Raw genomic sequence first — 72,089 nt, forward strand, 5'->3', positions numbered from 1 at the left:
GTATTGTTTTTGAAATGATGACAACTTTTCTAAAGAATGTTTTACGAACAACATCATCATCATCATCAGTTATGTCGGTATTCAAACCTGAGGGAATTGTGTCGTTAGCCACTTAACAATTATTAAATAGCATCTAAATGAATTGTCAAAGGCAGAAAAGAATGGATCTTCTCCGGTTTTCATTTTCAATATTTGCTTGTATTTTTAGTTTTTGTTGTAAAATTTATTTATGAGCCATAGCCGACGAAGCCAAACAATTCACAACAAAAAATCTTCATGGGGCATAGAGCAAATCATCGATTTAAACCTGGAGGTTGTAAGGCACAGTGTTTTGGGATTTGATCAAAAATGTGAAGGTGATATAGAAGAGGTATTTTTTGAATTATCCTATATTTTGTACGGGCCACTTCTGAAGCCTTTACTCTTCAATATTTGACAAATTGAAACAACGACATTGCTATTCACAATCTGTGGGTGTTTGGTACATTATTTAGATGAAAAGGTCAAAATAAATCGGTTATAGGGGCAATATCTAAATGATTCCCGCAAAAATTCACTCACCCATTCTAGTCTCAATATTAGATAAACAAATTGATAATTGTTTCCTTTTTATGCCCTTCACCACACTGTGCTACAGGGTATTATGTCTTTGTGCATATGTTTGTAACAGGCAAAAGGAAACGAGATAGACCCATGGTTCCTTCTGAGAATATGCATGCAATCACTTTGTAAGTTGATTTATGCATGTCCGTCCGTCTGTCGTCTGTCTGTCCATGTTAAATTGTAAACAAAGTACAGGTCGCATTTATGATCCGAATTGGATTAAATTTGGCACAACTAGTCTATTTGGCCCAAGGACGAACCCTATTGTAATTGGAAGAAATCGGTTCAGATCTAGATATAGCTCCCATATATATGTTCGACCGATTTAATGTAAATGGTGTACTAAAGTCTCTAAATATCTTTCGATCTGCACGAAATTCGGCATAGCGTACTGAATTGAGTCTAGAATGATGTGTGTAAAATTTCTTGAAAATCGGTTCCGATATAGCACCCATATATATGTTCATCCGATTTCATGTAAATGGTGTACCAAAGACCCTATATATCTTCCGATTTGCACGAAATTCGGCATAGCGTACTGACTTGAGTCTAGAATGATGTGTGTAAATTTTCTTGAATATCGGTTCAGATTTATTTTCGACCGATTTAATGCAAATGGTTCACCAAAATCCCTGTATATCATTAAATTTCCACGAAATTTGGCATAGCGTACTGACTTGAGTCTTGAATGATGTGTGTTAAGTTCCGTGAAAATCGATTCAGATTTAGCTCTCATATATATTTTCCCCCGATTGTTGCACCAAAGTCCCTATATATCTTTCGGTTTGGAAATCGAAACGAAATTTGACATAGCGTACAGAACTAAGTCTGAATTAAGTAAGTTTCATGAAAATTGGTGCAGATTTAGATATAGCTCCCATATATTTTCGCCTGATTTATTCAACGGGTGCGCAATTAATTTTTGCTTTAAATCGGTTTACAGAATTTGGTCCCATTGTAACAAACGAATGACATGTTTATGGATTGATCTAAGTCTGTTCATATTTAAGGGAACCACCCTCCCCCCTTTCACGATTTTAATTTTTCAAAATTTTGATACCAATGCTTGTCAGGGTTTGTTACTTTGCACATATATAATTGAAGATTTAAAAGAGAAGAAAAATAATTTACAAAAAATATTTGTTGTTTTTTGTAATTAAAGAGAATCTTATTTTTGATGGCGGGCATGATAATTTTTGAAAATCCGAAAACAAAAACTGGCTCTCGTATGAAAGATTAAAAAATTAACAAAATGGCGGGAAAAAATATTTTTGGAAAATCGTCAATTTTTCAAAAACCGTTTGGCTTTATCCTAGTTCATACGATAACGTGTAAACGTGCAAAAATTTGGAATCGATTGGGTTATTAGTTTTTGAGTTATCGTGCCCGCCATTCGCAAAAGAGAAAAACGCGTTTAAAGTTTGAGAAGCCCTTTAGCCGTCACTTTATGCTGACACAATAAATCGGATATATCTTCAAGAGTTCTTGAGATTTTCACTTGAAATTTTGTAGGGACATTTTTGAATTAGTGTACATTCAAATTAAATCAAAAATTTTTTCATAATTTTCTTTAATTTTTAACCCAACTCGGAACACTGTAACCTCGCCAAGTCATCGCCCGATTGACGAAGGAAACGCTGTTTGGATACGGTGCTGGTACTATGGTATGTTCATTTGTACGTTCATTTGTTGGCTACCACAAATGTGGGTCAGTGCGATGAAGTGCAGATTTTTTGGCTTGTCTTTTTTCTTTCGATTCGTTTTTGTTGTTTTTGTTTATTTTTTGCTTCGTTTGTGTGCATTTTTTTCTTAGCTTTTGTTAGCTTTTGTATTCCACAGCGACCACAAGACAACAACAGCAGCAACAACAATAAAACAAATAGACAAAGTGTAGTTAAAACTAAACAAAACAAAGCAAAAATCCAACAACAACAAAAACAATCAAACAAGTGTGATACGAAAATGTGCATATATGCACAACAATAACAGCAACAACAACAATAGCAAAGGCAGTGGTAAATACTCAAAACAAAAGACTTAGACAACAAACTTTTTTTCAAATGTTTACCTCTAATGATGGCTGTGTAGTCTACGACGTCAAAGTATAAAACAATAACAACAACAACAAAAATTATACAGAAGCTGAAGAACCAAAAAAAAGGTTGAATGACCCCTCAACAATGGTTGATATCATTGATATCGGAAGGACAGTTCTATTGATAGATGATATATGGCGTGTGGCGATAACTTTCGTTACTTTTTCAAATGAGATATCCATAAAGTATTATTAAGAAGTAATAATGTACCAGCTGTCTCTACCGACGGATATATACCATGAAATTATCGTTCTGATTGTCATATCTGAATCATATAAATTTCGGGGTAATCATAGAATGACTTTCTGAGTCGATTTATGAGCATCCGTCCATCTGAAATTGGTGATTTCGATACAAAATGGTACAACAAACACCAGATTGAAATTTCTTAACCAATTCAGATGTGTTGCTGAAATTCTATGGATACCTATGAGAGTGGACCGAATATTCACTAGATATACGGGGTTTTAAATGGAACAAAGTCTTCCTGCAAAAAATGATCAATATTGGTCAAATAATGCCGTTTGTATACCCTACACAAATATGTTGTCAGTTTTGTGCAGCCCCAAAAATTTGTAACGCCGCGAAATAGTGGTCCTAGACCCACCTTCAAGTATAAGTAAGTCATATCTCGACTAGCTGAGTCAATCTAGACATGTGTGTCCGTCCGTCCGTCTGTCCAATATTATTTTAAACACGATACAGGCCACAGTTATGAACCAATCTTCACGAAATTTTGCATGTAGGATGGGTTCTGGCCAATGAACCCCTATTGTTTTTGGGAAAGATTGGTTAATATTTAGGGGATGAAATGGACCAAATACTAAATGTGTGTCGGTTTTTCTGGTCGCTCCAGAGGCCGCAATAATGGCCCGAACATAGTGAAATTTTCCATGGAGAAGGGGAGGAGAAGAATAAGCATGCCTGTTTTGAAAAAGATCGGTTAATATTTAGCGGGTCAAATGGACCCTGACTTTTGTGTAAAAAATGACAAAATTTGTATTATATGGCGTATATATTTACTCCTGAAGGACCTTTAAATTAATACCAATTATATTGTTGTATGTACTCGGATGTGGGAGTTGCACCTAAATATTTACAGGTATATCTGTATTCGTATATTATTTAGTAACCCATTATCACTCTAGAGAGCGGAACTATACCGCCGATCAATTTGAAATGTTCCATGAGGTTCCAGTTATGGTCAACGACAACGCCTATAATTTTCGGTGATGATCAGATAATAATTTTGGGATGAATTGGACCGAAAACTTAATTTTTTGTGTTATTTTCGAGTCGATCTATAGACCACAAATGAAAGCCGAACATCACAACACAACCCACGGTGAAGGGAATCTGGACAATAGCTGTACTGAATACTCGTCATATTCGGAAAATATGTCAGTGTGAGGTTGCTGTTTACCTCTAATCGGGCAAGAGGGTGCAAATATCACGAAATATTGCCCAGGCTCGGGCATCCACAGAAAATTTGAGTTCCGTGGTTGTTGTGTAGGGTATCGTATGGTCAGCCCCGTCCGACTATACTGCTCCGCTCACTGGTTTTTTATTTAACATTGAAGTGCTCCTATGTTTCACTCTCTGCGTTTGACTTTCCAATGATAAAAAAGGTCAGTACACTGTAAACAAGTAAAAATCTGAACGTTTGGCCTGGCCGACCTTTTTATACCCTGAACCATGTGGTGCAAATTAAAATGTTCTTAAAAAATTGCAATAGCTGTACTGAATAATCGTTATATTCGGAAAATATGTCAGTGTGAGGAAGAGGTGCTGTTTACCTCTAATCGGGCTAGAGGGTGCAAATATCACGAAATATTGCCCAGGCTCGGGCATCCACAGAAATTTTGAGTTCCGTGGTAGTTGTGTAGGGTATCGTATGGTCGGCCCCGTCCAACTATACTGCTCCGCTCACTGGTTTTTTATTTAACATTGAAGTGCTCCTATGTTTCACTGTCTGCGTTTGACTTTCCAATGATAAAAAAGGTCAGTACACTGTAAGCAAGTAAAAAATCTGAACGTTCGGCCTGGCCGACCTTTTTATACCCTGAACCATGTGATGCAAATTAAAATGTTCTTAAAAAATTGCATTGTGAGCAAGTAGGTTGTTTATTTGGGAAAATTAAAAACCAAATTAGGGGGCCAAAATTAGACACTTTCTGCAAGAAGATTTCTATTCACCGAGAATCCGGAATGCGAAATTATAGCCACTTTAGAGTACCGAAAATGGGTGGCGTTCCACTTTATATGGACCTACATCGAAAATTTTCGCCAAAAATACTTTTTAATTTACCGTCACATCAGTGGGAAAGAGGTTTTAAGGCCATAAAAGTACGCAAATTGTACTGAACCTTTATATGGGGAATATTTTCCAAACATAGACCTATGTAGAAAGTTGTCGGCATAAATATGTTCTACCCTACAAGTATCCATTGAGGTACCGATTAAATATTTGAAACGTGCCCAAAAGCTTCAAACTATCAAATAATTGATGTATCATTATATGGGGCTACCACAAAAAGGACCGATACACACTGAAACAAGGGGTAGTAGTAATGTATGTGCAAAAATTCAATGATCTGTTTTAAATATTGCAAGTTGTCTTGCATAGAATTTTATTCTTATTAAAAACAAAAGGGTCTCAGGTGAATATTACAAGGTGTTGCAAACAAATTTAATATACCTTGTGATGGAGGGCCTAATGGATAGTTAACTATAAACAAATTTACTTCTATAATTTTTTAGCACATTCGACACATTTTCGATGTTTTTTTCATGATTTTTATACCCTTCACCACACTGTGGTACAGGGTGTTATGTCTTTGTACATATGCTTGTAACAGGCAAAAGGAAACGAGATAGTTCCGAGATGGTTCTTTTTGAGAATATGCATAGAATCAGTTCCGATTTATGCATGTCCATCCGTCTGTCTGTCCGAATTGGATGAAATTTGGCATAGCTCATCTACTTGGCACAAATTGGGAAAAATCGGTTCAGATTTTGATATAGACCCCATCAAAATCGTGAAAATCTGTTTAGATTTAAATATAGCTCCCATATATATTTTCGTCCGATTTAATGTAAATGACCCAATATCGCGGTCAAAATTTTTGTTGATATAATTCGAACCTACACTGATTGAGGAATGTCCGTACAAAATTTCAAGTGAAAATCTCAAGAACTCTGGAACATATATACGATTTATTGTGTCAGCATCAAGTGACGGCTGAAGGGCTTCTCAAACTTTAAACGCGTTTTTCTCTAAAAATTTTTTTGCAAATGGCGGGCACGATATCTCAAAAACTAATAATCCAATCGGTTCCAAATTTTTCAACTTTTCTCTGGGAGTGTATAGCTCTCGTATGAACAATCGGTGAAGATCTTCCTTAACTTGGTTTTTGGTAAAAAATCGGCGATTTTCCAAAAATATTTTTTCAAAGGTCCACCATTTTGTTAGTTTAGAGCGAAGTCAATAATCCTAGTTCATACGAGAACCAGACATGTACTCTTTCTAACACCGTTGGAATTTTCGGATTCCGATGTTCCAGTGAGGAGTTATTATGCCCGCCATCAAAAAAAGGACTTTTCTTTAATTATAAAAAAACAACAACAAAACAATAACAACAATTTTTTGTAAATTATTTTTCTTCTCTGTTAAATCTTCAATTATATATGTGCAAAGTTACAAACCTCAAAAAGCATTGGTATTGATTTACCAGCCCATTGAAAATCTTGAAAAAATAAAATCGAGAATGGGGGGAGTTCCCTTAAATGGCCCAATATATTTTTCGATTTGTACGAAATGAAATGATATATCTCCCATATATATTTTCGTTCGAATTAATGTAAATGCTGCACCAAATTCCCTATATTTCTTTCGATTTGCGCGAAATTTCGTAGATTAAATAAATCTACTTATTTAGCTTTAAAAATCTTTTAACAGTAAAAATTTTACGGTGTGCAAAGTATATTTTGTATTTATTATTGGGGAAAGTATGACATTGTCCACCAAAGGGTAAGACAGGGAAGACTATAGTGTCGGATCAGCCATTGACCCTCATCAGTTCCCTTAATTTTTCGTTCGGAATATTCTCCCCTGAAGATATTTATAGTTTCTTTGAAAAAAAAAACAAATGGCATCCTAAATAACCAGCTAATAGGGGTTAACCCGTCATGTACAATTCCCTTTGCTGCCTAAAAGTATGCAGCATTTTTTTTATTTAGTCATTTAACTTAACGAAAGGTTGATACATCCACGACACAAACCTACACATACAATACATTATGCTCACCAGATGTCTCTAATTGATGTTATTTATTTTTAATTTTAGTTCTTCATGTATTTCGCTCTACATTAGGGACATCTAGTAATTATAATAACTAACATATACATTCTGATTGTGACATACAGATGTCACTAATTAATAAAACAAATCAACTTGTGTAGTACGAGTAAACATGTAGTACGAATTCGAGTTTTTATGTTTAGATATGTCCATGGCCATTAACTTTAAACAACTTCTACTGACACCTTTTCAAACTTGTAAAACTTTGAATTTTATGAAATCAGGCAAAACTGTCTACGAAAAATTACAGTTTATGTAATTCTTATATCTTAACCCATTTCGGAATTTTTTAAGATAACAAACAAAATGTATTTCAGACGATTTTCCCATTTTACGTTTTCTCAGAAAATAATGGTAAAATTTTCAAAAAGTTAAATTTACACTTATGGTACGTCATACTTGTGGAAGCAATTCGAGTTTTTATACCCTTCACCACTCTGTGGTACAGGTTATTATGTCTTTGTGCATATGTTTGTAACAGGCAAAAGGAAACGAGCAGTTCGTCCTCGGACGGCTCACAAGAAAGACGTGACCTAAAAAAGTTTAAATGAGTATTATACGCCCACGGGCTTAAAAATAGATTTTTACAAAATGGCGGTTGTTAAGCGTTCGCTTAACTAACACGTGTGTTTTTAAATACGGATAACCTATAAAGTCCGAATCGTTCAATAGAATCCAAACAGCTGCGCATGTAATTTTTAGTTTTCGTAAATTTAGTAACAAAAGAAGATGCTTCCCGCAACTATGTGACTCCTTCACAGTAGAACAGTTCACTGATACACAAGGCTTAGAAAGTCTGAACATTGTGGTCAAATTCTTAAAGAAGATCGAAGTCAACCTGTAAAACACAAACCACCATCTATGGATAAAGTCAAATTTGTAGCTTAAGCTACACATGGAGACATGGCTCTGAACATTCTAACACCAAATAGGACGTGAGCCAAGGAGGAGAGGAGTTAATTGGAAAAAAAGGAAACGAGATAGACCCATGGTTCCTTTTAAGAATGTGCATAGAATCACTTTTTGAGTCGATTTATGCATGTCTGTCGGTCCGTCCGTCATTTTGCACAGGGAATTATATTAGTTATAGCTCCTATATATAGTTCCATCCGATTTTATATAAATGCTACACCAAACTCCCAAGGTTTATCCGATTGAGACGAAATTTCGTACATCGAATGCAATTGGATGCAGTTTGATGTCTGTGAAGTTTTGTTGAAATCGGTTTAGATTTAGATATAGCTCCCATATATAGCTTCGCCCGATTGTAGGTAAATGGTGCACCAAACTTACAATATTTTTCCGATTGAAACAAAATTATATTATTTAGCAATTTTTACCACTGAACACATTTGGTCTGTTCACGTACCGCAAGAACCTATTAGATTTTACCAAGGTGTATTTAATAAGGTGTAAGTGACAATCATATGGCTTCAAACTTTTTTCTTTATTGTTTGTAAAGGAAATTGTCAAAAACATTTTCAACAACATTTCGATTTCAAAAATGGTCTTTAAATTTAGGTTTTTCAATAATAAAAATTCAAGAAAACTACATTCATAGAGGCGGACGGGAAAGAAAACCTAATCTTAAATCAAGTATAAAAACGTTCACCGATTTATAAACATATTTTATGTTATGTGTGGAAATCTGTCCGATTATATTAGTCTATATTGGAATCGGTCCCTGGTGCTTGTCACAATCCTCGGCGGGGGTTAAATATGGAAAGATTTTATACGGTCAACACAATTTCCATGATTTAGTCTTTGGCCGGGGATTTATGTCCCTTCAACTTTCTTTAAGAAGGCAAGATTTGAAGCCACTCCATAGAAAAAATAGATTTTAATTCACAATATAACAACATCACAAGGAGCCATGGGCTGCATGTAGGAAACTTAAAATTAATCGCGACTAGGTCGTAAACTTTATTTTTCACTGACCTAAAACCGCCAATAACCTAAGAATACACAAATTCATTAATTATTCCACAAAATATTATCCTTGGCAAAAATAAATTAATAATTGTTTTTGTTAATTTTTGTCAAAAACTTATTGTCAGCGTGACAATTTAATTTCTATAACAACAATGTTGTTTTTGTAAAATATTTGTTGTTGTATCTGATGCATACACCTTATTAAATACACCTTGGATTTTACTATTTTCTTCGATAACATAAAGGAAAATTCGTTATCGTAGTAAAAAGTAGTACATTCTTGCAGTACGGGAACAGACCAATTATATGCGTACATTTTGAAGGAAGACATTTCCATTTAAGGAAACCACGATTTTAATTTTTCAAGATTATCAATGGGCTGGTAAATCAATACCAATGCTTATTAAGGTTTGTAACTTTGCACATATATAATTGAAGATTTAACAGAGAAGAAAAATAATTTACAACAAATTTTTGTTATAGTTTTGTTGTTGCTTTTTATAATTAAAGAAAAGTCCTTATTTTTGATGGCGGGCATAATAACTCCTCACTGGAACATCGGAATCCGAAAATTCCAACGGTGTTAGAAAGAGTACATGTCTGGCTCTCGTATGAACTAGGATTGTTGACTTCGCTCTAAAATTAACAAAATGGCGGGCCTTTGAAAAAATATTTTTGGAAAATAGCCGATTTTTGACCAAAAACCAAGTTAAAAAATAAGGAAGATCTTCACCGATTGGCTTTATCCTAGTTATCACAGAGAAACGTGTAAAAATTTGGAATCGATTAGGTCATTAGTTTTTTAGTTGTCGTGCTCGCCATTCGCAGAAGAGAAAAACGCCTTTAGCCGTCACTTGATGCTGACACAATAAATCGGCTATATCTTCGAGAGTTCTTGAGATTTTCACTTGAAATTTTTTAGGGACATTCTTGAGTTAGGTTATATTCGACTTAAATCAAAAAAAATTGACCCCGAGAATGGGGGGTCCCCTTAAATTTTAAAAGCTGAATACTGTCGAAGACAAATTTATGGAAAAAATTAATACATATGACTGCATGAGAAAGAATTCAAGTCTCCCCTATTGACATGGAATTTTTCGTAGATTTCAGAATGCTGTGTGTGTGGGCTTTTTGATAGGTTCAAATATCTATGAAAATCACACATTTAATTTCGCCCGATTCCATTTCAAAGGTCCTCTAAAGATGTTATGTCTGTTCTATCTACAGGATATTGTATATATCAGCATCTCTTTTATGTACCCAAAGTGGTGTGTCATATAGTCGGTCCCGTCCTACTATATGATATGACTTTTGGAAATAAGTCTTCATTATACCCTTCACCACACTGTGGTACAGGGTATTATGTCTTTGTGCATATGCTTGTAACAGGCAAAAGGAATCGAGATAGACCCATGGTTCCTTTTGAGAATAGACTTTCTAAGTCGATTTACGCATGTCCGTCTCTCCGTCCGTCCGTCCGTCCGTCTGTCCATGTTAAATTGTAAACAAACTACAGGCCGCATTTATTATTCGAATTGGATGAAATTTGGCACAGCTCATTCATTTGGCCCATGGACAACCCTTTTGAAATTGGGAAAAATCGGTTCAGATTTAGATATAGCTCCCATATATACTTTCGTCCGATTTAATGTAAATGGTGCACCAAAGTCCCTAAGTAGCTTTCGATTTGGACGAAATTTGGCATAGAGTACTGAATTTAGTCCACACTAATGTGTGCCATGTATCGTGAAAATCGGTCCAGATTTATATATAGCTCCCATATAAAGTTTCGTCCGATTTCATGTAAATGGTGCACCAAAGTCCCTATATATCTTTCTATTTGCACGTAATTTGCATAACGTACAGAATTGAGCGTATAGTGATGTCTGCCAAGTTTCGAGAAAATCGGTCCAGATGTAGATATAGCTCCCATATATAGTTTCGTCCGATTTCATGTAAATAGTGCACTAAAGTCCCTATATACCCTTCGATTTGAAAGAAATTTGGCTTAGCGTACTGAATTTAGTCCAGACTGATGTGTGCCAAGTTTCGTGAAAATCGGTTGAGATTTATATATAGCTCCGTTATATTATAGATTGATTTTAAGTAATTGACGCACCAAGGATCCAATATATGGCTGATTACCTAACCTGTGACAAGTTCGTTGAAATCGGTTCCTATTACGATATAACTTCCATATATATTTTCGCTCGATTTTAAGTAAATTAAACATCAGGCTCCTCATGTTAGTCAGATTGACATCAAATTTTGCACAACGTACAAAATTGAGCATAGAATTACTTAGTTGCGTATTCTAGAAGTACAGACCTATTGAAGACCTATTGATATTTGATTGAAATCGATTTACATACTTTTGTCCCATTGTAACAATCGAATGACATGTTTATGTATAGATCTAAGTCGATTCACATTTAGATAAATATCACATATTTTATTTCATCCAATTTCATTTTAATAGTCCTGTTTAATATACCCATAGTGGTGAAGGGTATCATATAGTCGGCCCCGCATGACTTTACTACTTTCCTTACTGTTTTTTTTTTAATTCAGTTTTTATTTATTTTTTTACAAAAAAAATTAAGGGCAGATGATTTAAGACAGAATTTTTTAGTAGTTGAAAGTTTAGATTTAATACTATACCGATTTTTTTTTTAAATTTATCTTTTTTCATATATGAATATAATCAATTAAAACATTAACAATTATTTTTTGTAATAAAAACAAAAAGTTGAAAATCAAGCGTTGACATTTTTCATGAACAGATATTGATATTGGGCGATATATACTTATTCCCAACAATTTCAACAGAATTTGTTTTTGACCCAAATAAAGAGCCATATTTAGCGCTTATATCATAAACCGCTTGATCATTGCATGTAAACCGGTTCTACCGACCAGTTCGTCTATAAAGACTCCTTTCAGCTCGCCTATAAAGACTCCCTTTCAACTATATGTCTTTATTGAGCCTTCACCTCATCTAAAAGGGTCGGCTATAAAGACTCCCTTTAGTTCATCTATACAGACTCACTTCGGTTCGTCCATGAAGTTTCCACATTTGTTTCCTTCTAAAAAATCTAAAAAATAAAACACTTTTGTTTATTAATTTTTAACAAAATTTTTATTTTGACTCAAATTAGGAAATTATTATTTTAAAAAATATATTATTACATGATTTGCTTAAGTATAAAAAAGAAATAAAGAATTTCCAGATTTTTTTAAATAATTTTGTGTCCACGATGCAAAATTAGAAACAAATTACTTTTATTTATTTATAATGAAAGAAGAAATGCATTACAAAAGTTATGACAATAAAATAAATGTTTAATATTAATAAAAAATGTGTGTTGACAATTATTATTTAAAAATAAAATTAAATATGTTGTATTAATGAAGTGAAGTGATACTCTTTTTTTTTAAACAAAAACATTGCAATCTTTGGATAAAAGCTGGTTTTGTGTAATTATATTGCCACATTTTGGATTTGAAAAAAAAAATTAAACGAAGAAGAAGTAGTAGTAGAAAAAACTTAACACAAAATTGGAAAAAAGTTACAGAAGTGGGCAACTCTGGTTAAAGAACGACAAATGATGCTTGATGATGATAATGATGAAGTTAATGATAATGATGACATTGAAAAAAATATGATGACGATGATGATTGTGTGAAAAAATTATACAAAATTTTTTAATATAATGAAGAATACAAAACATAGGTCAAAAGGTCAGTCTTAGTTAATAGTGTTGGATATTATGATTTGTTTTTACTCTAAAGGACAATTTTGAGTTTTTTTGCCTATAATACTTAACAATTTTGTTTGTAAAGAAGAAAAAGAAGATGAACAATAGAAAAACAGCGATTTTTTTAGAAAACATTAAGACACAGAGACAGAAAAATAGAACGACAGATAGTCTTAAATAGGCAGAGAAATGCTTCAGAGGTGCTTACAATATAATCATAATTGTATGTCGTCTTTGCCAATGGGGGGTATACTACTATAATTTAAATGATTCGTTTTATGATTAACATTTTCTTTTTTATTAAAAAATCTAAAAAAATATATATTAGATGAGAATACTTATAGTTAAAGAAGAGAATTGTTTTTTGTTTGTTTAATTATTACTTAAATGTGAGTAAGGACTTCTGAAAAGGCTTCAGTAGTCTTAAATGATATCAATGGAACATTTCCGTTTCTTGTTTTTGTTATTTCATCTTCTTTCTTTTCTTTTCTTGTTTTTTTTTTTCTTATCGAATTAGTACAGCTAAGATTTTGGGGGGAGTGGGAGAGCTATGTGCGTTTTTTGTGTGGTGACACGAGTTAAGAGAAAGTAATTTCCTTTAATATCCTTAAAGTAGACAGTATTCGATTTAGGCTTAAAGAAAACACCTTAAAGTATGCAACAGGGATCGTATCTCCTGGGCCAAATCTGCTGCATTCTCCGCAACAATTTGTTGCCTCTCCCTCTCAACACGTAGCGCCAAAAAAGCACGCTCCTCATCATTCCTCTGACTTGTTGATTAAATACAATCTCCCTCAACTTCTTCGGCTTGCACTTCGGGATCGAATTCATCATCGGCCGTGGCTTCCTGATACTGTTGATATTCAGAGACCAAATCGTTCATGTTACTCTCGGCCTCGGTGAATTCCATTTCATCCATACCCTCACCGGTGTACCAATGCAAGAAAGCTTTGCGTCTGAACATAGCCGAAAATTGTTCGGAAATACGCTTGAAGAGATCCTGAATGGCGGTGGTGTTGCCAATGAACGTCGATGACATTTTCAAACCCTTGGGTGGGATATCGCATACGGCAGTCTTTACATTGTTGGGGATCCACTCGACGAAGTATGAACTGTTCTTATTCTGCACCGCCAACATTTGTTCGTCGACCTCCTTCATGGACATACGGCCACGGAATACAGCGGCCACAGTTAGATAACGGCCATGGCGTGGATCGCAGGCGGCCATCATGTTCTTGGCATCGAACATTTGTTGTGTCAATTCGGGTACCGACAAGGTACGATAATTTTCCGAACCACGTGAGGTGAGTGGGGCAAAGCCAGGCATAAAGAAGTGCAAACGTGGGAAGGGAACCATGTTAACGGCCAATTTACGTAAATCGGCATTCAATTGGCCGGGGAAACGCAGACAGGTGGTAACACCCGACATGGTCAGGGAGACCAAATGATTCAAATCACCATAGCTGGGATTTGAAACCTTCAGGGTGCGGAAGCAGATGTCGTACAAGGCCTCGTTGTCAATGCAATAGGTTTCATCTGTGTTCTCCACCAGTTGATGGATGGACAAGGTGGCATTGTAGGGTTCCACCACAGTGTCGGATACCTTGGGTGAAGGCACCACCGAGTAGGTGTTCATGATACGATCGGGATATTCCTCACGGATTTTCGAAATCAGCAAGGTACCCATACCGGAACCGGTACCACCACCCAAAGAATGGGTCAATTGGAAGCCCTAGGAAAAATAAACAATATATCAAAAAATGGACTGAAGAGTATTATTCGATTTCGACTTACCTGCAAACAATCGCAGTTTTCACATTCCTTGCGCACTACATCCAAAACATTATCCACCAATTCAGCACCTTCGGTGTAATGACCCTTGGCCCAATTATTACCAGCACCCGATTGTCCAAAGACAAAATTATCGGGACGGAACAATTGACCATAGGGACCGGAGCGTACAGCCTCCATAGTGCCGGGTTCCAAATCCAAGAGAATTGCACGCGGTACATATTTACCGCCCGAAGACCTTGATGCTGCTGAAATGGAAGCAAAAATTGAAAAGGATCAGTTTGAAGACATAGGGTTGGGAGAGGGTACTAAGCAAGCGGTACTACGATGGTTAGAGTTGGGGTATTACAGAAGGTTCTACTTAAAGATGCAATAAGAGGTTCTAGGGTAAACATGCAGTAATTAAAGAAAATTACGAAAATCCATTTTTATCCGGGCTTCGCAGTGCAGTTTTTATTCCCTCCAAACCACACGCAATTAATTGTCATAATTTATTGCATCTGTTTCTTTTTCTCCTCCATACAATATTTCATATTCAAATCCATTTTGGTTGTTTGTGGGAGCCACTTAATTTCCTATGGCATTTCCTCCTCTCCCCCATTCAATTTTATTTTCACCCGAAATTCATTTTAATTTATTTTCATTGCTTTTCCAAATAAGGCGCTTGTTTTTAAACAATTTGGGGCCAGAATTTGATTGCAGCCCAGCAGAAGTTCGTGACAATAAAGTATAGCTTCTTCCAGTGCTTCGCAATTTTGGGTGTATTTCTTTTTTCGGCTATTGACTTCAATTTCTTTGTCGTTTAACTAAAATTTTCAAGAACTCCCCGCACCACACCGCCTGTCATATCAATTTCAATAAATCATAGCACTGCTTGCCATCACATTGGCCAATGGTCATCAACACCAGCACTTGTAAAGTTGCTACTTCTCCATTAAAAATGCTTGGCACGTGCAAGCGCATGCGCACACAATGAAGCTTCAGTCCCTGCCGTCCATGGCTTGATGCGCGCTCGTATACATACACACAGACACCAAAATAGGGAAGGAAGTCAGTCAGGTAGTCTTCAGCAAAAAGAACAACTCATATGATACCAAATAACCATAGAAGGATTGCAACACAATGGTCCCACCATACGCACAGCTTTAGGAGGGGGGCAACTTGCGTTCGGGAGAGAGTGAATTTTGAATTTTTGTGACGTACTTTTAAAAATGCGGTCAACAATGCAATTGTTTCTATGTGCGCTTATGGTATTGCGTTTTTCCATATTACCATTTCCAAATGGGGAGTTATTTTTATTATGACTTAATATTGCTGGCTGCAGAGGCATTAACATGTGATTCCACCTGTTATTGGAAAAATAAACGCGCCCAGTTTTCTACAGAATATTGTCGTATGATTATCGTATGATAGCCATTATTCGAAAGATATGAGGGTGGTGAAAGTATTGACTTTTCAATAATGTGGGAATCAAAATCTGCCAAGAAAGTGAATCAAATGAGTAACCATTACGCTACAGGACATATTTTAATACATATTTTTTAATACTGAATTCTCTCAATATTTAATACTGAATTCTCTCATATGTCTGAAACATTGTTTTTTCTCAACTGATAACTAAAGTAAATATATCCTGTAACGCAATGGATAACATATCATTAATATCTGCTTCTCTTAATATGTCCCGAAGCACAAAGCATCCCCTTTCTTATGAGTGATATATTATGGTATTACCTTAACAGCTTCAGATAACTGAATTAATCATTTTTTAAATATGTCCTGTATCGCAATGGATAACACATCTTCCTTTTATTGGTTCTATAAAGACACTGATCATTTTTGTGTCTGCTTCTCTCAACATGTCCTAAAGTGCATGAGATAACTCTTCTTTATTGCTGATATATGATTGTTTTTTCTTAACAGATTCTGATAACTATATTAAGAATTTTTTATATATGTCCTGTAAAGCAATGGATAACACATCACAATTTCTTTGTTTCAGTGAATACGCTGATCTTTTTCATTTCCACGAGTCCTATGAAGTATTCTGGGAATGGAACTAGATTCAGCTCTTTGGTCCATCTGCTTCATTTTACGATCATTATTTCCATTACTTCACATAATTCCTTTGTAACTTGTTCATTCTCGTTCAATTTTCAGCCATATGCTCTGGAATATTCACTATTTTTCTTGACCTTGCCATACTTCCCTTTCTCAGTTGCCAGACATTTGAACAACATTGCCTTTGTTGGTAAAAACGTAAATATGTTTGCATTTTTCTTGATCGCCACGACGAAAGAAATTAAATCCAAGCATGTTTGCTACTTTTCTAATAGGCGTGTTAACCATACAGAAAAAATACTACAACAACAATAAAAATAAATATAAAACAAGCAAACAAATTGCAACTAAATATGATTCATAGCTAAATGAAATAGCAAAACGAAAGCGTGCGAGAATGTCGATTGATGGATCGATGGACGGTTGATGAACGTTGGTTGGGTGTAGAAATGGAGTTATCATGGATTTCTGAAAAGTAAGGGGTTGCAGTTTTGTTGTCCAGTATTGTAATCTCTTCTTCTGCATGTTTTCTGCATTACGTTCAGCCCACTAATCATCATGTGGTAGCGGTGTACAGCATAAATGATATTAGTTTTTGTATTTTTTAAATAAATCAACATTGTATCTCTAAAAAGCAAATCTAAATTGGCATGCAATAAACTACAAGTTATAGAAAGGATTTTTTAGATTGGTTAGACTATTTAAAAAGAAAACATAAGCCAACGAGTCATTTCGGGTCTTGTGTATCATACCTGATGCTTCGTTGTAATAAACGCTAATGCGTTCCAATTGCAAATCGCTATCACCCTTGTAGATACCATTCTGGTCAATGCCATGCTCCTCGGAAATGACTTCCCAAAACTGAAAAAAAAACAATTAAGAAAAGAAATTATTATTAGTTTATTATGGTATGGGAAATAATTGAAATGTTTGTTCAATATGATTTGATTGTTTATTTAATGGGAATATTTTATGTTATGTTTGGTATCATAGCTGGTATTTGCGGTTTGTATATTTTATGTTTGAACATAGTATGTAAACATTTATGAGATTGAAAACATATTGTAGATGCCATGTTGAAAGGCTGCACTTGAATGTTTGATGGTAGTTTGAAAAGTCTAAAAACGAAATTTTCAGTCGATAGAAATTTGAAAAAATAAAAATTTAAGAGAAATTAAAAATCAATATTTGAATAATCAGCATTTAAAAATATAAAGAATTTCTCCCAGCATAGAACATACAAATTTATAAAATTTTAAATTAAAATGTTTTATTCATTGCGCTACAGGACATATTATAAAAACAAAATACTGATGCTAAAAATGTTGTCCAGTATTGCGTAAAATAGAAAATGGGTTCGTCCTATCTATTGCTTCCTGATACGGTTTGACATGTGCTAACTTATTTCGCGAAGGATGATATGGATCCCCATAAATTTCGTATTTCTGTATCAGATTTAGCCATAAAATCAAATTTTCTGTGGATGCAGACCATTTCCTTCTCATTTAACAAACGGGGAATGGAATGTCTCGGATGTACGAATCACGGGGCTTGTGATCAGCTGAATGTCCATACTGAATTATCTATACTCTGCAACCCCAACCTTGGCTGGAATGTCTTGAGGATAAATAATTGTGAAAAGAAGAAGGTTTGACACCAGGCTAGTTTTAAAAATATTCGAAATAAACTTTTATTCCCCCTCACTTTGAATGTTTATTTATTTGTTCTGCCATTTAACTTCAACACCCATTTTAACACTCCCTATATCGAAACATTTGTGATACTCATCGATAATGTCATCAGTCAATAAATATTTCAAAATTATAGTAGTTGTTGCTGTTAATACAAAAATGAAATTTGATGAAAATGTTTGGATTACAGGCCCGGGCAGTAGACAGACAAAAGAGCGAACAGTACTTCCATTATTTCGTTTCAAATGTTTTGACTTTTTATGGAGGGTGGTGATGGTGGTTTGTTTCTATTGTATCTACTGATCATTCTTGGAGTGCTCACTAGATATTTGTTTGCTGCTGCTGTTGGACTTTGTGTAATGACTCTTTTTGTGGTCGATGATTGCATTTTTACAATAAATTCATTAACAATATAATGTTAGTTGTTGTTGCATGGTGCATCACAATGGCGGCTATGGTGCTGACTGGCTGGCTGCCTACCAGCCTGCCAGTGTTATATTCCACAATCTGTGAAGTGGCACATGTAACATCACAACAAAACAACATTCCTTAACGCATTTCTGAATGTTACTGCCTACCAGTCGCGGCACAATGCCTCCTGCCCGTCTCTACCAACAACGACAACACCTCTTCCATCGACCCTTGTAAATTCATTCATTTCAACTAGAGTGCCAGTCAACTACTGACTGACTGTCTGATAGAAAAAAGACCAACAACTGTTTTTAGCGTCATCTTCAATGAAGCGCAACCAAATAAACCTTTCAATTTGCTGCTACTACATTTTTTGTTGTTGTTGCAGTTTTTGTTATTTATTCATGGATTTGTATGGATCCGAATACAAAAAAAGAATAGTATGGATTTGTTGATGCTAACCATTCTTGGTTTCCCACTTTTTTGTCCCATCCAGATAAAACCAATAATGATGATGATCACCATAAGGCTACTTCACAGCCATGGGGTTATGCCATGGACTGGGTCGCTACTCCACAAACATTCATCAATTCTGCTAATGCTTCTGGCAGCCATAACATCAAGAGGATTAAATGTTTACTGCTCTTGCGCTTGATGACCATGACGACGGCGATGCAGATGATGATCATTATCGCTGTAAAGAGTAGTTGCCTGTGAATGCTGGCTGACCTGCAATTACTTTGCGTGAAAAGTCTCAATTCGTTATTCTATTGTTTTTGTATCTTTGCCTTTTCCAGATGCATTTCTAATTTGAAAGGAATTTTTACAAATTACAATGGACCTATTATTCTCGCTTTGGTAAGTTTTCTTTGACATGCTGTTTTTTGGTTTCCTTCATCTTCTTCTCCTCAAATAAGGAAATAATTTTAATGATCAAGGTTAAGAGCTATGGTTAGCCAGCCAGTCAGCCATGTAATTAACCTCAATTGTGTGAAAATAATTTCACAGTGAATAAAATCAAATTATAACCATTTCTCATGGAATTTTCTTGTCCAAAGGAGATGGTTTTACAAGAAAATTGTTGTAAAGGAAATTCCTAAAGATTAGATATTTATTAGGAACTTCAAAATATTCGATTTGGCTCAAGTTTCCCACGAAGCTTCAAGAAGCATTTTTGGTATTGTTAAGCTAATTACAACAAATATTCCTATATTAGAAATTTCTTACAAAAATATTGATTTTTATAAAAATTACCTATAGACACAGAGGCGTTCAGATATGATTACATAATTATTATTATTTTTTTTTTAATTCTAAACAAAGCAATGATAAAGAAGATTAAATTTTTTTATTGTTCATTTATTTTTTTTTTCAATTCTATCAACCAATTCCGGTATAATTTCAATTGGCATGTCCAGCCACTCACACATAGTTTCGATGGAACAGATTGGCACAATATTATCCACCTTCCCAAGATTTACCATAAATTCTGGCCAATTCATCACTTGAAAATTTTGCTGACTCCGCCACATTTTTGTACTATTTTTGCACTATGCTTCGGATCGCCATTTCAATGAAAGTTCATATGGAAATAAAAGATTTTCTTGAAAGCTCCTATAGAATCTTTCGACTTCATTGAAATTTCCTATATGTATAAATAATCTACTTTATTGAAATTTTCTGACCATAGCGGTCAGTTTCAACGAAATTATCAATCTCATACAAATTTTATACGTAAAGACGTTATTTCAATGAAATTTCCTAAAAAAATAATGATATTTCTTATAAAAATAAAAAAAAATCAATAAAATTTCCTATTAAAAAATTTCAACATCAATGACAATATTCAATTTAAATTTCTCCATATTCATTCTCAATTTCACTAAAATTTCCTGTAGAACTATTCAATTGCAATCTAACCCCATTACTGAGCCACATTCATTACACGAGAATTTGTTTTTTTTCAAGTTTTGGAATTTCAAATACTCAATTGCTATTGAATGTTTTCATGTTTTCTAATTTTGGGTGAAAAATTTACAATGTTTGGTTGTCGATTTGTTGCAGTTTGTTTTTTTTTTTAATTTTTGTTTTTGGACGTAAATCACCCATAGCTAGATGGATGGTCGACAAGATGTTTGTTCGCTGTCAAATCGAACAAGAAACGCAACAGCCAACATCTGAGTGGAATGATCACTTCAAACAACAATTTTACCTTTTTTGGTCAAAGCAATAAACACTCGAATACGCACTCGCACAGCTGGAACATACTTATGGGTGAATTTTGTTGCTGTTGTTTTTGTCATCCACTTTTTAGGGGAAGGGGTTTAGCATTTTTTGCTAGAAAAAATGCTAAATAAAAATCATGCATCACCGGGAGGCGCATTAAATTTTATTGACCGCATCCGAGTGAAACAATTAAAACAACAATGTGGCACTAAATTTTTGCAGTTGCACTTTCGATTAATTTTTTTTGTTATTGTTTTTGATGGAAATGGATGTGTGGAGTACAGTGAAAACTCTGCATGGTATATACAAATCTTTATTTTCATTTGGATACAAAGGATCTTTTGGGCCATTTATGTGTAAGTGAAAACCAAATTTGGAAAAGCCTCATATAATTTGGTTTCTACGACCTTGTGAAATTTCTTTCATATTGAAGATGTTCCACTGTATTCAATAGTTATTGTTATAATATTTAGAATAATTTTATATGCAAATTATTAACAAAATAAACAAATAGCTTGAAAAAATTTCGCTAGCAGAATTTTAATTGTTTGTTGATATTTATAAATAAGTGAAATTTAAATTATGAATTTGTGACACAAAAAAGTGAGATGTATGCAATTCTCGCACAACATATGCAAAGTTTCACAAAACATATTCAAATTAACTGCAACTCGACCAGTTCAAATCTAATAATATACTAAGTTTTTGTCATGTATAAGTGATGAGGATGTGCGAGGAAACTTCGCCATTTGTGAAAAATTGATTAAAATTTAATATTTTAAAAAGACATTCATCGAAGTTGACTATTTCTTTTGAAAACTTCTATAGAAAATGCCAATGATGTTAATACTTGAACCTGGCTTTTTTGATGGTGAATTTCATTGAAATTAAATACATCTATAGAAAATAACATTGAAATTTAGAAATAGGAAACTTCATTGAAATTGACATTTTCTATAGGAAATATAATTAAAATTTACTTTTTCTATAGTAAATTTAATGTCAGATTTACTTCTTCTGTAGGTTCTGTATTTTCACGAAACAAATTACATGAAATTATTTATTCTTAATTCCATTTCTCCACATAAGATTTTCTTAATTACTGTTTTATAGCTAAAATGTTTGAAATTGGCCTCTTATATAAGAAATTGTTTGTAATTTTTTATTTATATATACACATTTTTTTTTTTTTTTAATTGAATTTCAGTAGGAATTTTAAACGCCAAAATTTTAAATTTCCTCATAAAATTCGCCAAACCCTCATAAACTAAAAAAATATATATATATATATAAATATATTTTGTAGGGCAATGAATAACACATCTTTAATTTTCATCTATAAACCTTTTTGTATCTTATAAAAAATTGTCCTGTAGCTCGTCTTGGAGTTATAATCAGTTTCTGTATAACTAATAAACATACCTTTTTGTCGACGAAATTTTAATACATCATAAATTCACATTTCCTCTCTATAACTATTAAACTGTACTGTAACACATCTATGAGTTTTAATAGTAGAAATTTGTATAAATCAATGTTTTCTTCAATTCTTATAAAATATGTCCTGTAGCCCTTTGAGTATTAATACAAATGCTTTCCTACATGGTGTAGTTTGTTACTTTTAAAGGAGGTACAAGTAATCAGAGCCATTAGCCAATTACCAGAAATTGAATATCGAGCGCTTCATTTATTACACATTCCTTTTTTCTGCACTTCTTGTTTTGGTGTAATTTGTAAGATTTTCATTTTTCCACTTCCAATTTGTTAATGGATTTCATCAATAATAAACATTTCTCGTTTACAGAAAATGTAGAAATTTTTTACTTACTGCGGTTTACCTTCTTTTAATTTATGCAACATATAAAAACCATGAATGTTTTTGAAACTTACCTAGAAAGAAAAGAAACAAATAAATGTTGTTAATAAAATGAGCTATAAATATTATATAATAATTGGTAATTAATTTCAAATGACTAAATATATTTTATTCCACTGAAGCGAAATTACTCATTTCTATATCTTGGATTTTTTGCCTAGCCATATTTTCAAGATGACTCATGTTAAAGTTATTTTTGAGTACTCCCAGGAACAGAGCAGAGTTCCTCTATTCCACAAAGAATGACTAGAACAACAAACAACTAGCACCACAACCCAGCCGGGCTAAATTTAGTCATCTTTTTCAGTTTTGTCCTCATGAGTTGGAATATCTTGGCAGCTATGCATGAGTTAAATTTAATATTTCCCCCTTTTTGTTGCTGTTGTTGTTACAGCAAGTTATTTATATAAACGACGTGAAAACAAAAATACGGCGAGAAGAACAACAAATCCCAGAGACCAGATATGGTAACCCCCATACATAGTGTGTCACAATATTATGATCCCCAGGAGCGCATTCATCCATAAATGCAATACAGCGCAGCGCATTGTATTGCATTCACACGTTGAATAGGGCCAACAGTGCATATGTAACAGAAATAGCTGGTGTTTGCATATGCATTACTCAAACTCATACATACATAAATTGCCGCAGATCCTTGGGTATGAAGTTGGAAGGAGGAACAAAAAAAAGAAACAAACATCAAATATTTTGTCAAGTGTTAAGTGACAGAAAAAATCTACATAAATGGTTGGGCCTATTTGTAATGAAAAATAAAGGCATATATATGTAATACTTTTCCTTTCACTTATGGGTATTTTTTCAGGAGGATAAAACATCACTTTCTAGTTTATTTTTAAATAAAAATCCTTCTTCTGTTTGGTATTTTCATCTAATCTTTACTCCTAAACATTAATCACATATGTTTGGTCGTTGCACCATTTGCTTGGCATAATGATTGAGAGAACATTTTAACCCGTAATGTTGGCAATTAATGTCAATATGTCTGTCGATCAATTTTAAAGATATTTTTATGCACTAATCTTAATATTTCCAATGCAATGTGGCAATTATGGTCATGATGATATTGCAGCAATTATGGCTTAATAGCTGTGGTCATAACAATTACAAAAAATAACGAATGACACACTTTTATACAAAACGAATAAATTCGGCATTAAGCCATATTTCAGTCAAGTTGGCGCGTGTGTCTACTCGTAAAAGTTTAATTTATTACATTTTCCACCCAAAGCAGGAGATCACAAAAGATCACTCGGATGCAGGCAGATGAGGCTTATGGTGCTGGTAGTGACATTGTCACCAGTTCTGGAATGAATAATGAATTACTACATGCTGGTGTTATGGTTAAGTCAAAGGGGTGAGAGAAACCGACAGACATTGAACATATGCCATCGTATCACTGAATTTCTGAAATATTTTTCTTTGACTTGACATGAAGTCAAAATTCTTTACTTTTGAGTGTTTAATTTAAAAAAAAAAATATTCTACTGTAGGGGGAAAAAGAAGGAGAGTTTGTTTTTAGCAAGTTTCATACATAGTTACGAGGAAATTTTTACTTATATAATTTCAATAAAATTGACTAGTCAAAATAGTTTATAACGACATAATTTTCATAAAAAAAGTTCTGCCCTTTATTTAATATCGCTTATAGTGACCAGTTTAGCAGTTCCATTTACGTAGTTATATAGATTTAGACTGTAATTTAAGTATAATTTCAATATAATATGTCTTATAGCGCAATGGGTAACCCATCTTAATGTTTTAATAGACGTAATATTAATAGTTCATATTTTCCTCTTCGCTTCTTAAAAATCTGTCCAGTAAGGCAATAAAAAATTCATCTTCGAGTTTTAGTCGAAGAAATTTGTATAACTAATAAATAGACCTCGGATTTTTGCATATTTTTTATGCTTTATCCGATTGGACTCAAATTTTGTATTTAGGCGTTTCATGCTTTAATTGATCGATATTTGGGGTCATGTCAAAAATATGCAAAAAATATGCAAAAAATATGCAAAATATATGCAAAAAATATGCAAAATATATGCAAAAAATATGCAAAATATGCAAAAAATATGCAAAATATGCAAAAAATATGCAAAATATGCAAAAAATATGCAAAATATGCAAAAATATGCAAAATATGCAAAAAATATGCACGGTATGCTAGGTCGATATGCGTTAAATATATGCAAAAAATATACAAAATATGCAAAAATATGCAAAATATGCAAAAATATGCAAAAATATGCAAAAATATGCAAAATATGCAAAATATGCAAAATATGCAAAAATATGCAAAATATGCAAAAATATGCAAACATATGCAAAAATATGCAAATTATGCAAAAAATATGCACGGTATGCTAGGTCGCACTATTAAAGATAGAACTTTGAAATTTTGCACATATATTATTACTCCTAGGATGTTTGGTATTGGAAATGGGATATATCGATCCACGTTTTAGTATATCGCCATATAACGGTTAAATATGTTTGCATGTTTTATACATATATTTAGCAAATTTTTCATAATGCCCCAAAAATCTAACAGTTGAACCATGAAACGCATACATACAAAATTAGATTTCTATAGGTTAAAAATAAAGAAAGCACACAAATTCGAAAACTACCATGAAAAATCTTTTTTTTTTTTTTTTGATTAAAATAATTGCATATGTGAAATATGTTGCTCATATTTTGCATATTTTTGCCAATATTTTTCATATTTTTTTGCATATTTCTCGCATATCGACCTAGCACACCGTGCATATTTTTTTGCATATTTTGCATATATTTTGCATATTTTTACATATGTTTGCATATTTTTGCATATTTTGCATATGTTTGCATATTTTGCATATGTTTGCATATTTTGCATATATTTTGCATATTGTGCATATATTTTGCATATTTTTTTTGCATATGTTTGCATATTTTGCATATGTTTGCATATTTTGCATATTTTTGCATATTGTGCATATATTTTGCATATTGTGCATATATTTTGCATATTGTGCATATATTTTGCATATTTTTTTTGCATATGTTTGCATATTTTGCATATGTTTGCATATTTTGCATATTTTGCATATTTTTGCATATTGTGCATATATTTTGCATATTGTGCATATATTTTGCATATTGTGCATATATTTTGCATATTTTTTTTGCATATGTTTGCATATTTTGCATATATTTTGCATATATTTTGCATATGTTTGCATATTATGCATATTTTGCATATTTTGCATATGTTTGCATATTTTGCATATATTTTGCATATTGTGCATATATTTTGCATATTTTTGCATATGTTTGCATATTTTTGCATATTTTAGCATATATTTTGCATATTTTTGCATATTTGGCCTATATTTTGCATATTTTATGCATATATTTTGCATATTTATTGCATATCGACCTAGCATATTTTGCATATTTTTTGCATATTTTGCATATATTTTGCATATTTTGCATATTTTTTGCATATTTTGCATATATTTTGCATATTTTGCATATTTTTTGCATATTTTGCATATTTTTTGCATATTTTGCATATTTTTTGCATATCTCGTGCATATGCAAAATATGCAAATATGCAAAAAATTAAAAAATATGAACCCTTCAAATAATTCTAAATCCTTTGAAACGAATTTGTGTCCAATCAGAATTTCGATATCTTCATTATTAAAAAATATGCAAATATGCAAAATCCGAGGTCTACTAATAAATCTCTCTTCGTTTCTTACAGTAATATTTCCTGTAGTTCAATGGGTGAAGAACCTTCCATTTTATATGTAAAAATATGTCCTGTGACGCAAAGGATGCACATCCTGAAATGTTAGCCACACATGTATGAACCTTTTTTATGATAAATTGTCCTGTAACACAATGGATAACGCATCGTGCTATAATAATCCCAAATCTGTTTCTATATGGTGTAATTTGTATGTTAGAACCGAGGTATGAACGATCATCACATTACCAGAAGGTGGCACAATGACATTTTTACTTAAAATTAACTTCTATAGAAAATTTTGTTGTAACTGTGTTTCCATAATGAATCTCTTTCATAATATATAACACCTAATATTATGGAAGAAATTCCTTCTCTCGCCTCTGAAATTTTCATCTAATAATTTTTCAGCTAGCAACATAATCCCATAACTTTGCCACATCAAAACCGTAATTATTCGACATTTGTTAGTTTATAAAAGAAACGAAAAATACAACAAAAAAAACTGTTAACAGAAACTAAAATAAACAAATATTCGTCAAACAAAACCACAACAACCGAACGTCGGTAAACAAACTCTATTTTCAGAGTTTATGATGTGTGAAACAGAGTCAAAGAAAATATTTATGCAAAGAATAAAAATAATAAGATGGAATGAATAATATAAAGATGTTAAAAATTTGCATGTGTTGTGGCTGACGGGAGAAGGCAGAATGTAGAGTTTGATATGCAACAGAGCCTGCTGATAGCATGGCAACATTTATAACTTTGGTTATCGGCCTCTCTGGTATACGATTGGGTGTGTGCTTGTGTGAGGCTAATGCCCTATCCCACATGCATTAAAATTAAACACCCAGTACAAGAGATACCCAGTTTTTCAACAAGAAAGTCTGATCGCAAATAAAATTGAGAAAGTATTTTTTCGGGTGTGTTCTTTTGCCCTGCTCTTATTTGGAAATTATTTTTTGTGTGCCGTGTCTGATGTAATACATGTGCAAGTTATAACCGCCTTGCCTCATGTGAGCAAAATTTCCCCACTTACTAGAAATGGCATCAACTCGACATTATTCAAGTGAAGTGGTAAGTAAGTATCCGCAAGATTGATGAGTTCCTCGATACAACAACAGCCGAGTGGTTAGGCAGACATAAACAGCTAGTCGCATTCATACTTCAATGTGATATGTGGCTGGTTGAGAGAATGTTTCATGTATTTCATGCCTCCTAATATAGATGCTATAAAAACAAACGGTTTCTTTCTTTCTTTTGCATTTATCAAGATTCTGCCGGAAAAATGTGGCAAGCGTTAAACATAGAGAATACACTGTTTCTAATTTGGAAAAAAAAGTAATTTCATTTAAAGATTAAAATATGTCCTGAAGCACAATAATTAGCCGATTTTGAAGTCTTAGTGTTTCGTAAATTCCTTTTCGCTTTTTATAGTGAAAAATATGTCCTGTAGCTCAATGGATAACACATCTCACAGTTTTAATCCTAATACTTTCCCAAATTAGTTTAGAAGCGATAAGTGATGACAGCCCCTTCCCTTGCCAGAAAAGATGTAATTTCACTTATAGATTAAAATGCCCTTTAGCGCAATGAATAGCCAATTTTGAAGTCTGAGTGTTTCATTATTTCCTCTTCTCTTTTTATAATGAAAAATTTAAATCTAGATTAAATACGATACGTAATATCAGCCTTCTTCCTTTACTTCTAAAGATCATTAATTAATCCAGAACAGTTATTCCATTTCCTGAAAATCTTGAACTGTATTCTTTTGTATTCCTTTTCTTTGGTCATTTGGAATTAGTTTGGGTGTTTTTTGCAATATTTCTATAGACATTATTTTTGTTTAAATATATATATATATTCTCTTTCGGCCTTATGGAAATGGTGTAATCAACAAGCCAAAAATTAAAACAAATATGGAAAGCATTGAAATAGCACCCAGCCAGGCATACAGCTTTAGAATTTGCAATATTCCAAAAAAAGAATAGAAAGAAGAAAATAAAGAGCAAGAAAAAACTAAATGAAACACTAAAGTTAGCATGGTTAAGTTACCGAACGACGGACTAACAGACTCGATGGCTGTTTAACAAAATTCTTGTTTGTCTTAAGATCCTTGAGATTGCCACTAATTTATTTTGGCTGTCATGATGGCTGGCTGGTTGTTCCAAGTGGATGACCGACTGCTGATGGCAGACGGACAAGTCCATGCACTCGTATTTCAGTGTTTTTTTTTTTTCATTGCACATAGAAGTGAGTGAATTAGTGAAGTAGTCATCGTTGCCGCCGCTAGTTAGAAGTTGCTAAGAGCTCTAACCCAACCATCCATCCGTCTATTAGACTGTTAGCTTGTCTTCAAGTCATTTTTGCTTCTGTGCGGAACTTTGGAAGATACACATTAGCCACTTTTGCACAAGTTGAAAGTACTTTTACTTGCATTGCATGCTATGTGGCCAATACCGAAAGGAATTGCCGATAGCCAATGTTTGATGTGTGTTGTTGTTTTCGTTGCTGCTGCATTTGCGGATCATTCTTCGTTATTCTCAGACACCAAAAATAATGCAAGAGACGTTGGCCAGCAACAGTAAATTTTTTTCTGTTTCTTCTTCAATTTGATGATGAGAAAGAAATGTTCCCCAACATGCGATCACAGCTAAGTAACTGCAGACCAAGCGTCAAACCATTAGTCAACCCAGCAAGGCAGCAGTATGAAAACCAAAAAAAGAGAGGAAATAACCAGAACTTGTGGAATAAATGAAACAACGATCATCGCCACAGCAACAAAGGCAAAAATAATACCACTCAAGTGTGTATGAATCTCAAAATCATGATAATCTCATAACAGTTAAGCTTGAAAAAGAAGCACAATTTGAAGATGTTGAAGAATAGTCCATTATTAGCGTACGAAAACTAATATGAAAAGAGTTTTGTTATCGAACGAATTAGTTCAAATAAAGAAGCGCAGGTTACTTTTTATTACAATAGAGGAAATAATATTAATATTTATAGTTCTTTATCTCCAAAAGTCAATCTGCTTTGAAAACACAGAACTTCGAAAATGCAAAAAAGGGAATGAACTAGTTGCGAAGTCGTAAAAAATACTCTCCTTGTACTAATTTACACTCAGGTTTAATGGATAAGCCAGATAAAATTTTCCTCAGAATAGGCGCTCAATAGTAACCAACATCGCATTTAAAAGTATACGTTATTTTTTATTTAAAAAAACTCAGAAAATACGGTTCTGCTAAATAATGTGCAAACATTGACGTATGTATGAGATCTTCATATATCCTGTAGTGCAATGAAAGCCCATCTCAGATTCAGAACTATAAATTTGATATTTTAATCAGTAAAACTTTTTTTAGGAAAGCGATGAAGGTTGCCTCGTCTATGACCTTTTTACAAGAAAGGAGATATTAACGTATATTTCTGCTATTTAATTACCCTCTACTGCTTCATATCGCTTGCCACTTCTTGAACTTCCCTTTTGGATAGAAATTTTCCTTGTCTTTAGTTCTCAGTACTTGTTGTAATGTTTTTAATTCTTTGTAATTTTGTTGTACAACAAAACAAATTATTTGTTAGTTGCTGTTGAAAGCGGCAATATCTTGTAGTTTCTATTTATTTATTTTTATTTTCATTACATTGGGTCGTTGGCCGACATTTATGCATGACACAACCCATGGCAGTCGTCCATAGTCCAAGTGTAGTCGGAAGTATGCATAGATCGGCGACTAAAGATAGCAAAAACTCCAAATGGATCACAAAAATAAAATCTTTAGAAATCAAAAGTAACAAAAAAAAAATAATCTCTGCATTTTTTTTGTGCAAGAGGAAATTAAAAATAGCAATTTTGCAGTTAATGTCATTCGTTAAAAATTTACCACGATAATTATTTACATGTGATCTCCTATGTGATCTTTTACTTTTTCCTTTTTTTTTTTTGTTGCAAGCCTATTAAAATGTAAGGAAATTATATTAGGCTTAAGTCAGCTGGATAGATGGATGATGACTCGTTGGGTTGTGATGTGTAAACGACCAGTGTAGTCATCGGAAGTCTCAAGTTGAGCGGCCATAAATTAAAGAATTTGGATGAGGGGATTTTATATAAACATTTAAAATACCATATTACAATTTCAAGTTCTTAAATTTATGATCATTTATATGTCATTAATGTTTTAATTGGTTTGCCATATTTTCAATTTTTCTTTCTTCTTATTATTCATAAATGCTCACGATTGGGAAGAGGGGAGAACCTCTTTGTTCTCTGGCGGCCTAATTTAATGAAAGTTGTACATAATAATGGAATATGCAGCTATTTCATGTGAAATGTATTCCAGATTTTTTTTTGCAATTTCTTAATTTTTCATTTCACTGTGTCCATTTCGTTCGATGTAGACTTTCACAAATGCAAAATTTTATTTATTTTTTTTTCTTTGGAAACTGAAGTGATATCTTATTTTTTTAGCCTCCTTACTAAATGATCTGTAAACATTTCATCTTTGTTAAAGACATTTTGTTAATTACATTTAATTATGTTGGAAATGACAATTACCAAGTACTCGTCGTCGACATGTTTTGCTTGACAGATTTTTTCTTTTATTGTCTCGAGTATAGACCAGGCGGACAGACAGACAGGCATTCACACATGATAGTATGGTTACACTAGAGTTGTAGCTCATCTATAATTAAGATTCAGAAAGAGCGGTAAATATTGTAGCTTCTTTGAGAAAGAAAATGCAACTTTAATTTTTCGATTGAAACTTTGAACTGTTGTCTTGGGAATTTCATTAATGAGATTTCACAGAGCTTACGACTGACACTTTAATATGAAACTGGGGAGAGTATCCTTGCCAGTTTCGGTAAACCCTGATGAGGATATTTTACCAAATTGGAAGCTATAGTTTTTATTCGAATTCCTTTTATATAATTTGTCCTGTAGCGCAATGGATAACCTATCTGGGAATTTTTTTATATAATTCACTATAGATAAGTTAATTGAGCAATTTTTCTTTAGAAAAAGTTTAAGGATTTCAATTTTAAAATTTCACAAGCATAAAAATTGACACTATAGTATAAAACTGGGGAGAGTACCTTTACCAGTTTCGGTGAACCCCGGATGAGGATATATGGCCAAATCGGAAGCTATAGTTTTTATTAGAATTTCTCTTACATAATTTGTCCTGTAGCACAATATAAACCCATCTGTGAAATTTAATTTACAATTCACTATCGATTGGTTAACTAAGTAATTCTCAAAAATTGTTTTTATCAAGGTTATAGTTTAATATGTCCTGTAGTGCAATGAATACCGCATCCTACTTACTCTAGCAAAATATTTTACTTTTTCCTAATTTGTCCTGCAGCGCTTGAAATATTTATTAAACGGACATTCTTGAACAAAATCTAATTCCAAGTCAATGACACGCTTACGTTGAAAGTAAATAATTTTACACGACAAATACTTAATGTGTGTATCTGCGTTGCGAGCTTTTGTGTACAAAAAAAACATTGACCTTGGACCACATTTACCCCAAAAAAAAATTCAATGTCTCTTCTATGGCAGAGGTTTCTTAAATCACAAAATACGAATTATTTTGTTCGCACATGTACACACTCGCCAATTTTATTCATATACGATGTTTTTTGTTGTTATTGCCATCTGAGAGTTAACATAACCTCTCAAATAAGTGAACGGACACGTTGCCATTTAAAAGTTTATTTTAGTTGCAGGCAATCATTAGGGGTTGAAGATCGCTTTCGAATCTGATTTGACATTAAAAGCATATTAACTTAACTGTTGCTGGCACATTTTCACCGCTTCAGTTCATCGCTTCTCTTGAGAGATGCGGAACTGTATACTCTCTCTCTCTTTCAGTAGTTTTAAATAACTGTTGAACGTTCAGGTCAGGGATGGAAATATTAAGGCACAAAATGTTTGTGTCATAATTAGATCCATATTATTCCATAAAAACTTAAACCAAAGCAATAGTTGTTATGGGAAAGATGTGTTAACTAGATCTTCTAATTTGTATTCATGGTACGAACAATATTCAGGAGATCAGCATCAGAAATTAAAGGAGGACGTTTAATTATGCGGACAGAAGATTTCATTTGATACGCCATAAGCCGGCGTATGTAATATATTTACATTCGAATAATATGAAAGAGGATTGATTACCGAGTTCCGAAAACTAGGGTATACAGAGTGATTCCCGGAAATTTTCCAAGCACAAATCAGTTTTTGTGCAAGCCTGGTTCCTTTAGAGCTCTATTCATCAGGCATCGGAGATTTCACATCATTTTTGGAAGGGTAATTTAATATTCAACAAAATCCAATTTCCCATCCCTGCACCAGACCTTAGCAACACGAAGATATAAAAACACATTTTTGCTACCGAACACATATGTAAGGGATATGACCATAGGGACACAAACCCTATACCAAAAAATAAAATCAATTTCAGATGTATGTTTGTATATTTAAAAACCCACATTATTGTACAATGTCCACACATGTCTGTGCGTTTTTCGGGCTCATGTACATATTGTGAGACAACACCCAACTCATATCACAACTACACAAAACACAATTCGCGCACAGCTATCATCAGTCATTCTTCTCACAAATGTTCTTATTGTTGGGTAGGCTTGTTGTTGCAACAAAAACAAAAGCAGCTGAAAAAAAGCAACAACAACCACAAAACTCCTGATAGATGCTGGCTAACAGTGAGACAAGCTGCAAGAATCAGGCAAGCAAACTGCAGATGGAAGATGGTCATCGTATGGCTGCATTTGTATTTATGTATTTACACATACATATGTTTGTCTGATCAATTGTTTCAATCAATTGTATAGATGTATAAAAACATATCAGCCTACATGACACATTGGGACATGAAAAGATACACATATTTACAATATGCCGATATATTTACGTGCCACAAATTGCGTGCAGCATTGTGATAACACATTGCTGTATTACCGCCAGCATAATGCCAATGATTGGAAAATTAATTTTCGTAACAGATTGAAATAATTTAAATAATTATTTTAAAAACAATGAAGGATAAACGGTGATCAATTTTTATTTTTGAATTCAAACTTCGAAAATTTATTTAATTTGTAAGAACTGCCCTCGTATTGTATGACACATTGAAATCCATACGCCCTAAAAAATGTTTAAAGGAAGAGAATACTTATAACATGGGCGAATTTTTTTGTCGACATCATTCATTTACATACATTCAAACATCCGTACATAAGTACGTGTACATATGTATGTAGGGTTATGTATAACATTGTTAACTTTCGTTAACCTTGTGGGTTAAGTAAATGAACTGGCTGATCTGGTTTTCTGTAAAGGACATCCCACGGTGTTTGATGTTAACATCTGCATGTTTTGTATTGGTTTTTTTGTTGGATATCGGATTTTGGCATACGCCAAGCCAAAAAAAATACATTTAACACAAAAAACCAACTACAGAAAATACAATTAAGGTGTTGTGATATTAATTGCAATTGAAAAAATAACCCTTATCCTGTTGCTGCCAATAGAGGGCTTGAAGGGATTTGATAAAACCCAAATTGAATGAGACACCCGGCTTATTTGAAAGTATTTTTTTTTTTTTTAATTTCAGGGTAGAATTTATGAAGAAATCTTGAGATGCTTAGGTGACCAAAATAATAATATTTAGGCAATATATTTGCGTACAAAATATTATCTCGTTACTTTATAATGAGAAAATATTAATTGGAAAAGTGGTCGTCGGATGTATCCCACTGACAAAATTAAAGCAGGAATATGCATATATTTGATTTCCTCATAATCTTGAAAATCAACTTTGGAAGTCGTCATATTGTTATCCTACTAGATAGGTATTCGAAAAATAAAATAAAAAAACAATATATTATCCCCGGGTGTGTTATTGACCTGGAAGTCATGTCCTGTTGTCATTTAGCGAAAGTGAACAACAATATCCTACAGTTGTGAGTGCCTTCTCATTTCTAGTTCTCATCCAATTGGCAAATACAAAGAGAAGGAGTTTAGAAGTCTAAAGTCTTATCGGTCTTAAACCCTGGTGAAAATACAAGTTGAAGCTTTTATTTGAATTTCTCGTTTACAAATTGTCCTGTAACGCAATGGATAACCCATCTGGAAATTTATATTTATAATGCTCTTGACATTAGTTAACCTGATGATAATTGTCATTTATTTGAAGAGGTTCGTGTAAATATGTCCAGTAACGCAATGGAGAACACATCAGTTGGATCTAATTATATATATATATATATATATATATATATATATGTCTTGAACATTAAAAAAAGGCGCTTCTGGAAACAAATTGAAAATTCAAGAACAATTTGTAGCCGAAATAACATGGGTAATTAATAATGACGTCACCATTCCTTATCGTTGGATTTTACACACTACCACTTCCTCTGTTCGACAGGCTTCAGAATTTTTATAAATTCTTCATACACTTCCAGGTATTTGCTTACCAACTTTATTGGGTATTCCATTACAATAAAGTATTACTCATTTATTCTTTGCAAAGTGTGTCTGAATTAATCATTTACAAAATTTGGCGTGAAGCCTTTGAAATTTTTGCTTTATCACTTCCTTCAAAAATATAAATAAAAAGGGTGTTTAATGCATTTCCGATTTCCTTTTACGTCTCACATTGAACAACCAAGGAAGCTTTGAAACGATGAGTAATTATAATGAAATAGCTACCTGAATAAATAAACCAGAAATTTATTGATATCTTTATATCAAATAATACAAAGAAATTGGCGACAGAACATAAGAAATAGGGGAGGGTATGCAGAATCGGTACCTTTAGTTTGGTTAGAGGTTATCTATTGACACATTTGGTATTTCAAGTGCATTTTCATGGAATTTTTGGTAATTTGAGATTTTTCGAATTCGATTTTCAATATTAACATGGTTTTAGCTTCTTCAGCAGGCATATGCTTTACATGTAGTTTTCAAGGGCCATTTTCTACATGGCAGAAACATGTGACAGCTATTGGTGTTTCCTTTTCCACTTGTGGTTTCAAATTACCCCCGAAAAAAACTGAACCACAAAGAAGTTGTCAATAATACAAAAGGAACATGTGTATGACATACAGACCATCTCTTAAGCATATTATTACTTATTTATTTATTGAAATTTTTTTGAGTAGGGCTGTCTCTTAGCAGATAATTATTGTTTATTTAGATTTAAAATAGAATATTGATTTTGTCACCCCCTTTGGAGATAAATTTAACGCCTCAATTCCCCAAAATTGATTTATTTATTTAACTAAAAATTCAAACATATTTGTATTTGGTGATTCTTTTCCACAATTATGTTTGTCAAATCCACACAGATCACCTCACACACACACAGTAAATAAATTGAAATATTTATCAACAAATATTATGTGAAGTAAACAAAGAAAAACTCCGCTAGCACTTCAAAATTGTTTACTGAAAAAAAAAACAAAACGCATTAAAACTATAACTGCTCTAAACTCCAGACTATTCGACTAGGTGATGACACGCATATTTTTTCTTAAACACCAAAAGTTAAATAGAGAAAAAAACAAAATAGCTGAGAAAGTTAATTTTTTTCTTTGCTGTTAACAAATTTTAACCTTGCACTGTTTTAATGGTTGCTGTACGTCTCTAACCTTTGAAGACAAGAAACATTTGGCCAACAGATACTTTTTAGCCAAAACGAGAAGAAAATAATTTAAGTGGCTCGACAAATGATCTATAATAGATGAATGGTGTAAATATTATACTACTAATTTTTGTTATTCTATTTTTTAAGATACCAAATGAATTTGAACCGCTAATAACGTCTTTATGTTATGGAAGACCGAACTTGTTGTGGGATATAAGATTGTAGTATCTGAGGCCGTACCTCTCCATCTTAAAATCTTTATATTTCATTTTGTTAAATATGTCCTGTAACGCAATGGATAACACATCATTATGGGCGGCACTTAGGTTTTATTGTTAAAAAATGGGAATAATGTTTATGAAAAAAGGAGTAATTTGGATATAAGCAATTCAATACATTCCTATGACCTTCAAATTTGCTTATTAAATCATTTTAAGACCTTAGCAAGTACCATGTCCAATTAGACACTCTTTGCAAGCCCACATTCCTATGTGCATATGTTCGTGTTAATATTAATCTTCAAAAAAAAAGAGTCCAAATAAAATATTAATTAGCAAATGCATTCGTGCTTAAAGATACTTCGCCATTTCTTAGTTCTCCTCTAATAAACTTTCATCATTGTTTTTTTTTACTTTTTAATTTATATTATTTTTTTGAATATAATTTTTTATTACTTGTTTATTAACAACGACATTTAGTCATAATTAAAATGCGTTTTTAGCGGAGTTTTAATACCACTCATTTTGATGTTGGCGGCTTGTTAAGCGCCACAAAAGCCGACAAATATCTGACAAAATAGACCTGAGTAAGGCCGATCAACAAAAGTAAGGGTGGGAAATTTTATTGTAATTTTTTTCACCGTCATATTTGTTGTTGTTGGTTTTTTAATGAAAATAAAGCGGTTTTATGTTTAAGTTAGTTTTTTTCTTTTCTTAATGAATATTCGTTGTCACTTAAGGTGAGCGTGTGTGTGTGAGTCACTTCAGTGTGCCTGCATTTGTTAGTAGTCAAAGGGAATATTAAATTTCTTTAGTTGTTTTTGCTGACTATATTTTGCGGCCACAAACTGCATGGCATTTTCAAACAATGGAAATTACTTAATGAAGACATAAGTAATGCAACCGCCTTACTACTAGCCTGGGATATAGTTGGAGTTTATTTAGAAATGTCACATTAATGGCATAGGGGGAGAGACCAACCGAATATACATATGTTTTATTTATGACAAGAAGCAGAAAAAACAGCTGATTCATGGTTTTCTATGGCTGAGGTGACTCTAAAAGGCAATAAAAAAGGTTTGCCCAGAAGGCAGGAAAGTTTCACTGGGAAACCAAAATGGAAAAAGGTGCAAAATTGCATTAATTTAAAGAGAAATTCCAGAAATTATTAATTATGAAGAAAAATGTTTATAAAAATAAGAAAAAAATGAATGGAGTGGATTTAAGAAACGAAAATTAATTAAACGGGAATGAAGAGACGCTACATTTGATTGAAGCTGTTAATAATTTGTCATTTATTTCAAGAAGTTAGTTTAAAAATGTCCGGTAACGTAATGGAGAACATATCAGAGAATGGAGATAACATATCAGTTGGATCTAATTATATTTAGGTGTTTTAATGACTTTTTAAACAAACTGTATATCTTAAGAACAGAAGTCCTAATTAAGTTTCAAGTGTAGATGTAAATATTTAAAATTAATAATGAAAAATATAAATTAATCTGCATTGAGATAAAAATATTTTTTCTCGAAGTAGAATCACAGTCAAACCACAAAAATTCTCGCCTCAATGTAAAATTAAAAAAACACACTGAAGCAATTTCTATAATGATAAATATATTGAAGTGATTAATTTCTTTTCGTATTTGTATTTCTTTAAAAATATATAAATGCGCATTTCTTCTTACAAAAAATTTTATTTACATACAGCGTCTTATCACTCCAACCAACCAAGGTTGTGATTAATCCGAGTAAATGGTTTGCAAAATTCCAAGAATAGAAATAATTCTATTATATGAACGTGTAAACATTTTCCAGTGCATTTTTTGCTATTTTAATAACAGTTTTTTATTATTGTCGAAATATGAATCATTAACTTGAGTGATAGCCAATAAAAACAATTAGATTTTAAATTGAAGCATTTGTTGGTGTTTTTGATAAGAAGGTCTTATCTAAAGTAGAATCGGAAGTACTGCGAGGTGATATTTTTTTGTTGGATTGTGTTTTGAACATTAATTACTGTCATAATAAATGTTTATTGAGTAAATAAACGAAAAAGAAATCTAAAACGTCAGGAGGGAATTTTAATTTTTTTAATAGAAAGCATAATATGAGAAATGTTGATCAACTTAAATAGATGTATTAATGTTATGAAAAAAAAATTTGTAATTTTCCAGTAATGCTGTTTCATATGAATTCAAAGAAAAAGTAAATTTGTTCTAAACTGTTTGTTTATATGTCCTGTAACGCAATAAATAACATTATAACCTAAATCGTAGGTATATTTTATTTTGTATTTTTTGTGATTTTTTAATAAACATTATTTTAAAAATTGGAAATAACCTGTGACGTTAAACCCCAATAGATTAGTTCATAGCAATGGCCAAACATTTAGAATAGCATTTAAACATATAGAGAACAAATCTGCGCTGAGGACGCATGCCCCAAAATAATAAAATTCAGCCAACAGCTTCTATTATAAAAATGTCCAATAAATCATATAAATCACTACAAAACGTTGGGCGCCACCTAATACACACCTCTCCACAGAACATATGACTTCCCTTAACGTTTACTGTTCATCATCTCTTCCGATGTGATGAACAGCATTGAAATTCATGGAAATCTGCAAAGGCCAGAGGTGTTTTAATGAAATTCATTTAAATCAATTTAAATTGCTTAATTTTTCACTAAGCCATACAAAAGACCGACCGACCACACATACGACAACAATAATTCCACAAAGTCTGGCGTTGAGATTTGTTTTCTGTATTTTTTTATTTCATTTTTTTATAATTGTTCAATTGTGTGTGCAAAGAGCACAGAGTAGAAAACTCCTTAAAAGCATTCAAAGCACATAACAACAAAAATCGATTTTTTCGAAAATTTCGGTTTACCCTGACATTGATTTTTGCCCAGCAAGTGATCGTCAACGACAGGAGAATATATTTTGAGAAGCAGACTAAATGCCTGGTTGGCTGACTGGTGTTTTTGAAAATCTGACATCAGCTTAAAGGCGCATATATGAGGTATTTTTTTAAAGTTTTTTTTAGTTGCATTTTCATTGTGTGTAAGGAAACTCGTTGGAAACTGGATTCCACGTCAAGACGAGGAGGCGAAGAATGAAGGCAGTTATATCGACTGATTCTGATACAATCTCCTCCATATAGAATTGTTTTAACCATTAAAAAACAAAACGAAAACTTACAAAATAATTAAATTCAGAAAAAATTAAAATTCAATTTGCGAAAAACACCAAACACTGCTACTAACTGGACAAGACGACCAACAGTAGCAACATTTAAACCAGGCGGCTGATTTAGGCTTGTCGCAGATCAACGAAAAACTTAACTGCCATCACAGCTGCTGTTGTGGTGGCTGGCTGGCTGGCTGACTGACTGGGCTACTGCTGATTTAGCAAAATAAGGAAACCCAACCTCGGTGGCAGAGCAAAAATTCTCAAGAATTCTAGCTTAAATATTCTAAAACGAAATACAAAATTCGAAAAACTTACCTTAGCACCAATTTGGTTGCCACATTGACCGGCTTGCAAATGAACGATTTCCCTCATATTGATTTGGTGTTTTTGGGTTTTCGAAAACTGGGATAAAAACGGTGATCGAGTTTTGTTCGCTTGGGTATAAATCACGTTTTCTAAAGCACTGTTTTAGCACGTTTTTTTCTTGTATTGGCTTTTTGGTTCGTTTCTTTTTACGGTTAGCTTAGAGTGTGAGAGGGTTGCTCTTTTTGTGATCCCCAAACTAGACAGGAAGAATCCTTTGGCACTGTGTTATGTTTTTTTTACTTTAATTTACAAGGATATTTGAATTTCACAAACAGTTCTTTTTTTGTTGTTGTTACTTCTCTAGAATTTTTTTCTTCCACAAAGCAACAAAACGACGACAAGACAGAGAGAGGAGGACGCACACTTGATATCCACTCGACTTACAAAACTCAACTGATCGGTTGGGCTGTGCGCTTTCGTGCAAGAAGCATTTTTGCCGGCTTCACAAATTTTCAGCCCCCCATTGTTGTTGCTATTGTTGCCGTTGTATGGTGTGCGCCGCTATCGTAAATGTTCTTTGGTGGATATTTGTTGTTGTTGTTGCTGCTTGTGTTATGTTGGGTTGCTTGTGTTGTACGGTCATCGTCGTCGCCGTCATCGTTTTCAACCAACCGTTGAACGTCGCAAATGGCTTCATATCATCATCTTCATACCAAACCATCGAACAATGGCATTGCCATCCGTTGTTTGGGGTTATGTATGAAATGATTGAACGAACCGACAAATCTTCAAATTTCCTGTATGTGAGTGTGTGTGTGTGTTTCATAAAAAATAAATTATGAAAATAACTGATCGATGATATTTCTCACCAGTATTCATGAACTAAAGGTGTTTCTTTTAAGAAAATATTCAAAAATTTACCTTAACTGGGGAGATAACAATTTTCCTTAAATTTTTCTTTTACAGGGGTGTTCGGTAGCAAAATATTAAAAGTTGATTGTACCAGCTAACCGTCCTCCAAATTTAATTTAGCTAAATTATTATAGAAAAATTATATGTATAGGAAATTGTCTTGAGCAAGTCAATTCGATGAGTTTGGAAGTTGAATAGTGTTAATAAGAATTTAAAATTCAATCCCTGATGATGATCATAGACAAGGGTTGAAATATTAACAAAAAAAATAATTTAAAAATGAAAACAAAAAAATCATTTTTAATTTTCATTCAACTTCACGTCTGGACTGTAGTTTGGCATTCCGGGTAACTTGGTGGGTAAAACAATTATTTGTAGAAAATTTTCGAAGAAGTTCCCAAAATAATAAATTGTAGCCAAGCCTCCCAAAAATGTCAAGTATTGGCGTGGCTACCGTTACATGGGGCTATGCTCAAAAGTGGGCCGATATCGATAATTTTTGAATAGAAAACGCCCTACCAAAAATTATCCATATTGCATCCATATTTACAGGTTTACCAAAGATTCGGTATTTTGAGGTTTTTGGGCATGTTTTTCATTTGAGTTCATTAGAGTATATATAATTAGTAATTAGGCACCGTCACATAACACCATAACATAGTCCCCATATAAATGTTAAAGGTTATAAAAAGTTTACCGATCGTCGTTCCCGGTCGCTCCATAGGCCGCAATTATAACCCAAACATTGCGAAATTATACATGGAGAAGAGGGTCGGACGAAAGAATAAGCATGACAGTTTTGATAAAGATTTGTCAATATTTTGCGAGTCAAATGGACCCTGATTTTTGAGTGAAAAATTAGAAAATTGTATTCTATGGTGTATATATTTACACACAGACAGAGAATTTGATAGTATATACAAGAGGAGTGCTTGACCTTTAAATTAATATCAATAATACTGTCGTATGTGCTAGGATGTGAGAATTACACTTAAATACTTACAGTTGCTTACTTATTCATATATTAGGTTGAGGAATAAGAAATACATTTTTTTGTGTAAATGGCTTAAAACATGGTCGATTTTTAGCTCCTGGGCGATGTCAATTCTCCGCGATGCGAGGTGCATCTTTAACATCAAAAATTTCTGAACGGAATCTACGAAACCAAAATAGCACCAAATTGGCTGTTACAGTATCAGAACCATAAACACCATTCACAATTTGGGTGCGAAATGTCACCCTTACAACAAGCATAAATCTGAAAATGTTTGATCGATACTTTACGAGAAATCTATCAGTACAGCCATCTGCTGAAAAATTGATTTTTTTCCCAACTTAATATGTAATACTTATTTATTTCATAGTTATTAATATTTTTATTAAGGTTCCACATTTAGTTCCATTTAGCACTTTTCGAACACATAAGTACACATTTTCATGACTACTTCCATACCACCACCACTAAATTTACTTCTTCTTTCTAACTTTACGTCAGTGACCCACATTCCAAATTTTAGGTTTCCAAAGTTATCTGCATATTCAAATTTACGTACACTTCAACAAGTTATATCCATAGCTCAATACTACACTTCAACAGTAATCTAAATCTCAGGATTCAACAAAATCCAAATTGTTTCAAATTTAGTACCATTTAGTACTTTTCATACTCATAAGTAAGAATTTCTAAAACTACATCAATCCTACACTATAACAGTAATCCAAATTCTACCAAAGTCCAAATTGTTCCAAATTTAGTATTTTTCGTACTCATAAGTACAAATTTCCAAATGTACCTCAGTCCTGCTTTCAAATAGTAATCATAAGTCCAAATTTAATAATTTCATCACTGTCTGTTCACCAAAAACCAAATTGTACCAGATTTGGTACCGTCGTGTACTTTTCGTACCCATATTCCAAACCTGTAGTAATCCCATACTCCCACAGTAATCTAAGTTGCAACATGCAGGATTCGAATTCTTCCCGTTTACCAAATTCCAAATTCTACCAAATTTGTCCTTTTCGTACCCATATGTACGAATTCCCAAAACTACTTCATGCACTCCAATAATAACTTTTAGTCCACATTTAAGGTTTCCAGCTCTATCCGTTTACCATCATCCAAATTGTACCAAATATAGTACCATTTATTACTTTCCGGAGACCTGAGTACGATATTCTAAAAATTCCTCAATTCCACACTCCAACAGTAATTGTAATCATAAATATCAGGATCAAAGCCCTAACCGTTCACATATATCTAAATTATACCATATTTAGTACTGTTCGTACTCTAGCAGTAATTTTATATTCAAATATAAGTTTTCCAAATTTAGTACCATTTAGAGCACGTAATGACGAATTTTCAAAACTACCGACACATCTCAATCCTGCACTCCAACTGTAATATTAATTAAAAATTTCAGGATCTCAACCCTATCCGTTCACACAAAAACAAATTGTAAACTATTTGGTACCATTTTCTTTAACACTAATTTAATTTCCGCAATTCTGGAGTCCAGCTCTATCCGTTCACACATAATCAATTTGTACCAAATATAGTACCACTTAGTACACAAAATTCCAACAGCAACCATTATTCCAAATTTTAGGTTTCCAGCTCTCTCCTTCATCCGAATCCAAATTGTTCCAAATCTAGTGCCGTTTAGTACTTTCCGTACACATAAATACGAATTTCCAATGATGTCTCAATTTTCAAAAGTAATCTTAATTCCAAATTGCAGTTTTTCAGTTCTATCCTTTCAAGCAAAATCCAAATTGTACTAAATTTAGTACTTTTCGTATCAATAAGTACGAATTTCGTAAACTATCTCAATCCTACACTCCAACAATCATACTAATTCACAATTTGAAGACTCCAGCTCTATCTGTTCACCTACATCCAACTTGCATCAAATTTAGTACCACTTACCATATATATATATATATATGCAATATTGCCAATTTTTTAATATTCCATTTTCAAAAAATCAGCTTTTTTGTTTTTGTGGCACATCAATGATTTTTGGTACACGTATAGAGAAAAATGTTCTGACTCCGAAACCGTTCGCAATAAAATTTTTGGTTGATGCGCGCAAAAGTTATCGAGGTTTTAATTTTGGGCATAAGAAAAAATCTTAAAATTACGCCGTTTATTATATTGACCAAATAAATAAGAATATGTATATATTATAATATTAGCAATAAAGTTGCACATCTTCGCGAAACATGAGAAAAATAAAAAAATATAGCAGATTACATCAATATTTTCATTATATTAATGACATACACACACCTAAAAATTAATTTAAAAATATCTACATAATCTAAACACCATGATGAATCAAATGATATCAAAATCACACAAGTCCGCGTCGCGGTTTGTAAATCACAGCGACAACAAAACAAGATATTGAGGAAAAATATTTATTTTTGGTTCGAAAAAATAGTGTCATCATATTTATTTTTTTTTAATTTTATACAAGAAATTTCAGAAAAAAATGTTGGGGCTATTCTGCTATTCTACCGAAATTTCGCCGAAACATTGACATATATAAAAATAATACCCTTTTTGTGTATAAGTATACGCCTTGCGGATTATATGATTATGAAATATACATTTTAAAATGCGTCTACAACGCGTAATTCTCAAAATCATTTGATGCGCATGCGGTTTCCAGGAAGTACTGAAGTTCATCTTCCAATTCATATATATTTTGCGAAATTTCATTTGACGGCTAAGATGTGCCACACGTTTCATTGAAGTACCCAAAAAATCGTAAAACGCGAATAATTTCCGAAAACCGATTTCAATATGGTCCATTAAGAACCATGGATGTGCCACCTTACACTATTTTTGAGATAAATTGGGTACATCTCTCTTTCGGCTGAAGTTTTTAAAGTTCTCTTTTCGAAAAAGATCAAAATCCGTATGAGGTCATTTATTGAAGCGGAAATGATCCACAGAAAACGCAAATAAATCCGCGATATTTTCAAAAACATTTTTTGCCAAATTTCGTGTTTTTGGAAGGCCAGTTCCCGCCGTTCTAGTAGATGGATTTTCACGAAGAAGATTTTATATCACCCGAAACGTAAAAAACTTTATTGATCGCGGGTACCCATATCATTCAGTTGACAGATCGAAAAATGTGGCCCGAAAAATAGGTTTTTTAGAAATTTGATCGCACAAAATTTTCACCATCGGACTAGTATTACTCTGAAGATGTGCATACTACATACACAAAATACATATCAAATTACGCAGATTCGCTACTACAATAATCTTATAATCTATTTTTAAAAATTCCTGTTTGCGTATTAAAGCTGGAAGTAAAATTAAAAAAAATCGAGCTTCAAAATGTCAGCATCATTTAAAGGTAGATGTAGTTAAAATTTTGAATAATGATATATAAGTCCCCATTTTGTTGGCTTCTAGTTTTACTTTGACACGAAGACCGTGAAATGAGTGGCTTAGTCACAAATCGATAGAGAACATAAAAAAACTGGTTCGCCTCAACCTGTTTTTACACATTTTTCTACATTAAAGTAGAGCAGTTTGCAACGACAGATCAATTAACCCAAAACTATTCACTTTTTTCATATACTTAAGTAATTCCCGAGTTATAAAGGGGTAAACCTCCGCTTCAGCTATGTTTAAAAATTGGCAATATTGCCCATATATTGACAGCATTTATTGTCCTTTAATTTGATACCAAGTAGTGATACGTGTACTCCCATGCCGGAGATATACCTATTCTGATATTATAATACTATCGCACTTTCAAATACAGCGCCGATCGCCTCGAAATTTTACATGTTATGAATGAAAATAGTTTTCGGTGATAATCGGTTAATATTCATGGGATCAACCAAAATCGTTATCGTTTTATCATTTCAAAAATGAATAAAGAATTTTGATATTTTGAAGATTTTAGCCTAAATCGATCCATTAAGATCCTTAGCTAATATAGTTGACTTTGGAATGATTTTTAATATGAATATTTCATTTTCGATTTTAAACATATTCCTTTCGAATCCATTTTTGGGACCGCCTGAAAAAAATCACTCTCTATTTTCAGTTGTGAAAATTACTTTCATTTCCATTTCTTGTTAGAAAATAAAATGATGGTGGTAATGTTTGCTAAATATGAGGGCAGTTTGTTCATTCGTTCGCCTTTGTCCAATATTGTGACTATTTTTTAAAAGGTTGATCAAATTAAATATTCCCTCAATTGTGGTAGGGTAAACCAGCTGTTTTCGTTGGTGTTGTTGTTCTTAGTTAATGGGTGTGAACGCACCCAAAACACGTGACCCTACAGAAAATGGGGGTTGGCCGTATCACACACAGCACAACTGACCACATACATAGCGGATTGCATGCCAGCGTTTTTATGGCTTTTATATTTTTTTCCAAACAGATATCTTCTAATGGAGAATTGTAATAAAGATTAAATAAAAGTTTTATTTTAGTTTTTAATAAAAGAGATATAGAGGAGGGGAGTATGAATAAGGCATATTCCGAAAAGGAATACAGGATAAATATTAGAGGGTTGCTGTCAAGTCAATGTGTATTTTTGTGCCTTATGTCAATATGTGTGTCTCATTAGCCAGTTTTTATGTGTCATCTCAATTTTCAGTGGAAATATTGTTTTTGTTCTTTTTTTTAATTAGTCCAGAAATGAAAGTGAAATATTTGTGTAAAACTGCATGGAATTTCCAACAACCCTCTGTGTTTATGGATGATATAATTTTTTTGTACTAAATATGGTATTCGCTATTTAATTTAAAAAAATTATGTTTAAATATAGAAAACCCGCAGTATGACTGAAAATTATGTAGAGGAAATTTTATTGCAACTGGCATAAATTACACTGTGGAAAAAATATAATTATCGGGAAATTCAAATAAAAAAATATGACAGAGGGGCTAATAAGAAGAAGACACTTGTAACGGCATTTTAAAAGTAATTTATACTAAAATTTGAAGAAGAATATTTTTGTCCTTTATACCCTTCTTCTAAAACGACATCTAGTTGGAAAAATTGGCACAAACTCGGAATAAGATCGGTTTTGACCCTAAAATTAGTTTTCATATTTTTTAAGATTTTTGACGTTTATGCTAAATTTGGATTTCGGTCTATTCGGAGACTTATAGTAAATATTTTTGTAAGATGAAAAATTTTTAGTAAAATAAAATTTGAAGAATAGTTTTTTTTTTCATTTTTGGAAAAGGGAACCGATAGAACCCTTCAGAGAGTCGACAGGGGGTTAACGTATTAGACAAAAATATTCCTCACATTTTTATTAGGCAATATTCTAAGACACTATATACAGTGGACTCCGCTTTACTGTAAGTCACTTAACTGAAAAATATGGGATAAGTGAAATGGATTTCCTGCACCATTACATTTTAGGTTAATCGCCCACAATTTACTCCGTATAAGTGAAACTTCGCATAACTGAAATATCGAATAACTGAAATAGCCTTTGATGTCAAAAAATGCAATTTCCTTTTAAGGGACCCCCCCCCCCCCCATTCTCGGAGTCAAAAATGTTCCCTTAATCACTCCGTATTACAGAAAAGCATGAAAGTGAAAAATAAACAAAAATAAAACAAAGCCCACCCTAACGCATATTTTTCTACAATTAATGATTTTTCCGACGTATAGAACGTGAGCGTCAAATATATATAAATTTAACGACGAAGAACGTTAAGTTCGTTCGGTCAAACTTTTAAACCATTTGGAAAATTCAAAAAAAAAGTTCCGCATTTTTATGTTTTATATACAAGGAACAAAGAAAATATCAAAACGAGGTCCCATATAATTAACAAAATTTTGAGGAGGTCGTTCACTTTTAACTACTCTAAGTTATTATTTAAATCCTTCAAGATAATAAGCAAAATTTTAATAGGAACACAATCCCATATTAGAGGCAAGTCAGGTATTAAAAACACTTAAATCGGCTAGTATGAAACCTTTTGAAAGACATGGACCGATATTTTCCGTTTTTAAAATCAATCAATCTATCATGAATATTATATTATCTACCACATAATAAGTAAGATTCGTTACTAGCCGTGCATTTAAATAATAGGCATAAAATTTAGCCATTTTAGACACTCCGTTATAGCTTGAACCTCCGCCTGTAGGATCGTGTTGTTATCTGGCAGTGAGATTTCAGTCCCCGGTTCTTCAATAAAAAGTCCCAGTCCCGTCTTTCCCGCTAGCCGGGAGCCATCGGTGTAACAACAGTTTCCCGGAGGCATATGTGCTGTTCCATGAGTCTCTGTCTGGTATCAGAATTTCACACAATGTGATTACTCTTGTTTCAGGTATTCAATTTGACTCAAAGTGGTTAATTGAGTGTCCGATCGTAGCCTGTAGTATATTTTCGTGCGGTGTGTAGTGTCCGTCGTCGATCCACTCGTTCATGGCTTTAAGTCTTAAAGCTGCGATGGCCGCTTCGTATTTTATTTGGATGTCAACTGGGTGTATATACAATATAGTTTCCAGTGCCCTAGTTGGTGTTGTCCGCATTGCCCCGCATATGCCTAGACAACAAGTTCTTTGGACTTTCTGTAGTGTTATTACATTACATTTTTTGTGTATTGCTGTCCACCAGACTACAGACGCGTAAGTTAGAATTGGCCTAATAACGCTCTTGTAGATCCAGTGTACCATCTTTGGATTGAAACCCCATTTAGAGCCCACGGCTCTTCTACATGGCTAAGCTCTAACTCTAGGCATAATAACATAAATATCATGACAGATAGTAAACATGCTATTAATGCAATAACATCCAAAACAGTTACATCAAAAACTGTACTGGAATGCATAAAAACAATAAACAACTTCTCACGACACGGTCTTGTACGTATAATATGGGTACCGGGTCACTCAGGAGTCATAGGAAACGAGATAGCCAACCAACTCGCCAGACGTGCTACTGACCTAACCAACATAGATGTGAACAGTGCAAAACCTTTTAGCGCTTCACGTCTAGAAATGAGATCTTGGGCGAAAGAGGCGCACAAAACACTCTGGAATAACGAGAGGATTGGAAAAAAACACAAAAATCTTATGGGGAGACCCAAATACTTACGCTAAACAAGAAAGAACTAAGCAGACTGATAGGCATTCTGACAGGACACCTTAACCTGCAGTCACATTTACACAAGATTGGGTGTTCGGGAAGAAGCAGGTGCAGAGCGTGTGGGGAAAACAACGAAACGTTGGAACATTTCCTATGCCACTGCCCGGCTTTTGCATGCATCCGAACCCAATTCTTGAAAAACGACACTATTCCTGAACTTAATGACCTAAGGGGGTGTGAATGGAAAACACTAAAGGACTTCTGTAAAAACACAGAATTCTTAGAAGAATAGGGAGACCAAACAAAAAACTAAGAATAATGCCAATCTAAATACCTTTCCTTCCTAGAGCGCACAACAGGCCTCCTATGGCTTAAGTGTATGTCCCATAATGGACATGTGGTGGTCTCAACCACCCCTCTTTTCAAACTAACTAACATTTCATAAAATTTGAAACCTTCGAATTCGATATAAAATATGAATTATTGAAATTCCTAAAACTGAAAAAAATTTCGCTTATGATAAGTTCGGATAACTGAAATTATTTTCAGTTAACCGAACGCCGCTTAAGGGGACCCACCCCATTCTCGGGGTCAAAATTTTTGTTGATATAATTCGAATCTACATTGATTAAAGAATGTCTCTACAAAATTCAAATGAAAATCTCAAGAACTCTTGAAGATATAGCCAATTTAATGTGTCAGCATCAAGTGACGGCTGAAAGGCCTCTCAAACTTTAAACGCGTTTTTCTCTAAACATTTTTTTGCGAATGGCGGGCACGATAACGCAAAAACTAATAATCCAATCGGTTCCAAATTTTGCAACGTTTCTCTGGGAGTGTATAGCTCTCGTATGAACTAGGATAAAGCCAATCGGTGAAGATCTTCCTTATTTTTTAACTTGGTTTTTGGTAAAAAATTGGCGATTTTCCAAAAATATTTTTTCAAAGGTCCACCATTTTGTTAATTTTAGAGCGAAGTCAATAATCCTAGTTCATACGAGAGCCAGACATGCACTCTTTCTAACACCGTTGGAATTTTCGGATTCCGATGTTCCATTGAGGAGTTATCATGCCCGCCATCAAAAATAAGGACTTTTCTTTAACTACAAAAAACAACAACAAAACAATAACAAAAATTTGTTGTAAATTATTTTTCTTCTCTTTTAAATCTTCAGTTATATATGTGCAAAGTTACAAACCTTAACAAGCATTTGTATTCATTTACCAGCCCATTGAAAATCTTGAAAAATTAAAATCGAGAATGGGAGGGGTTCCCTCAGTGAAAACATTGGATAACTGGAACAAACATCCAGATTTTTTTCCAGAATTTTGCAGAAATTATTCAATATAACCCTCAACAAATGTTCCTCTTAATTTTTGGTATGTTCAAGGTCCAAGCCTAGTTTTCCAAATCGACTGTCTATAATTTGTTTTTTTTTTTCGGATCATAAACAACGTATTAGCAATGATGGTAGGTATACAAAGTTCAACAGGACAATCTTAACAATATTTTTTATTAAAAAAAACATGCAATAATTTATTTCAGCAAAAATTGATATTTTTAATACCAAAGTAATACCTCTTTTTGGAAAATTCATATATGAGAGACCTTGATATGAATTGAGGTTATATTAGGTTTTTTCATAGTCCACAAATAAGATTCGGAATTTAAAGAAAATATTCCCCCGTGTTTGTTTATTAATAAATGTTTTAAATATTCTCCAATCAGAGAAAAAGTAAAAAGGCTATGCAATATTTTACCTAAAAATACATTGGTCCTACTTTTTCAAAAAATAAAACAAATAAATCCTTTCGTCATACATATATTTTTCATAATTTATTTTCTTATGTAATAATCACAAAATCATCCCAATTTATGTAAAAAACACTCGCGTACACATACTCTCACATACCAAATTTCTTTCACACATTTGGGTTGACATCATAAATTTTATTATTAACTAAATGGGGAGAGTAGGCATAAAAATTCAAATTTATTGATGTCGTTTTGAATGCTGTTTGTTGCTGTTGTTGTTGTTGTTCTATTTTGACAAATTTTCATTTGAAGAACAATTACCCCATAGGCAACCAACACCAAACGCACTAAATACTCGTAAACAGCATCAGGCCAACACCACGTTGACGAACTTCAGCGGGCAAGAAAAGATAGATGGAGTGAGGAGGAATGGTGTAGTGCAGTACATTGCACGGGAAGACAAAGATCCCAAATTTATACACTTGTAATGTATTTTACAAATAAGAGGAAAATAAATAAACAAACTTAATATTGGGAGTTACACTGAAGGAAATTTGAATAGGGCGTATTTTCATAACCGTCATTATAAGGTGAAGTGAATATCAAATTTGTCATGCTGATTGCATTAATAACCCGTAAAACGTCGTTGTTTTCGGACTGGCTAACCTTTATAAACACCATGTGGTGTGTGTTCAAAATTCCATAAATTGTTTTAATATGGACCGGGGTTATGTTGAATAATTTCTGGAAATAAGTTTTTTGTATTCCAAATTATAGCCACATCGGTTTAAAAAATCCGGTATATGTCAAAACGTCGACTAATATCGAGAATTATCTTGAAATATGTTTCGGCAAAAAACATTTAATATTTCGGGAATGGAGGCTATGTTAACACAGGAAAATATTTCGAAAATTTTGTTTGAATGTTGTAGAAGCACTTACCTACCACCTATATTTGGGTTTACGGAGAGTAATAAACATCTCGGCAGAGAATATTCAATGTAGGTTAATGTTTTCTCATTACACCATAAAAAGTCACCGTCCCCTTTTAAGTAATGTTTGAAGATATATCTCATCAAATATAATATGTATAATTTTCCCGGCTGGACAAATTATATTGATAGTTTTTTTGTACATGTATCAGCCTTCAAGAAACCTTTATACCAAATTAGAACCACTTATGCGATAAAATGTGACATAAAATGGATCGGCTCTGTTATATGGGACCTACATCAAAACGTAAACAGATTGTAATAATTGTTGGTAGGAAGATTTAACACCCATTGAGAACCTGAAAAAATAAATTAGAAAAAATCGATTGAAAAACGTGATGGACCCTCCAAAATACCGAATAACGGGGGTACTATTATTTTGGCGCCAACCAGAAACCTATGTAAATATTTAAAAATTGTTTGTAGGCCGATTTTCTAATTATTTTCTTCATATATATGTATGTCATTTTTCATGACACCTTTATACCAAATTATAGCCATATCGGTGGGAAAATGCGGCTGAAGTCTTCAAAATACCTAAAATGGGTCGGTACATTAATATAGGAGTTATATTGAAAATTTAACCGATATCCCATAAGGACCTGAAAAATTAGCTTAAAGCCCATTTCGTAGAATAGGCCGAATAGTATATAGATGCTACTTATATGGAGGCTACTCCGAAACATGGGCCAATGATTATAATTTTTAGTAGGGAGATTTTCTAAACATTTTCTTTATATATACGATGTCAGTCAAAAATACACCTTTATCCCAAAATAGAGCACATACGTTGGAAAATGCGGCTGAAGCCTGAAAAATACCAAAACTGGATCGGTACCGTTATATCGGAGATATAACAAAACGTAAACCTATATTGTAAATTTTAAGCTTGGAAATGTTGGGTGTAGCTTTATATGGGGGCTAACCGAAAAAGTGTACCAATTTTATTTTTAGTAAGAAGATTTTCTACCTTAATAAGAATTAAAAATATAAAATTACAATCAATTTGATTAAACTCGCCAAAATACAGATATTTGGGATATATCGTTATATGGGGCCATCCCGAAAATGTAAACCAATATTGATAATTTTTAATAGGAAATTATACAATACAATATACTTATAAATTGAAAAACGTGCCCAAGAGATTCAAACTACCGAGTAATGAGGTTACCATTATTTGGGCGCCACTCGGAAACATAAATCAATATCGGCAATGTTTGTTAGGGGGCCGAAGCACAATGTAAATCCAAAATATAAAATTACAGCCAATTTGATTGAAACACATGCTACAACTCCCAAAATACCGAAATATTGGAACAAAAATAATTTTTTTAATAGGAATATTTCCTACCCAGTGAGAACCCAAAATACCAAATTACAGCTGATTAGATTGAAAAAACAAAAACGTTTCCAAGGGCTCTAGAATACCGAATATTGGAGGGTACCGTTTTATCGTTACCGAAACATCGACCGATATATACCACTTTTCAATGCCAAACATTCTAGGAGTAGAACCAAAGTATGTATATGAAAAATTTCAAAGCACTATCTTCAATATTGCGAACTGTATCGTAATTTCAACAGACGGACATGGCATAATATTCAGGTGTATATTTTGAGGTGTTGCAAAAAGAATAACAAATTTAATATACACTACACCTTATGGTGGAGGCTATAAAAGCAAATTTTGTATTAGAAGTTACACTAAATGAAATTTAAATAGGGCCGGTTTATATCCTCCACCATGTTTCCAAAGACTACTCAATCTTAATATCGGAATGCAGTCTGCATTTTGCCACTATGGAGCAAAGCAACAATCAAAACGGAAGTATAACTGAGATAAGCAGTCTCTTGACTTCCTAAAAATCTGCACCTATTTAAGAATTAAGAATTCTACAACAGCAAGACTACAAAAAGTACTTGAGAGACTTTTTTCACTTTCAAAAAAAAAAAAACCTTCATTTGAAAATGTTTTCTTGTCTCCAAATGAAAAAAGGAAACCTCAGACAACAACGAAAATAGATCAACGCATCCATCTCGAACGAGAGAAAAACAAACAAGTCAGGAGGCAAGGAACAACCTATCCCCAGACTCTTGAAGACCAAAAATATTCTCAATGGTTAACCAAAAGACACCAAGCCGAGCAGAGATAGGTGAGATGATAAATTTAAATGAATAACCAACCAAACATACATATGAACATACAATTGCACACAAACATGTCAACTGCATTCACAAAATGCAGATGTATCCCGCAAGGCATACATGCAGGCATGATTGCATATGTGTATATGTTTATTTAAAATCCACACTCAAGTACACATGACATACATGTACGAAACACTTCAAGTAGGGATAGTTTCTTTTTTTTAATGCTCCGCTTCTTTGGATATACCTATGTATCCATATGTGTGTATTTTTTTTTTATCTGCCGGCCTGCCTGCCTGTTCGGCCTCTTATGGTACATCTATCTGATCTATTTTTAAATAATTCTAATGACTTTTCCTGTTTTATTTCTAATGAAAAGAAACACACAAATGAACTGAACAGAACGAAAGAAAAATCGAAACCGAAACTTCTTGGACTATTTTCGCACAGAAGTGCATTGGTGTGGTATGTTTCTCTCTCTCTCTGCCTATGCATCTAATGAGTTTCAACAATTTTTCATTTAAGTACACAGACAGACCCCATATCCGCCAGTCAGCCCATCCATGTCCAAGTCAACCAGGTAGTCAGCAATTATTTTGTATCTTTATCATCTTGTAGATTTTTTTGTTTTCTGTGAATTTGAAAATTTTCTATTCACAAAAAGCTGTGTTAGTATTGATAATGCCGAAGATGGGGCCATTGCACCCTCCCCCAACGGGATGCACAAATTTCTAACGCCACAATAAAGTGTCAAACCAAAAACAAAAAACTAAAACACAATTTTTTAGTTTTTTCTTCATTGTTACAAGTGTATTAAGGGGCACAGTGGGTACAAAAGGCAGAGAAGGACAAACAGATTTTATATAAACACCTGTAAGAGTTATTCAAGTTAACTCTTGAGCAGAAAATGTATTCCATGTGATTAGCAAAGTTGTTAGATTTCAAGTGATATACATATAAATTTAATCGGTTGATGAAAATCAGTAAAAGAGTCGGGTTTATTACCAGATAAAAAATTAAGTGATCCGGATCTTCTTCCCGCGAATAGCATAATTAGCGTCTTTAGCATAATGAGATATACTAATGGTATAAGTTTTTCTGAACAAGGGTCGGGTAAAAATGGAAAGGAATATTTGTAGGCCAAAAAAAGTGAATGTTTGGTCGGAACAAACTTTTAAAACCCTCCACCATAGGTATACTGACAGGTACTTTAAATGAAAATATAGGGAACATGCCAAGAAGTGGACCTATACTACAAATCGATTGATGTTAACCATAATGTACACCCAATACAAATTTCAACCAAATTTCAGCAATTTATAATGGCGATTTTTCCTAAATCTCAAAAACCAAAACGTGGACCGATATTAATAAAGCATGGTACGGTGGAAAATGTGAGTAAAATCCTCAAAATACTGCAATTTTGGGGACAAAGTTATATGAGGCTATACCCAAAGCGGTTATCATTATATGAAGGGACTATGCCTAATTAAGAACCGAAATAGCTGATTTTCGAACTCAATATTTTAGTTTTGTATCTCAATACCTTCCTTCTATAAAATACATAAAAAATAGCGAATACAGAGAATTCGGCTGAAAAACACGCTCAGAACCATGAAAATACCGATAATTTGGGGGTAACGTTATATAGCCCACCTTCGAACTTGATGTACCTGCAGAAAAAAACAAATCTATTCAAAATTTTGGGGACCTATCTCAATTCGACAGACATATACTTTATAGTATCTGGAGAAATGTGTGTGAGTCCCTGTCATTTGGCCAACCTAACAGTGTCTGAGCCACATGCAGAATTACGTCCACCAGCGCTCCAGCACCGAAGTGCTGTACCAATTGGAGAGAATGCAGAAGTCACACTCCCCCCTATTGGTGAGGGGCGAAACCACAACAGCGCGAAGCTCCCCAGGGGTTCTCAGGGTCCGATCGTCTTCAAGAATCCCACTGAAATCCCTCCACGTCCTTCCATTCGATATACCCATATTTGCTAAATATCTAATGTCTTCATAGTAACAGCATTCCTCAGTCATCCTGCACACACATAAATCCATTTGGGACAGGTCTCTTTTATGCAGAAGCGCATTGAGAGAACCAATGTCCCGTCAGTAAGAACCCAGTACTTAAGCCAAAGCGAAAGTCTGGCCGAACGTTGCGTCACGAATAAATTCGTACGTCACCCTCCCTTTGTCACTGTTCGTTCACCTAGTCCTCCACCTATTAACAACACCAGATCAGAAGGCCTGAGACAAGCACCGTCTTCTCGGTTGCTACATCCATTCAAAGCCAGCACAATCGGGTCCGTAAACCTTACCTGATAAACGGCCAATGATTTCATGAATTGTGTAGGAAGTAGCGACGTATTGTTGAAATGAAACGTTGTCCCCCTCAATATCCATAAAAAATGGTAAAATGTCAAAGGGCAAAGCTTTAGAATTAACAGCTGCCGAAATAACGGATAAATCAAAAAAACACATTTTATTGGAAACCCTCTTTACTTCATAAAATTTTCCATTTAGATTAAAAATTATGTTTTTAATATTTTAAAAATGAAAGCCATCACTTGCCAACAACTAAATCCGTTTTCTTCTTCTCCTCGTTGAAGAATTGAATTGAAAACGACATACATATACATATCTATGAGAACCGTCAATGCATTTCCCCCTTACATTTTTTAGGGAGGGAATGATTTTATCTGCACATGAAATGAAGTGCACTTTCAATATTTAAGACAAATCGCTTAATTGATTGTTTCTGGAGATTTCAATGTTAATCCGAGAGGAAGACACAGTTCATTCATTGATTGCCTTCGAGTTCAAAAGAATCGTAAAGTGTTAATCCGGCATAGACAAATCGGAAATTTATGGTACTTGATGAAATTTGTTCATTAATGGATATTTTTATGAAATATTCCGATGATGGTTTAATATTTCTAATGGGTTAATTTCTATACATACAGCTGGAAGGTAATCCGAAATGGAGTTTTGAAAAAAAAAAACAAGACAAAAACAAAATAAGAACAAAGAGAGTGTTATCAATGTTGAAGTAAAAAAATAAAATCAATTAATAAATAATAATAAAATCAATAATTTTTTATATCAAATGAAGAAAAGCTGGGTTGAACTCGTTATACCATGCAGAGCAAGTCAGCTTTCTCACCAATTCCTATCTTCATCATGAACCTGAATTTAGTAGCAGAACCAGAATGTGTAAAGGAATATACACAATAGGAAAACACTACCACAATAACCTTAAACACCAACAAATACCAATTTTCAGAGTTTCGTTTCTACACATTTACCCAGACCTATCCATTCGACTAATATAAATTCTACTACTTTAACGTACCCACATACAAAATGTCAGTTTATATTAGTAGTCAATCAGTACATTTAAGTACTTTTTGTCCTTATATTACGAATTTCCACACACGCAAGATTATTCACAATTATAAGATTCTAGACATTTATTTAAGTTCCGGTGACAAAAGTAAACTGATAATTTTTAAAAATGTTTGCTCAAATTTTTTTTTGACAAAAGTAGCTAATGTATTTCCAGTATGTGTTCTTCATGATCTGTAGTTTTGCTGTTGCTCGACTCAAGAGCTCAGTCAGCATATTTCAGAATTACGACGGTTTTGTGGTTAATGTAAATAACTCTTGTTTATTTATAGTCCAATAATAAATATTTTCCATCCATGTCGAATCACTTACTCATGTAATATATTTATAAAATTTGACTTTAAAATTGATATGACCAGATGAGCAATGGGAAAATAAGAAACCTATTCGATTTACATAGTTCCTTTTCCCCAATATTTTCAATCACTTTTTACCAATGGGATTCATACGGTAAAGAAAAAATTCTAGAGATGACAAATATCATAAATGATTCAAATAATTGCGGTTGCTATCTGCATTTAAAATAGCCTAAGGAGACTCAGAAAATTATATTTTTGTCTCAGCATTACGTTTGAACTCACTTAACTGTGGTCAACACAAACCGCATGTAATTTCTTGTGCATATTTGAATAAAATAATAAAAATGCACTTTACATGATTTTATTCGTAATCAGTGACATGGATCTTTCGATATTATAAATAATATAAATTTTATTTCGTGTTTCAATTAACATTTGTAATATGCATATTAATATTTTAATCTACTAAATGTTCATTAAAATACAAATTAATTAGCCAAGTTCGTCCGTCTCTTGCAATCACATTATCTTTCATAGCCATCATATACCCTCCGATTTTCTGTATTTTGATGTCATTATACAACAGAATCGATTATAGTTCCACATTTTAGTTTATTATTGGGTAGAAAATCTATCTTCCAAACAATATTAATATTGATCCAGTTTTATCATTGACTATAATATTATATGCTGGATACTCTCATTTAAATGCAGTACCTCATAAACGGTACAAATGTTCGATATATTGGGGATGTAAGGATTTATTTATTTATTCATTCAGTAATAATGAAGCCTTAACGGTCAATAATATATTACAAGATCAATATACGCCTGAGAATAATTAGAATTTCTAGTAAATATTGTCGGTATATGTGCACTTTTACATATCCTCACCTGACATATGCCCCTTATAAAGAGTTCGCTATTTCATTACATCGGAAGTTTGTAGCCTTCCTGGCAAATAAATGTCAGTATAGGCGCGTAACCGAATTTCCTTGACGTGAAAGTAATTTATTTAGCACTTTTGCGGAGATTTATTTTTCTCCAGCGAGGGCCAATAATCTTGGAGAGCTTGTAACACAATACGAAATTTATTGAGACAAAATCAAGGTCATTGTCTAAGCTTGAAAAAATTCTATTGGCGATGAAACACCTTTAAGATTGCATTTCTGCAGTAAAATCAAATGAGGATTTTTTGTAGAACATTTCGTCCTTTCAACTCGAATCCTTGTATGTCTTTCCATCCTAAATTTATTGAAACTGACTTCAATTATTACAAGACGCTATTTTTCATGGTGGTCTTTTCTCAATATTACCAGTAAATCTATACTAATCAACGCCCAAATGAAACGGCTAAGCTAGAATAGTGAAATTTTACGTGAGGGTCACTCTTGGTGCAAAGGTGTCAGATAAGGCTATTTTCTTTTTTTTTCTTAATTCCTAGTATAACGGCACGAAAAGTACTAAATACTATATCATTTGTAATTGGCGAGCCGGTGGAGATAGAACTCCGAAATGTGGATTGTAGGTTATTAATGGAGTGTAGAATAGATGTAGCAAAGGGTTTTAAGACATTCGAACTATAAGTATCAAAAAAGTACTAAATTTTGTTGCAATTTCGTTACATGTGAATGGATAGAGCTAAAAACTTGAAATTTGGAATGGGAATTCAGGTGAAGAAGTTGGGTCGATATAAGGAGGTGGTTTTGAAAGCGTGTACTCATGTATAAGAAAAGTACTAAACAGTACTTAATTTGGTACAATTTAAATTTATAGAAACGGATGGAGCTGGAATCCTGAAATTTGAAACTTGCCGTCGGAGTGTAGCGACATGTAGGTAGTTTTAAAAATGTCTACGAAAAGTACTAAATTGTACTATATTTGGTACAATTTGAATTTTTGGATAACCTATAGAGCTGGGATTCTGAAATTTGGAGTTAGAATCTCTGTTGGAGTGTAGGATGGAGATATGTAGGAAGTTTTGGGAATTTTTTACAAATGTTTTCTAAATGGCATTAAATTTGGTACAATTATATTTGGATGAAACGATCGGGCTGAAATCGTGAAATTGGGAAATATGGTTTCTATTGGATTTATATTAATGAGTACTAAACGGTATCGAATCGGAAATCGAATCATGAAATTTGGAAATAAGTACTACAAGAATACGAAAGGCAAACAATGTTACCAAAATTTGTATAGAACTAGGTTTGTGTTAGATTGGTGTGTAGTGTTGAGATATGGAGGTAGTTTTGGAAATACGTGCTAAAACACAGAAAATATATAGTACTAACATTTAAATTATGGTCAGTATTGGTGTGTATGTTGATTAGCTCTGCAGTTCTCTGTAAAAACAAAATAACGGAATATTTTTACAGTATGTGAGGAAATATCGATTAATACTGGCATTTATTATATCAAATCGATTGCTCGAGTAGTACAAAAAATTGGTCTGTTCTCGTGTTGCTAGAATCTACTAATTTTTTAGTATTTTTTCTGATATCATAAAGGGAAAATTGTTATCGTAGTTAAACAATTTTACATTCTGGAACAAACCATATATTTTAACTAAAAACATATCAGTCACAAGAATGTACAAAGATAAACGCCTTTGTTGACCAGTATACAACACATAGCTATGATTCTGTTGATTAATACTCAGGGACCTTACAATCTGTTAAACATGACAATATTTCTCCGAAAAAAATATTTTTTTTAATATAATAAGGTTCATTTTATCTATTTTAACCTGCAAAATCTTGTGTTGAGCATCACAATATTTACCGTCTGCTATAAACATTTACTGGCCAACATAGGCGTTTATCTCTGTTCATTCATTTTGTGACTGATATATCTTTAGATCAGATATATTTTGTACTACTCGATTAATCGATTTGATATAATAAATGTCATAATTAATCGATATTTCCACACAAAATGGAAAAAATGCGTCCTTTTTTAATAGAACCTTTCGAAATCGAGCCGTTTCTTTAGGTAAAAAAAAATAAAAATCTTTTGAGTTTTATTTTCAAATATTTGTTTATTTTAAGAATTATTTATTATTTTCTACTAATTCTACCAATTTCTGGTACATTCGGAAAATTATTTTCTATATTAAGGGTTCCCCACCCATTCTCGATTTTAATTTTTCAAGATTTTCAATGGGCTGGTAAATCAATACCAATGCTTGTCAAAGTTTGTCACTTTGCACATATATATTTGAAGATATAAAAGAGAAGAAAAATAATTTACAAAAAATTTTTGTTATTGCTTTGTTGTTGTTTTTTGTAATTAAAGAAAATTCCTTATTTTTGATGGCGGACATGATAACTCCTCACTGGAACATCGGAATCCGAAAATTCCAACGGTGTTAGAAAGAGTACATGTCTGGCTCTCGTATGAACTAGGATTATTGACTTCGCTCTAAAATTAACAAAATGGCGGACCTTTGAAAAAATATTTTTGGAAAATCTCCGATTTTTGACCAAAAACCAAGGTAAAAAATAAGGAAGATCTTCACCGATTGGCTTTATCCTAGTTCATACGATAGCTATACACTCAAAGAGAAACGTGTAAAAATTTGGAATCGATTGCGTTATTAGTTTTTGAGTTATCGTGCCCGCCATTCGCAAAAGAGAAAACCCCGTTTAAAGTTTGAGAAGCCCTTTAGCCGTCACTTGATGCTGACACAATAAATCGGACATTCTTGATGAAGTGTAGATTCGAATTAAATCAAAAAAAAAAAAATTGACCCCGAGAATGGGGGGGTCCCCTTAAGGGTGATTTTCCCCATGTTAGGTGGACTGTAGTGGGGAATGCATGGTAGGGAATACTATAGTTTCGGATCCCGCCAATGATCCTCATCAGTTCCCTTAGTTTTTTGTTGGGATATTCTCCCCAGATGCTATTTATTGCTTCTTTAGAAAAAACCTGTCATACCCAAATGTATCGTGTGACAATTCGAAGTACTCGAAGTTCGTTTTGTTGGTGCCTGACTTCATGGCCAACAAGGCATTTGCAGACATCTACAATACATTTCCTAAGTTTATAATAAATACTACGATTATTACTACATATAACATTTTTATTAGTTCTTAATCACACTCACACATTTCACTATAAATGGTTAAGAATGTCATGAACGAATAAATTCAAAGTATCGATGGCTAGTCAGGATGCGGAAGTAAAGATGACTAACAAGTGTTGCCATTCGATATTGCTTCGCAGTTACTTCAACTGTCGCTGCTTCAACACTGCGGTAACTTATAACAATAAATAATCCGACTTTAACCATAAATTGTAACATATTTTCAAAATGTGATTTTTCGGTTTTTGAGTGGCCAATATAAAACGAAAGAGAGAGAGGAAAGAGAATGAGTGTATGTGAGGGTGTAAGAAAATCAATTAAAACCATTAATTCAAAGGAAGGACCACAGAATTGATCCCTGCAACACCTAAAAGTGTTATAGTTCTGCGAAAGCAATAAACAGATGTCGCCGCGTTATTTGCAAACCAATACAATTGAGATGAAGAAGAAGCAGTGGTAAACCCATTTTTCAAATCTTTTATTGGTGTTTGGATTTTTTTGTTCACATTTCTATATTGTAGTTCAATATGGTGAACCAGTAATTGAGCTAAAGAAGAATTTTTTATTTATAAACGGCAGTGAATCAGAGGGAAATAATAATACAGAGGTTGGAAAGAAAGATGACTTGATTTTGTATTGTCTTAATAGCAAGACCAAACTAAGTGAAGAAATAACTTTTAGATAAATATATTTTCCTTGCACAGAAATGCTATCCCCTTAAATTTTATATCTCAGGATCATCTTGGCCTTCAAAAACGTCCTATGATTCATTTTCATTTTTTTAAAACAATTGGACACTAATAAGACGTTGGGCGCCAGCTTCCTTTTAAAAGGACTTAAAATATGTCAACATCACTGTTAAAAACGATTTTATTATCTGAATATCCGGTTCAAAAAAACGTTGGGCGCCACATTCTTTTTAAAAGGAAAATGTCATCAACACTGTTAAAAAACAACCGTAAAGCAAAATTTGAACACCTAATTTCTGATTCCATTCAATACCTAACCTAATACAAAGTCAGTTTTCTTTTGAAATTCCAAACCTTAAAACCAACATATTATGAAAATGCCGCATTATGCTTTACTTTAAAACCATATCAAATCTCAAGCCCTAAACGTATAGTTTTTCAATTTAATGTGTATTAAACTTTTTTAATGGATATGTCACCAATTCGTCACGGCAACTAAACACACTGAGAACGACTTTACGCTTCACTAAACGCTAGCATTTGTAATAAAAATCAATTACTCATCGCATTTAGATTCTTTACGGAAGAACTAAACATGAGAAGCTTTCGGAAAATTGTTAGAAATCCATTATTTTGTTATGCCTGAATAGAATTTCCCTATTAAAAAAACGAATTGTTTATTTTATGAAAATGTAAGAAAGTCTTTTTTGGATGAGATCATGGTTCAGCAATCAGAAACAGCAACCACTTTTAAATTTGTTGGTGGAAAATAATAGAAATGCCATTTGTAAAGTCTGTTTAGAATCCACACGATTTTTTTAACATACATGTCTTGCCTTCAATAGGGAAGTTCTTCACCGATTGACCTTATCCTAGTTCATACGATAGCTATACACTCCCAGGAAAATGGGCCAAAATTTGGAACTGATTGGATTATTAGTTTTTGAGTTATCGTACCCGCCATTCGTAAAAACGCTGCTTCGAGGAAAATGCGTTTAAAGTTTTAACATCAATCTTGCAGTCATTTGATGCTGACACAATAAATCGGATATATCTTCAAGAGTTATTGACTTTTAAGTTTATGAACGGTCGCAGACGGTCAGAAAATTCTGGGCAGAGAACATATCAAGGTGTTATAACCATTAAATATCCTCTGGCATTGCTTAGCAATATATATATATATATATCGGATAATGTAGATTCCTGTCAAAAAGACACAGAAATCCAAATCTCTACTGAATGAATAGGTGTCCACCGCTAGTTACAGCAATTCAATAATACAGGTTGAATACAATCGTCCCCTGTGAAAACACGCCCCATATAGCATAGGGTCAGGGTACATAACATCTGACCAGCATGTGATAATTGTTGACATGAAATCCTTTGGTTGCCCCGATGATCCCAATCACTTAACCCCATATTCATTATGTACATAATTTATACAGATCTCCTCGTTTTTTAAATGAAGTTATAAGCCGAACTAGACTGAGCAGAAAAATACAAAGCTTAGTTGCTAAAAAAAAATAACTATATAGGATGTGGAGATTGTGCATTTCTTTCTAACTACTAACCATAGATTGTGGATAAAATATTAAAACTCGAATTTTCGAATTTTGTTGTTTTTCACGGGTTTCTTGTATCGCATATTTTTGATTTAGCAAAAGGTAATTTTTGTAATGTCGGCATCTTATTTTCAAATAAAGGAGGGTGCGAAAAGGGCAACCACCCAATCCCAAAATTACTTTTGTCATACCTTCTTACAAATTGGAAAGATCCTATGAGGACTCAGGACTTTATATCGAACATAAAATATGTTTGAAAACGTTTGGAACATGTCAATTCCAGAGCGCATACTTCAAAAATGATCCACTGGATTTTTGAACATGATTAAGATGACGTATACGCTATGGAATTGCCAGTTGAAATCGAGTGGATTAACTAGTCTAGACGCGCTCTAATAGTATTATTCATGGCCTATAAATAAGGTCACCGAGGGAGACCAGCTGATTATCGATACCTCTCAAGTTTGCTCTCAAAATGCATTATTGTGAATTTACTTTCATTATGAAAACGTAAACAAAGTCGAAATTTTTGACATTAGAGAAAAAACAGCTGTTTTCCGATTTCGATTGCTATCTTGGTGACCTTATTAATAGATCTCCGTATTATTGAACTCAGATTTGCATAGTTTTAATATTTTATGTGGCCGCCCTTTGCATCTACCACACATTTTAGACGTTTTGTCATCGAGTTTTTAATGTTTTTATATTTATTGGTTGCCGTTTAGCCAATTTTTTTTAATAGACCCACAAATTTTCTATAGGATTACGGCTATTTTGGGCTAGTGTATCTAAAACTTTTCTTATATTTATTATGAATCCATATCCACCTATATGTGAATTGTGCATTATCATCGATATTTCCATAAAAGCTAAGCCTCCCACGCCTTTCCATGATATGCACCCCCACATTATTTTCATTTTTCCAAATTTGACTGTTTGGATGACGTTCTGTCTTTCTAGGGTTTTAAAGGCTTGCACCATACTCCGATTTCTTCGTAAAATATTGACGAATGAAAACCTTTTGTATGTATTTGCTGTAAATAATAAGAATTCTTTTCGTGCTCCTCATGCTGAGTATTTGTTTTTTAATATAGTCTGTTCGTGACAAACTTTAACACCTCGAAGTTCCTCGCAAGTATCCATGCGCTTATTAATTTTTGGTTTCCGACCACCTCCTCTCTTTAACTCGAAACTTTCCTAATATTAGGTTGGGGAAAAAGAAATTCTTCATTTTTATATGACTTTTCATCTATTGCCCTACTACCATAATCTACAATTTTTTACTATTTTCTTCAATATCATAAGGGACAAATTGTTATCGGAGTAAAAAGTTGTACATTCTTGCAGTTTCAGGAACATACCATTTATATAACCGTTCTGCAAGAATCTGCTAGATTTTACTATTTTCTTCGATAGCAGAACGGAAATTCGTTATCGTAGTAAAAAGTAGTAGTTTCATGCAGTACGGGAACAGGCAATATATTTTATGGAGTTTCATATAATTAATTCGAAAACTATTTCCCGTACTGAAATAATCTACTAATTTCTACTATTTTCTTCGATATCATGTAATCCGAAACTATAGTACAACAAACTGGGATTAGGCCTGACTAATTTGCAGTAACAAAATGCAAGAATAAATTCGGATAGCTATAAATTTACAAAGTTTCACCATTTATTGAGTACGAGTTTGCTCTCTTATTCACACAATACATTTTGCTTTTAAGGGGACCCCCCCCCCCATTCTCGGGGTCAAAATTTTTGTTGATATAATTCGAATCTACACTGACTAAAGAATGTCTCTACAAAATTTCTAGTGAAAATCTCAAGAACTCTTGAAGATATAGCCGATTTATTGTGTCAGCATCAAGTGACGGCTGAAGGGCTTCTCAAATTTTAAACGCGTTTTTCTCTAAACATTTTTTTGCGAATGGCGGGCACGATAACTCAAAAACTAATAATCCAATCGGTTCCAAATTTTGCATCGTTTCTCTGGTAGTGTATAGCTCTCGTATGAACTAGGATAAAGCCAATCGGTGAAAATCTTCCTTATTTTTTAACGTGGTTTTTGGTCAAAAATCGGCAATTTTCAAAAAAAGATTTTTTCAAAGGTCCGCCATTTTGTTAATTTTAGATCGAAGTCAATAATCCTAGTTCATACTAGAGCTAGACATCTACTCTTTCTAACACCGTTGGAATTTTCGGATTCCAATTTTCCAGTGAGGAGTTATCATGCCCGCCATCAAAAATAAGGACTTTTCTTTAATTACAAAAAAACGACAACAAAACAATAACAAAAATTTTTTGTAAATTATTTTTCTTCTCTTTTAAATCTTCAAATATATATGTGCAAAGTTACAAACCGTAACAAGCATTGATATTGATTTACCAGCCCATTGAAAATCTTGAAAAATTAAAATCGAGAATGGGGGTTCCCTTAAGTAAATTGAAAATCGTTTTCAATTTACTTAATCTGCCTCCTGGGAATGTTTGAGAAAACAAATCTTTCTTCATGGAATAACTCGCAAGTTCCAGCATTTTCATATGTGTTTCTCATATTATTGGTAATAGAAATATAAATTTCATAGACATTTATTCAGGTTTTTCAATTTCATTTTGTGAATTCCAAAATATTACATTTTAAACTGAAATATAATTTTTCTTGTTCATGGAACAAATTCTATATCTCAGGATGTATTGACTGTAATCCAGCCTTCAACCTCCTTAAATGTATATTCATATTGCTTAGAGAATTATATATCCGCAAGTATGGATTTCGGCAAGGAAACCGTTATAATCAGGCCCTACTTATTGTAAAAAATTTCAAAACGTCCACGGAACGGGTCTTAAAGGTTTTTATGTCAAAAGTCACTGATCTTACAAAGCTCCATATTGAGAATTAAAAATTCTGTTTTTCTTTGGTAATCAATTTTATTAAAAGAGCATTTTCAATGAATTAAGTCTATACTGGATGAACGATTAAAATGGTACTGAAAAATGTACTGAACAAATACAATTGTGCTTAATTTTCTATACTCGGTTCAAGGAGAGCTCTGGTCTGTTCCAAAATTTATTTAAACGTCTCACAGTGGGTTAGAATACCCTGTTTCCTTGGATTAATTAAAAAATTAAATTTTAAGTATCGTTAAAAATTTTTGCACACGGTTAAAGTATATAAAATTCTACATCTACATTTTTGTAGTGAAACTTCAAAGTCAAACTTCATAGAAATTTTTGTGCCAAAAAAGGCTGAAAAAAGTGAAAACGTTCCCGTTGAAAATTTTATTTATTTTAATAAGTATTGTAAAAGTTAAACATTTTTCAATGGAACCATGAAGTTTATGTTATTTTGCAAATACTTCGCTAACATTTGAGTATGAAATTGTGTTTGGAAGTGATTAAGATTTAGTTATTTATATTGAAAAAGCCAAAAAAATTAATATTTTTATATTTTAAATGGATAAATAGTTATTATTCGTCCACATTAGTGTCATAATTTTTGGTTTATATTAAAGAGGACATAAATCTGTGTTGTATTGCAAAATTTTACGCTGCCCTTTTGTGCCTTTTAGAAGCTATGCATTGTTTAATACAAGTTTTGCAGCAGTCAAATTAGCTAAAAGTCACATTGATCTCGTGGCTGGTGCTGTTGTTGAGTGTTGTGTTTTCTTCTTTTTCATGTTATTTTTTCTAATTATTTTATTGTTGTTATTTTTGTTTTTTTTTTTTAATAATATTCTTTGTTACAAAAATATTTTATTTTTGTTTATTTTAATAATATTCATTGTTTTGACAAATAGTGATTGTGTTGTGCAGTTTCAAGTAGTCGGGTAAAAGGGTTCTTTATTAACATTGTTTTATAGGTACAAGTTCGAACGTTGTTTTTTATAATCGTCGAAGCTTATGATGAATTCGAGCGCTCAAACAATGAATGACAAGATGACATTTTTAGCTAAAGAAATCAAAAAAACGCACCAAAACGCTAAAAAAAATCTGCCGAAATAACAAAAATATATGTTAATTTAATAAAAATGCACGTGTCGGTTATAGCTGTATCCAGTGGCCATGAGATTAATAATGAAAAATTTCAAATATATGCACACAATACAGGACGACTTTTTGTTGAAACGTATCCTTGGTATAATATGCCTACCACTTTGCACAAGTTTTTTATTCACGGACCCGAAATTGTGTCAAATGCCCCTTTACATATTGAGCAATCATCAGAAGTTGGTGATGCTGCGGACAGAGATGGCCTGTCAGAAACAGTGACGTAAATGACATACATTTCCGACGTATAATACATACGTCAGAAACGTCGGAAACGCACTCAAAACCATTATGTTTTTTATAAAATAGCTATTTACATTTATCGATATGGAAATAACGTATGCTTTACTCAAATTCATATCGAATATCAAAATTTTTTTCTTAAAAAAATTCAGAATTTTTTATCAGTTCCAGTAAAGAATAGCCAGATATACAGTAAAAATAATATATGTTCTTGTATATGGTGATAATATTGAAATAAATGACGTTTACTACATTTTATACAGGTACGACGTTTACACCTTTTTGACAGTCGAAAACCTGAAAATTCGTCATACGGACCATCCCTGGCTGCGGATGATGACGATGTGGATGATTAACTTTAAGATGTATAAAATTCAATGCTTAAGTTATCATATTGTACTCCTTGCACTATATACCTACACTGATATTTGGCACTACTTAATAAAATTATACTCAAATATACTTAGAAAACATTTTTTTAACTTATTTTAATGGTATTAACTGAAAAATAAAGAAAAATTATTCTAACATAGCTTCCCTGATTTGATCCAAGAAAACATGGTACTCTAGCCCACTGTGCGTCTGAGTAAATGAAGATATTCGAGACATTTTAATTGCGGCTATCTATCTCCCAAGATAAAGAATTCATATAGATCTGTCAAAATATCAACAATTGGGTTGACTTGAATTAACTGACAATGTTTTCACGGGATATCTATTACTCTCTGATGCTGCCGAACTATCTTTGCTTTAAATACCAAATATCAGATGGTGTTGTTTTCTGAGAACTATTTTAAACAGTAAACCATGGTACAACAATACAAGGTAGGACAGCTTGAGGTGAATAACAAAGAGCGACTATGTAGGTGGTGGCTTCTTCTGTCAAATATGAAATAAACTGGTTTGTTTATGTGACATTTTTCCAACACAAAACTAAAAACGCGAAAAATTAAAGGTTATGATTTCTCCCTACAATCCATTACGGAATAACGTGAAATGTTTGTTAAATCCATAAAAAAGTAATTACAACGAACAAACGAACGCTGTGAAAATCATTTTTATTTCAATTAAATTTGAATTTATTTGGCATGGTATTCAAAACAATACATGGTATATTTATTGGACACGTAGACACGTTTTCACTTCAAGTGTATGTTATTTAAAATGAGAATGTAGTATTTGGCATACAAATTGGAGATGTATAAATGAATTTTACACATTTCAATTCAATTTGAATGCTCAAACTAACTGAACAATATGGAAACGCAAGAATAAATCCGGGTGGCTATAAATTCGTTTTTCATTTCATACATTTCATACATTTCTAAAAATTCGCCATTTTTTGAATACAAACAATATATATTTTCCCTTTAAATACATTTGATGTGAACATGACATAACACACTTAAATTAATCGATAATTCATTAAATTGTCGAACTTATAAATTCCTATTTCGATTTAGTCATTTTCTTTCTAATAGAACCCTATTCACCTTCGACCGTTTTGTTATTGTTCTCTTCTTTATCAGTTAATTTGCTTTTATAATTCCTTCGCACCAAAATAGAAACAACTTGTTGAGGTTGGCACTTTCATATTTTTTTTAGAAAAATAAATAAATTATTTTAATATATATTTTATCTTTTAGAAATGCGTAAAATTCTGGTTACTGGCGGCACCGGTTTGGTGGGCAAAGCATTACAGGATGTTGTTGCCCAGGAGAAATGTGCCGAAGAAGAATGGTATTTTGCCGGCTCCAAGGATTGTAACTTAACCGATGAAAGTGCCACCAAGGCGTTATTCGAGAGGGTAAAGCCAAATTGTGTTATTCATTTGGCTGCAATGGTTGGTGGCCTGTTCCACAACATGAACAATAATTTGGATTTTTTGGTAAGTGTTGGAGTGTTTTGTTATTTTTCCAAATGTCTGCTGTGGGGGAAGTGGGTGGGTGTGCTGTGTTGGATAATAGCAATTTATTACGGAATCCAATAATAGAAATAATGGAAACAGATGTTAATATAGAGATGTCTTCCAATATACAGCAATGGAGGCTTAACTCTAGTTTAGTAAAAACGATCAGATTGTTTTTTATAGGGTTCTAAGGCCCATGTCTTTTGATCCACAACAGATACAGCCACATATCGTACCATTTTGGAAAGGGCAAATCGTGGACTATCATTTGAGTCTGGGATGGAGAGGGACTATAATGGACCCAAGTTCGACTTTTAGGGAGTTTTTCAAAAAAAAAAAAAAAAAAATGGGGACCAAAACCCAGTTTTTTGACAATATCTCCAAAATGGTTTGAGATAACCCATCATATTACTCAATGGAAAGGTATTTTTATAACCTTTAAAATGATACCCATATTATATCAACCGGATCCGTAGAACCGGATATAACCGGGTACCCGTACCCGAACTTCCGGGTCAATTAACCGGGTAACCAGGTACGTCCCCCAAGAAAAAAAGATATCCCCATAATTAGGGTAAAAAGACCTACCTCTGGAAAAATTTTCAGAAAAATCTGATCGTTTTTACTAAACTAGAGTTGTTCCGCAATTGCGAGTGAAATAGACATTTTCCAATATGAAGTTATATATTACATTTTGTTTCTGCAAAATAGTCAGGCTGAATCCCAGTTTGTTGTTTTTATAAAAAACAACTATTTATTAGTGTGGAATGTATGGCATTGTTTGCCGATGGGTAAGGCAGGGAAGACTATAGTTTCGGATCATGCCACTGATCCTCATCAGTTCCCTTAGTTTTTTGTTGGAATATTCTCCCCAGAAGCTATTGCTTCTATACAAAAAACCTTTCATACCCAAATGTCTCTTGTAACAAAACGAAGTACTTAGCTGGCCCACGACATAAACTGCATGAGAATTTCGCTGGTGCCTCACTTCGAGGTTAACAATAGCTTCTGGGGAGAATATCCCAACAAAAAACTAAGGGAACTGATGAGGATCAGTGGCGTGATCCGAAACTATAGTCTTCCCTGCTGCATCCCTCGGCAAACAATGCCATACATTCCCCATTAATAAATAGTTGTTCTACCCTTCACCACGCTGTGGTACAGGGTATTATGTCTTTGTGCATATGTTTGTAACAGGCAAAAATAATTGAGATAGACCCATGGTTCGTTTGAGAATATGCATAGAATCACTTTCTAAGTCGATTTATGCATGTCCGTCCGTCTGTCTGTCTGTCCATGTTAAATTGTAAACAAAGTACAGGTCGCATTTATGATCCGAATTGGATGAAATTTGGCATAGGTCACTTATTCGGCCCAAGGACGAACCCTATTGAAATTGGGAAAAATCGGTTCAGATTTAGATATAGCTCCCATATATATATTTAACCGATTTAATGTAAACGGTCCCTATATATCTTTCGATTTACACGAAATTTGGTACAGGCTAATAATTTAGGCCTATAATGATGTCTGCCAATTTTCGTGAAAATCGGTCCAGATTTAGATATAGCTCCCATATATAGTTTCGTCCGATTTCATGTAAATGGTGCCCCAAAGTCCCTATATATCTTTTTATTTGCACGAAATTTGGCATAACGTACTGAATTAAGCCTAGAGTGTTGTCTGCCAAGTTTCGTGAAAATCGGTCCAGATTTAGATATAGCTCCCATATATAGTTTCGTCCGATTTCATATAAATGGTGCCCCAAAGTCCCTATATATCTTTTGATTTGCACGAAATTTGGCATAACGTACTGAATTAAGCCTAGAGTGACATCTGCCAATTTTCGTGAAAATCGGTCCAGATTTAGATATAGCTCCCATATATAGTTTCGTCCGATTTCATGTAAATGGTGCCCTAATGTTCTTATATATCTTTCGATTTGCACGAAATTTTGTATAACGTAC

General features: G+C 33.2%; 2 protein-coding genes across 3 annotated transcripts in view; one reads left to right on the top strand and one right to left on the bottom strand.

The window, feature by feature from the left end:
• Positions 1-13,383: 13,383 nt before the first annotated feature.
• On the bottom strand, positions 13,384-40,071 carry LOC133323151 (tubulin beta-3 chain). Of its 2 annotated transcripts, none has more exons than XM_061532106.1 (4): positions 39,979-40,071; positions 17,355-17,463; positions 14,545-14,789; positions 13,384-14,482 (listed from the first exon to the last, which is right to left on the bottom strand). In XM_061532106.1, exons 1-4 carry the CDS (start codon positions 40,033-40,035, stop codon positions 13,529-13,531), a joined length of 1,365 nt encoding a protein of 454 aa, XP_061388090.1. In that variant the 5' UTR covers positions 40,036-40,071; the 3' UTR covers positions 13,384-13,528. The 2 variants fall into 2 exon arrangements, with proteins under 2 accessions (XP_061388090.1, XP_061388091.1); XM_061532107.1 differs by having other exon boundaries at positions 14,545-14,786; positions 39,979-40,070.
• Positions 40,072-69,858: 29,787 nt separating this feature from the next.
• Positions 69,859-72,089, top strand: part of LOC133323150 (probable GDP-L-fucose synthase) — a 5,388-nt gene continuing 3,157 nt past the window's right edge. The window contains exon 1 of the mRNA XM_061532104.1: positions 69,859-70,101. Within this exon, the coding sequence (XP_061388088.1) occupies positions 69,862-70,101 (240 nt within the window). The 5' untranslated portion in view covers positions 69,859-69,861. The remainder of the gene's footprint in view (positions 70,102-72,089) is intronic.

This window comes from Musca vetustissima, unplaced genomic scaffold (genome assembly GCF_032173495.1).
Source record: "Musca vetustissima isolate MV318-11 ecotype Yass unplaced genomic scaffold, APGP_CSIRO_Mvet_v1 utg127359, whole genome shotgun sequence".
In the NCBI taxonomy this organism is placed as follows: domain Eukaryota; kingdom Metazoa; phylum Arthropoda; class Insecta; order Diptera; family Muscidae; genus Musca; species Musca vetustissima.

Bases quoted from the DNA above. Each gene is read 5' to 3' on its own strand.
- LOC133323151 (XM_061532106.1), bottom strand. From the start codon at position 40,035: ATGAGGGAAATCGTTCATTTGCAAGCCGGTCAATGTGGCAACCAAATT. The intron at 14,790-17,354 runs GTATGATACACA...CTTCCATTTCAG, and splicing joins TTATTACAACGAAGCATCAG to CAGCATCAAGGTCTTCGGGC. The intron at 14,483-14,544 runs GTAAGTCGAAAT...TATTTTTCCTAG, and splicing joins AAAACTGCGATTGTTTGCAG to GGCTTCCAATTGACCCATTC.